The following is a 66,696-nucleotide window of genomic DNA, read 5'->3' on the forward strand; positions in this document are numbered from 1 at the left end:
CACTCTGGGCTGGTAACGTGTTGTGCTCTCACTCTGGGCTGGTAACGTGTTGTGCTCTTGCTCACTCTGGGCTGGTAACGTGTTGTGCTCTCACTCTGGGCTGGTAACGTGTTGTGCTCTCGCTCGCTCTGGGCTGGTAACGTGTTGTGCTCTCGCTCTGGGCTGGTAACGTGTTGTGCTCTCGCTCGCTCTGGGCTGGTAACGTGTTGTGCTCTTGCTCACTCTGGGCTGGTAACGTGTTGTGCTCTCGCTCTGGGCTGGTAACGTGTTGTGCTCTTGCTCACTCTGGGCTGGTAACGTGTTGTGCTCTCGCTCGCTCTGGGCTGGTAACGTGTTGTGCTCTCGCTCACTCTGGGCTGGTAACGTGTTGTGCTCTCACTCTGGGCTGGTAACGTGTTGTGCTCTCACTCTGGGCTGGTAACGTGTTGTGCTCTCACTCTGGGCTGGACCACAGCACATATTGGAGGCAGCTGGAGGGATTCAGCCACGGCACAGCTGGGACGCTCGTCAGAGACACAGAACCAGGCAGTCTGGGTTCAGGCACACATACACACACATACACACACACACACACACACTCTCACACACACACTCACACACACTCACACAGTTGAATTGTGCAATGACTGACAATGACTGACTCCCCAGACATGTGCAAGTCTGATTAGACAATACACACACACCTACACACACACAACCACCCCCCCCCCCCTTCCACACACACACACACAACTGTAGATTTTGGTATGCTTCTGTATTTGAGTTGAAATTCCACTAACCAGGTTTACATTGAGAAAGAATGGAGCTATGCTACTGAGAGAGTCGCAGTTTACACAGCAAAAACAACACACCCTGTTTTTATATTTTAAATCTAGTTGGACGTGTTTGTAGTAGTTTAGCGCTAGCCGGAGTGGAAGAAGTCCTTCAGTAAATTCATCATCTCTGCAATCTCACAGGGCGGAAAACCATTCAAGCTGCCATTGCGGTTAAAGTACATTCAAGAAACTATTTCTGACCCCTTAATTATGTCCGCTTTAGGCTAGTGGATATTTTCTCTGCTCTCGTTTTCTCCCCGGCACTTGTGAGGCTCGTTTGAAAACCTAGTATTCCGAGGACGCCCTCACAGAAAAACCCAACGTCCTTCAAGGGGCTGTCTCACTCGAGCCCACCAATCACATTGGTGTGAAGAGAGCGAGCGTGAAACCTTTAAACGAATGAAACGCTCTTAATCTGCTGCCCCATGTCTTCAGCGGGGATGACAGATTGAGAGCTGGGTCTTCCACCGGTCAGATTGTGTCCTGAGACGTCATCTCCAGGGTCAGCTTCCACCCCCAGACAGAAAGACAGCGAACTAAAACCATTACGCGAAGAGAGGGTGTGACGGAGAGGGCAAGGGAAGGAGGAGGGTGGGAGAGAGCGAGCGCTGCTACACTGCCTACCCCTCCAGCTCCCAGCTCCGGACAAAGGGGGCTTTCTCCTGCAGGCCGCCCCTGTGAACCAGGCCAATCTGCTGCTTGTTTCCCCAGGAAATGTCCACTTAGCCCCAGGGAACTCTGGGAAGACAAGCCTTCCCACAGCACCTTTGATTCGGGCACTGTCCAAACAGTCGCCGCGGTGACTACACGGGTCAGGGCCGGCCCATGGGAGGCGGGGGTCCACGCAGCCAGGGAGCCCCGCCCCCCCCCACGTAGTATCCCAGGTAAACAAACGGGGCTGAGGCCCGGCGCTAATGAGGGGGCCTTCACACACCTCTGGTAGATAAGCTGTTTTTATACCGCAGTGTTTTTTCTAACTGTTCACACTTTCAAACCGCACATTACATTTCTGTCTCTCCGGGAGAGGAAGGGTGAGAGGAGGGGTCTGTCGGCCTGCTGCTGGCAACCCAGGGCTGGAGACCTGAGGAGAGGAGGGAGGGAGGGAGGGAGGGAGGGAGGGAGGGAGGGAGGGAGGGAGGGAGGGAGGGAGGGAGGGAGGGAGGGAGGGAGGGAGGGAGGGAGGGAGGGAGGGAGGGAGGGAGGGAGGGAACTGGGGCAGGGTTAAGTGAGGCACTCCCTAACAGCTTATCAATGATTGGCTCCTTCGCAGAGATTTGAACTTTCTTACTATACTGCATGATGACTTTGGAGCAGGGTTAAGTTATGCAGTTTTGAGATTGTTTATTGTAGCTTGCAGGAGCTGGGTTATTATTTGATTTGCCTGCTACAACAAACCACGTAAACATGCTAAGAGCCAGGTCACCTGGCCAGGTCAACTTCTGAATCTCTACATACATGACACCAAGCATGGTCGAAGTCAACCAATCAGATGGGCCGTTTGCAGTGTTTAGCAGACCCCCAGGACATGAATTGAGGCACGAGGGAGGAGCCTGAGACAGGAAGTGGGGGGAACTGGGATGGAGGAGGGAGGGAGGTTGGGTGGAGGGGGATGCAGGGAGGGTCCCCACCGGGTGAGATCACCCTCCTCCTGTGCCACCATCTGCGCCTGAGCCCTAAAACAAAGATTAGCACTTTTTCTTGGAGGCCTCAGCAGATCCAGAACCTCAGATCTCCATCCAAGTCCTCTTAACTCCTGCTGCAGGAGACTAGGCGGTTAGTGCCCACCTACACTATGACTAATCGTTCCCAAACATCACCTTGTTGGGAAGGGCGTGTTGTCAGCAACTCCTTACATTTACATTTAGTCATTTAGCAGACGCGACTTACAGTAAGTACAGGGACATTCCCCCGAGGCAAATAGGGTGAAGTGCCTTGCCCAAGGACACAACGTCATTTTGCACGGCTGGGAATCGAACTGGCAACCTTCAGATTACTAGCCCGATTCTTTAACCGCTCAGCCACCTGACTCCTTAATGCCAGTGGTACAGGTTATGGAATATCTGTATCTCACGGGTTATATCTGTCTGATTGTCCTGCTTTCGGCAAATCAGACCCAGCTGTAAGGCAGACAACCCCTTCACAACCTTTCATTCTAGATTGTTCATTTGCTTCACACTGTGTACTGGAAAAGTGTGATCACGGCAGCGTGCGGTCGCGGCCTGCAGGGGGAGCCTGGGAGCAGCGTGCGCTCCAGACCGGAGAGCAGACGGTCGGGAGAGCGACTCTGTCAGACCAGACCTGCCACATCCCCAGGTCTGAAGCACCAAGACGTGTTCTCACACAGCAGCACAGCAAGAGCAGAGCTCACACACACTCAAACACTAGCGCACACACGCACACACGCACACACACACATAACACGCACGCACGCGCACACACACGCAGGGTTACGTGTACACACTTTTCCAGTACACAGTGTGAAGCAAATGAACAATCTAGAATGAAATGTTGTGAAGGGGTTGTCTGCCTTACAGCTGGGTCTGATTTGCCGAAAGCAGGACAATCAGACAGATATAACCCGTGAGATACAGATATTCCATAACCTGTACCACTGGCATTAGGGAGTCAGGTGGCTGAGAGGTTAAAGAATCGGGCTAGTAATAAGAAGGTTGCTGGTTCGATTCCCGGCCGTGCAAAATGACGTTGTGTCCTTGGGCAAGGCACTTCACCCTACCTGCCTCTGGGGGAATGTCCCTGTACTTACTGTAAGTCGCTCTGGATAAGAGCGTCTGCTAAATGACTAAATGTAAACGTAAATTAGAACAAGATGATGCACAGACTGAAGTGACAGACTAGCACACAGCACCACTTAGTGTCAGAGGCCTGTAACAACAGCCAGAGAGGGCAAACCTCGCTAGAACATTCGATTTGGCATGTCCTGTCATTCTGCTGTGCTCTTTGAATCTTTTTTATTATTATCTGTATTTATCCTTGGGTAACAATTGTGTGTATTTGTATGTGATTGGGGGCCGGGAGGAAACAGATCTTGTTCCACCTTGATTGGATCAGAGTCTGATTGGGAATCAGGGTATAAATGAGATTAGGAGTGGTCGGCCGACAGCCCAGATGGAAGCCCTCTCTGGTGTTATTAAAGGGCTCTTACATCCATTCACAGTTCCTTAAAGCCCTACTGCATTACCCAGGACTTAGCACAGGCTCAATCAGGCCTCTTGGCATCATGTCGTGTTCTTGGTTCCCTGCTTTCCAGTGCTGGGAATTTCGCCCGCTCGTACAACGTCGATTCAAATCGAAATAGAAGAATTGAGGAGAAGAATCAATCAAAAAAATTTAGATGGAATTTGATCGAGTCGTGTGGTGTTTTGATCCGCAACCATCCCCCACGGTTTGACTGGTTATCGCGACTTCTATGTGCCCCAGAGGACACAGAGACAACTCCACAACGACGCCGAACAAAACATGCTTTATTTACATGAAAAAACCCCGGTCATTCAATCTCTCAGAACTTTCCGGAACCAAAAGTATGAAGACAGGTGTGTGAGGTGTCAAACATAACTACAGGAATGTAAGATGTGCTGGTTGAGCGAGAAACAGAGTCTACTAAGTTGGCTGTATTCAGCGCTGTGCTGAAGGCTGAGCATGGGATAGCCCTGGTGTTAGGTTGGTGTCTGTTCTTCTGGCCCGGGGATGACCAGAGCAGAGCCACCCTGGGCTAGGTGATGACGCAGCCCCCCTTGTCCTTGAAGGGATTCTTGTCGTCGGGTACTCCCTTCATCAGAGGGTCGTCACCAGACCGGCCCTCTACGTAGTCAATCAGCTCCTTCGCCGTCTTGGAGATCTGGAACAGGGGGGGTCGGGGGTCAGTTTCGATGCGATCAATCCCGGTCTGTCGTCTCTCTCTCTCTCTCTCTCTCTCTCTCTCTCTCTCTCTCTCTCTCTCTCTCTCTCTCTCTCTCTCTCTCTCTCTCTCTCTCTCTCTCTCTCTCGTCTCGTCTCTCTCTCTCTCTCTCTCTCTCTCTCTCTCTCTCTCTCTCTCTCTCTCTCTCTCTCTCTCTCTGGATACTCACAGGTTCTCGTGGGGTGGAGACCTCCTTTTTCAGTTGGTCCAGCTCCATTTTCAGGATGTCCTTGTCGGACATGTCTCGAGCCATCTTGCCCTGAGGAGGAGGAGGAGGAGGAGGGGGGGGGGGGAGATGGAGGAGGGGGAGATGGAGCAGGTCGAGGAAGAGGAGGAGGCGAAGGGGGGCCGTTTCAACACAGGACAAAAAGGGTGGAAATACAAGCTGTAAGATCAGGCACATGAACGACCAGCAGATCCACAAAGAGAAAAAAGACTTTATTCCTATTTTAGTGGAGTCATTGGTTGCTACGAGAGCATTCTTGTTTGGTATTAGTGTTCATAAGAACTGTTTAGTGGGTAAGTCCCTGATCCTCAAGTCTTAATGTTCACCTTTCAAATCCCTATAATCCCCCCTTCTTAGAAATCTCATGCTGGGATGGACTGTCCGTTTGCCCCGATAGAGGGAATCTTCTCGATATGAAAGGACAGGATGTGTGGAAGGAGCACAAGCTATGTCACAACAAGCTTGTGGGATTAGCCAATCAGAGCGTGCGCTGGTATTTGTGTTTGCCTAGAATGCCACAGGACAGGATGAGTAGATCAGTAGGTTGAATAACAAGAACTTAACATGGTTGTGTCACATTGGTGTCAAGGAGCTTTTTTGGGGTCACATTTCGTTTTCCACAAGGACATCCAGGAGAGCAAATATATTTCAACGGTATTCCTTGACAGAGTGTCTACAGAAGTCATAGCCACTTTGAGACATTAGTGAAAATGTGACAACCAGATTCCTTTACAGAAAGTGACTGCATCTCAACAGTCTGCACAAAAAGAGAGCACCAAACAGAGCACCAAACAGACCCATAAGATCGACGCAATACCTAGAATTAAGCACCTAAAATAAACAAATATCAAGCTTGTAATCTATATGTAAACTAGTTACAGTACGTTAAAGGGTTAGCTCATTGGTTGAAACAAAAACCTAAGTGTTACTCTCTCAAAACCGAAATAGTTGTAGGTAACTCTCTAAAAACTCTATCAATACTATTATCAATACTTAAAAGAATCAATACTTGGAGTTGCTATCTCAGGATAAAGATGTGCACATTGTGACATTTGTTCTTCCTCCCCTATTTCTACACAGGCCTGCAAGTTGACATTTGGCAGTGAAAACTATAAGAGTTTACAGAAATCGCAATAAATGACTGTGATCTTTACATCCCACTGTCCGTCATTGATATGAGTCATTCTAAGACCTAGATGGCTAGACTGTGCTAGAAAAACTCTACAAAACAAGTTCAGACACTTCTGAGCGCAAAAGAAACGTTTTTTTGTGCTCAGAAGACCAACAAAAAGAATCCAGATTTGAATCAAGAGTTTCTAACTGTGTGATAAAAGCTGTAGACACTGATGTCACTCCATGGTGGAACAGCAGGCTACTCACCGATTGGTTGGGGGGCAGCTGCTGCAGGAAGTTGTTGTCTCTTGTCCTCTAGAGGAGGGTGTGATGGACCCGCCACCCTGAGTCCAACTGGCCGCTGTGTTCCCAGCACCTTCCTTTTTAGCAGGGTGTCCAAAGGGGCGGAGTCTAACCCCAAACAGGAACCCACAACCTCGCTGTGGCCCCTCCCATTCCCGCTGATGAGATTAAGCAATCGGACTAATTAGCCAAGCCAAATGTCAAGCTGGCCTGAGATCATCTTGGCCGCGATGTTACAAAAGCCTGGCAGAGAACCAGGAGGGAAGCCCGCTGCCTTGATGCTGATCGTGACCTTAGTAAATGAGGTTGCGACCTCTAGCTCTTTGTTGTACTGACGTTTAGCTCCTCTTGCTGGCAAAACTGTGACCTCTGACCCCAGGGTATGGATCTAAGCCAGGTCAAACATCAAAGTCACACAGGAAAACAAACACAACTGCATGTTCAATATGGTTACATTACATTTAGTCATTTAGCAGACGCTCTTATCCAGAGCGACTTACAGTAAGTACAGGGACATTCCCCCGAGGCAAGTAGGGTGAAGTGCCTTGCCCAAGGACACAACGTCAGTTGGCATGACCGGGAATCGAACTGGCAACCTTCGGATTACTAGCCCGATTCCCTAACCACTCAGCCAACTGACTCCCCGTCATGTCCATGTGTTCAATGTGTCAATGTGACACACACACTACCTGGTGAGACACTACCTCTCTGGATTGTCTAAATACATTAGGGTTCTAGTTCCGCCATGCAATTTTCTTTTTCATTAACTGTGCAGCCCCACGTGTAGTCTCGGATGTTTAAAGTTTTGGAAGGGAAAGTGATTATGACAGCATTAGCTTGTGACCTTTATACAGTAAATAGGACACGGCAGAAACAGAGGCTACACAAACCTCAACAGAACAGTCTGCTAGTGTTCTCTGGTTTCTCTCCACTGGTATACACAATGGCTGTGAAAGGCGATAGTTATAGAGTCATTAGAATAGTCGAGAGAATGCGTAAACTGGAATATTCCTTCATATCCTAGTAAAACCACTAGCACTAACAGGATATACTGCCATCTTCAGGTAACAGCTGGTTCTGCAGGTAATTACATTTTGTACCGACATACCATGCCAGTATGTGCAGTAATTGGGTTAGTTAGGTAAACATCATTCCAAGCCATTGAGCTCCACATTAACCTACACATCCCTACTCACAACAGCCTCTTTCTGTCCTGTCTGCATCCACACTTGCCCACGGACACGACCGCTAAGCCTATCACAAAGCTGTAATTATTCAATCAGTGTATCTGTCGAAGGGGTCATAGTTGTAGTTGATGATTTTAACGAGAGCCTAACCTCTTAGCCAATGCACCACCATCTGACAGAGAGACACAATACAAGAAGAACCATGACAAATCCAACTGCAGCTAGCCACCCTCAGTATCTAACACCTGGCTGGGAGTCCGGTTTAGTTAGGGTTAGAGACCCCTCTAATTCCATTAGCAACAATCATTTGTTTCTACAACAGGTCAGTGTTGGACAGTATTTTATTGCTACCAGAAGACAAACCTTTTTGCAACCCCAGTATGTAACTACTCCATGTCCGAACAACACAACCCCACCACAGATAGATGTGTGATAGGAGTCACTAGTTAACATACAGACACACCTTATCAGTTGGTACAGCCCTTTACAATCAGATATTTAAGAGATTCAAAGGGTGTAATCTAAATGTCTAAAAGCAGGCGATCTGTCGTGTTCCGTGAGGCCTGCCGGGCAGGGCTGGGTGTGACCTTGTCTTGAAGCTGGTGCCCTATCCGCCCTGATGTCCGATCGTGACTCCTTGACCGACCCTCAGATTACCTCAGATGAGAGCTGTTAGCATGCTTCCAGACCTATTCCTGGCAGGTCCTCCTAATCTGATCCCGGGGTCTAATCCGTGAGATCAATGAAGACATTCTGTCACTCATTCATGACCTGCTTGCTGGAATCTCTGCACAGATTCGATCGAGGACATTCCCGCATACATGCAAATGTTTTCACACTGGCTCCCTGACAGCCTGTTCGTGTTGCTCCTTGACGCTACTTGTTAGACTTTTTCTTTGATGTGGGTGTTTACATTTACATTTAGTCATTTAGCATACGCTCTTATCCAGAGCGACTTACAGTAAGTACAGGGACATTCCCCCGAGGCAAGTAGGGTGAAGTGCCTTGCCCAAGGACACAACGTCAGTTGGCATGACCGGGAATCGAACTGGCAACCTTCGGATTACTAGGCCGACTCCCTCACCGCTTTAATAATAACTGTTTTGCTTAGTAAGTAAGTAAGACTTTATTTATATAGCACATTTCATACAAGAATTGTAGCTCAAGGTGCTTTACATAAAATCAATAAAAACAATAATACAAGTGATAAACAATTCAAACAAAAATAAAAATCCCAATAAGATCTCTGTTCAAGAGAGAAAACAACTTTAAAAGTAGGAAAACTTTTTGAGATAAAATTTTTAGATAAAATTACTTAAATGCTTCGGTAAAAAGGTAGGTTTTAAGCTGTCTTTTAAAAATGTCTAGAGTGTTTGCTTCCCTAATATTTATGGGTAATTTGTTCCATAGTTTTGGGGCGTAATTGACAAAGGCCGAATCACCAATCTTCTTATGACTGCTTCTGGTGACCTCTAATAGGCCTGCATTTGATGATCGCAGTGTTCTAGCTGGTGTGTAGTTTATAAAGGAGTTAGCAATGTAGCTAGGTCCTTGTCCGTGTAGAGCTTTGTATGTGAGGAAAAGGACCTTAAAGTCAATTCTGAAGGTAACAGGGAGCCAGTGTAAAGTAGCTAGGACAGGACTAATGTGTTCTCTCCTTTTAGTTTTGGTTAATAATCTAGCTGCAGAATTTTGAATGAGCTGTAGTTTTTTTGGGAAGACCAGTGAAAAGTGCGTTACAGTAGTCCAGCCGGCTGGATATAAAAGCATGAATTAACTTCTCTGCATCATTTTGGTTTATGAATGGTCGTACCTTTGCTATATTCCTCAGGTGAAAGAAAGCTGTTTTGGTCACTTTATTAATGTGAGAGTTGAAATTCAAATCTGAGTCCAGGATTACACCGAGACTCGTCACCTCTGGTTTAAGACAGGGGGTTAAGCCTCCAAGATTCTTAATAAGCATCTCTCTTTTGGATTTGGGGCCACATAGTAGGACTTCGGTTTTGTCTTCATTTAATTTAAGAAAGTTATCATTCATCCATTTGTTTATTGCCAACAGGCAGTTGGTAATGGAATTGATGGCCGTTGCATCGTTGGGTTCAGTGGATATATATAGTTGTGTGTCATCCGCATAGCTATGGAACTCTATGTTATGTTCTCTGATTATGTCGCCGAGTGGTAACATATAAAGAGAAAAAACTAATGGACCTAAGCAGCTTCCTTGAGCAACCCCGTAGCAGTTCTCATGTTTCTTGGACCTATGGTCACCTAAACTAACATAAAACTTCCTTCCTGTGATATATGATTTCAGCCAGTTCAATACACTATCCGTGAACCTAATAAGCTTTTCCAGTCTATTGATTAGGATGTCGTGATCAATTGTATCAAATGCTGCACTGAGATCTAACAGGATAAGGATAGAGACTTTATTTGCATTAGAGTTTAGTCTGAGGTCGCTAATTATTTTGGTGAGAGCAGTTTCAGTACTGTGATATTTCCTGAAACCTGACTGCGAGACTTCCAGGATGTTATTTTCTTCAAGAAAAGAATTTAATTGGACTAAAACTATCTTTTCCAGTACTTTACTAATAAATGGAAGGTTTGATATTGGTCTGTAATTTGCAAGTAGACTGTTATCCAATTTGGATTTCTTTAATAGGGGCTTTACAACAGCTGTTTTGAAGGCATCTGGGAAGACGCCAGTTCTAAGGGATGTGTTTATAATCTCTAGCACCGGACCTGAGACACTATCAAACACTCGCTTAAAGAATGTTGTGGGTATAGGATCAATATCTGAGGTTGTGGAGTTAGATTCGCTGACAATTTTGGAAAGTTCACTAAGTGTGATACAGGTAAATGTGCTCATGGTTATGTTGCAGAATCTACTGATGTCAGTTTCGACCCCACTATTAATAATACTCGCTCTGATCAAAGTTATTTTGTTCTTGAAGAACAAAGCAAGCTCTTCACATTTAACTGCTGAGGATGGAGGTGGGGCAGGGACAGTGTTTAGCAGCTGGTCAATGGTGGAGAAAAGAACTCTGGAATTTCTGGCATTTTCTGTAATAATGTTGGAGAAATATTCTCTCCTTGCTAGACGGATGGTTTTGTTATAGGTGGTTAGTGTATCCTTGTAGATATTGTAGTGGATAGTGATCTATCCACTACAATGGATAGAACCCTTGTTTTATGTGATCTCTCACCAGTTGTTCTGAATGCCTGGTTAAATCAATCAAATATCTGTGGCTTTGTCTCAGTCCTCTATCTCTAACTTCCTCATCACAGCATCACCGGAGCTGATAGCACACAATCAATACAAAGAGAAAGAAAGGGAACATGACTTTTCAAGAAAAGATTTGTTTAATCAAAACCATCGTGTAAATGTTGCATCCTCTACAGTGTATGTACTGTACATGTAAACAGTGGTGTACCCCCAGCACAGCTGCTGGGAATAAGGCCTCAAATTTCCCAAGTAATAATAAGTCATTATTATTATTATAAGTATTAAGCAGTTACTGTTATATGTAATAGTAAGTCATTGATGTGCTACCGCAAACTATCCACTGCACATCCACGCTTTCTCTTCAGACGCTGCTTTGAACAAATCTGCGTTAGGTAGAGTGCGAGGATGTCTTATGCGGACCTGAGACTTGTACGGCTCTCCAAAAGAATACTGTACTACAGGCCGTCACGAGGGTCACCTTCACATCAAGAGGCTGTGTGAATGCGAAAATCATTCTTCGCGAAACTCCCCGCTAATCCAAAAGGGAGCGAAATGCAATTACAAACATCTATCAAGTTCGGCAGCACCCTTTTGGTTGTTTCAGTCTCACCTCTGAAAACCTCAGCCCAGCACATTAACTTGAAACGATTGCAGGGTTCAAGTAAACAAATTCTTGGTAACTTCAAGTGACTTGCAGTAGCCTTAAGATAAGAGCAGTAATAGATAAATAATCATGGTATCCACTCCTAAGTCCAGCATCTGCAGGGTTGGCAGAATTCCAGAAATGTGTAGTGCACACAACACAAACTAACCCCGTAACGCACTACTCCAAAAACAGTTTATGAAAGGATCGAACTGCTCTGCTCGTCTAAAAACCTTGTGGTGTAACAGAATGTGGGTCTTGGGAGCGTGTTAGGAGTAGGCGCTGTCAGGAGGGGATTCAGGATTGGAGGGGTGGGGTCTGGGGGGCGGTTCCTCCTCCTCCTCCTCCTCCAACCGGCTCGTAGAAGGAGTCGGGAACCCGCTTGGCATACTCCACCAGCTCGTACGAGTCCCTGATGTCTGTCAGGCCGAACCAGAACACGGTCCAGCTGCCGTTGGCGAAGCTTCCGTCACAGTGTTTGAAGTACCTTGGGATAGGTGGACAAGTTCAAGTTTATTTATAAAGCGCATTTAAAACCAAGAAATGTAACCAATGTGCTGTACAGCAGAAATATAAAAATACGAAATAATATCAGAAGTGTGCAGAGGTAGGACTTAAACCTACAGGACATCTTCCAGGAATAGGGACACGTGCTTGAGTACCTATATTATTGACAAATATTAAACAGGTGTAGTGTATGTGTATCACTGATAGATTATCGTTTACTCCTACAGTTTTCTCCTCCACAAGCTAAACACAGACAGCCCAGGCTAGGTAGCGTAGCGGCTGCTCCTAATCTGGACCCGTTCAGCAGCTTGGGGTCTCACCAGGGGTTGATGCGGTTGGAGCCGCGGGACCTCCAGAAGAGGCGCCCCAGGTCCTGGCGGATGCACTGCCAGAGGACCTGGCTGGTGCCCTGGCCCTGCTTGCTGCTGCTCACCACAAACTTGTCCAGGTAGGGAGTGGCACTGCCCACTGGTTCCTTGGTGATGATGGCCGCCGCGCTGTAGCTAGAGGTCACAAGTCAAGGTCAAGGTCATTGGGTTTTGTGCAGTTTTGTCCCGGTTCAGCTGGTGGGGCCTCTCACCCCTGGTCCTCGGGACCCGCTGCCCTGCATGCGGTAGATGTTTCTCTCTTCCAACACCTGGTTCAGATGAACAGGTCCTCATCAGGCCTCTGCAGAGCTTGGTTACGACCCGTCCATTTGAACCAGGTGTGTTGGAAGAGAGGGAAACATCTCAAACGTGCAGGAAAGCGGGGCGCCCGGGTAGCTCACCAGATACACGAGGGTACCACGTCGGCTGAGGCCTTTCCGCAGCGGCCTGGGTTCTAATCCGGCCTCGGCCCTTTGCTCCGTGTCTTCCCCACTCTCCCTGCTTTTCCTGTCACACTTCACTTACAAACGATCCAGCACTCATAAAGACTTATCTTCAAGGAACCGACCAAACATGGGCTGTCCGAAGGCCTGGCCCACTCACCCTTTAGAGAGGTAGATGGAGTGGAGGCGTCCCTTCAGAGACTCGATGTAGTCTTCCTTCAGGGTCTTGTCGAACGACTTGTTTATCAGAGCCAGCAGGCGCTCCAAGTCGATGCCTTCTAACGAGGTGTACCTGGACACATTTAGTCATATTTACATTTAGTCATTTAGCAGACGCTCTTATCCAGAGCGACTTACAGTAAGTACAGGGACATTCCCCCCTAAGCAAGTAGGGTGAAGTGCCTTGCCCAAGGACACAACGTCATTTGGCACGGCTGGGAATCGAACTGGCAACCTTCAGATTACTAGCCCGACTCCCTCACCGCTCAGCCACCTGATTCCCATGACACACAGGGGGAGGGGAGGTCAGTCGTCAGCCGGGCACTTCCTGGACTATTCAGGATTAGCTGGCCTATTCAGGATTACCTCGGTCTACGTGTCGCCTGTACAAAGTCAGCTCGACGTTCATCGAGTCATTTATTATTTACATTTAGTCATTTAGCAGACGCTCTTATCCAGAGCGACTTACAGTAAGTACAGGGACATTCCCCCTGAGGCAAGTAGGGTGAAGTGCCTTGCCCAAGGACCGGGAATCAAACTAGCAACCTTCAGATTACTAGCCCAATTCCCTAACCGCTCAGCCACCTGACTCCTTATTATTAGTACTGCTCTGTTTTGATTCTTTCCAGGACGAATTAAGACGTAAAACAGGTCGAGAGTCTTACCGGTGAATGGGGTCTCCGTTTTTAAACAGGGTTCCCGACCCTGTAACAAGAGAGGGACATGGGGGAAGTGAGGACAGGAGACATGGACTAGTTGGTGCACTGTTGCTTGCACACAGGTTAGGTCTGCTTCTGTGGTGTCCCATAACCCAAATCAACTTCTATGGCATCGGGCACGTACATCCAGACTGGTAATAAGGACCCTTTAGTTCTGCCTGAGTCGTTTGTATGAAGATTTATGACATGCTGAACCGTTCCAAGTTCCAAAAGTTAATTGCACACAAAGCGAGATCGATTAAAACACCACATACTTCCAGCTCATCGTAAAAAGTTAATTTAAGCCGTGCATGAATCCAGAATAGAGAGAAACTTCCTGACTTCTAGTATTCAGGAAGAGAGCTAATGCAAGAGGGCCATCTATAGGTCAACAGCTATATGTTTTGTTACCAGGCTGGCCATGTGGGAATCGGAGCGGTCTTCTCGGATGGCAAACTTTTCCAAACATAGCCCTGTCTTCGATTACGCACATCCTCTCTTGGAGTAACACGCGAGTGGCATGCACAGCACGACACTGGCTCACGCATGATGCGCATGCCAGCATGTCGATCACCCAAAGAGAGTTTGCAATGTCCTGAAATGTCTATTTTTTTTTCAATCCCTCCAAACCGTTACATTCCCCAACAACTCAATTTGAGTGAACAAGTCGGCTCGGCCCACGGGAGCCCAGGAGTTGACGTGGGAGGGGGGGCAGAGTTCTTGTCCTCAGAGGCACGTGGAGTGGAGGGTTGGGGTTGTCACATTGAGGTTAGTATGTGAGGGGTTAGGTACTCTGCCTGTCCCTAACCCAGCACATTAGGGAGGGAGGGATGGGTGGAGGAAGAGGGGGAGAGGGATGGATGGGGGGAGGCAGGGAGAGGGGGAGAGGGAGGGAGCAAGGGAGAGACTGAGGCCTCTGGCCAGCCTGACCTTTGTGACTGAAGAGCTCAGTGAGCAGGGTGTTGCCGGAGGTGATGACGGCGGACGACTCGCAGGGCAGCTGGTTGAGGAGCTGGGCGATGGTGGCCACCCGCTGGCACTCTGCCAGGCTCAGCCACGACGCACTGGTTAGGCCCGGCAGATCCCCGGGCAGAGACACCGAACCCAGGACCTGGAGGAGGGGAGGGGCCGAGGACAGGAGGGCGAGGATGGGATGGGCGGAGGGAGAAAGGGGTAGGAGAAGGAGGCGTAGAGGAAAGTAAAAAATAAAAAGAAAGAAAGATTTACATTTAGTCATTTAGCAGACGCTCTTATCCAGAGCGACTTACAGTAAGTATAGGGACATTCCCCCGAGGCAAGTAGGGTGAAGTGCCTTGCCCAAGGACACAACGTCAGTTGGCATGACCGGGAAGCGAACTGGCAACCTTCGGATTACTAGCCCGATTCCCTCACCGCTCAGCCACCTGACACTGAAAATTATTTATACTTAAGTGACCCAACCCGAGACCAGGTTTTAAAACAACCTATCCACCCACACTGGGTTTCTGACGTGGGATTTCTAGCAACAACAAAAAAAAGAAGTAAAGTAAGACTACTAATAACCGGACAAAAACACTGCATTACAACCAAAATACTGTAGGTAAACTGTAAACATCTGCTCCACTGACTTCTAGAACCTGAATGTACAACAGTACACTGAGGCCCTTCATTCTTTTACCAACCCCTTCACACACACACACACACACCTTGTGGTCCTGGTTGCGTAGACCACCCCGGCTGTTGAGGAACATGACCTTGAGGGGTTTCAGGACCCTGGAGATGGCTGCAGTCACATTGACCGAGTCCAGCGCTACTGAACACCCAGTGGTGTTCCTCCCCACCGGGCACACTAGGGGGATAGCGCCACAGTCCAGGCTCCACTGCAGAAGACCGCTGTCCACGGATATAGGCCCTTCACCACTGCACGGAAAGAAGGGTGATTACTGTGCTGCGCGCGCAGGGATATAGGTTGATCTTCCCTGCAGTGACAAGCTGCATGAAAAGACGCTGCCAGAGATGTTCCAGATTTGATTTGCTCAGCTTGGGAGTGAAAGTAGAATGTTTGAGGCCGAGCTGTAATATTGCCTGTGTTTTTGGAAAGGAATGACGTGTTTGACCACTGAGACTGTACTGTTGTTGTCTTGTAAGCCCATGAGGGTTGGGTATTTTGGGTAAAATAAAAATAAAATCCATTAATCAAGCAGGACAGACCCAAAAGCCTGTCCTACAGGTTGTTATTTATCAACAAACGTATTATTTACAAATATTCACTGCTCAACAATTTCTTACATGTCTCCTTGGATAGAAGAGTCTGCTAAATGAAGGAACTAATTGAATTAACTCAATTAATACAATGGCAAAAATGATTCATTTGTGCTCAAAAGTAATGAGGAAAAACTCTGAGCAGAGTCCAGCTGTGTTGTCTACTTTGTGTTGTTATGGTGACTGTACGTAGGCTGACCTGCTTCCGTTAGGAGGGTCCTGTTGCAGAAGCAGTGCTTCGGCACTAAAGAAAGGTATGACCGTGGCCGAGTGCTGCTGCAGTAACTCCGTCAGAGCCTGGCTTCGCTCAACTAGGTTCGCCCTGATGTTGGACGTGGACTCTGCCAACACCTCCTCCTCCACCTCTGCCCGAGAAAGTCCCATCACCACCACTGGCTTCATGTCCATCCGCTGCAGGAAGGAGAGCCCGAAGGCCAAGCTCTGCAGCATGTCGCTGCTCTGAAACACGGACTTATCCACCTGACGTCAGAGATATCATGTTTTAATGATTGTAACATGTTTACCTGCACATTCCGCCTGCCCCCTCGACCACCCCAAATAAACGGAACACTATTTGAGCAAGTGAGATTTTGAATGATTATGAAAGACAAAGTGTATTTTACAAAATATAAAATCATAACGGAGGTTTCGGCTGAGCTTTTAAAGTAGTAAGAGAAAGGCTGAACTTTTTGTGATGCGCTAAACACAGATGTTTCCCAACGTCTGCACAGTTGCCGATCAGTAGGTATAGCACAAACATTTGAAGCACTCGAGTGGATGCAACTTGTGCAAACAGATGCGTAAAAATACACAATCGTGTGAAACAGGCGTAACGCAAATACGACAACGTCTGTAGGCTCTGTTTTTGATTACACTACTCAACATTTAGATGGTCGTTTACATACTCGAATTCTGACTAAAATAACTAGCTAATACTATAAACAACGGGGAGAACAAGTTAACTCTAGACGTCTGTTAGCACTACATTAGCATGAACACATAAAACAGAGTTGTCATGCGAACAGACTGGTTAGTCTACGTCGCTGTTGAAAATGACCAACTAGTAATTGGCTAGGCTAATACTCGTCCATATGAGCAAAAAAAAAAATACAGACGTTGTCGAATTTGCGTAAAATGTCTTTCATTAACAGGAGTACCACCCATTTGTAGCACTAGACTACCCTTTTCGTGTTGTGGCTTAAAGTAATAGGCAGCGTAAACAGCAACCCCGTTTTGACGAATTTAGCAGCTAACTAGCCTTTGCTAACTGTAGCCTCACACTGCACACTTACTTCTATAACTGCAAATGCAGGGGCTTGTGACAAACTCGCTCTCTGGAACTGGGTTAGCCAGTATCGGGCTTCTCTGGGGTCTCCACCAATTTCATTGAGAAAAGCCTTGACATCGCGATATATTAGAGTGCGGGTTGACAACACATGACGGTCAGAGGCTGAGAAAGAGTTGGGGAAATCTTGATGTCCCAGAGCCGGGATTTTGCTCCCGTGGCCGGCCGCGTTTGAACTCGCTAAACGGCGCTGAAGTTTCAACATCCTTCGGTGACCGGTGCTTTGGGAGAGCACCGGTGATGGATTCGATAGGTATTTGCCAGCCATTACCATGGCCCTGCAACTGGAAGTGCTACTGTTTACTTTTGCCATGTTGCCTGTTTGGAGAAAAAAAGATGATCACGCCCTTGAAGTGGTCTGGATGCCTCCTCGTGTGAAGGGGCACTAGGCAAAACAGGCAGTCTCGTCTGTCAGCACTTTCCCAAACGTGGGCAGTTCAGATTTCAATGGGAGGAGGGATTTCACTAACCTGCGCTTTTGGGAGGTGGTTGCCAAGGATACATACAACCAGAATCTCTTGATATCCCGATTTGATTTGTATTCCACTTGTTGGTGTATTCACACACTTATTTTTTATACGATAAAGCCTAGCCTTTTAGGACAAACCTAATTTCAGCCTTAGCAGGTGAAGAGCTATAGGTAATTGGGAAGTCAGGCTAGTTGTCGCTATTATTCCATTTAATAGCCTATTCCATTAAATGTGGATATATGTTCAGACTGTTATATTTTAAATAGCCTATATCTCCGTGTGTGCGTGCAAGTTATGAGTGTGTGTGTGGGCTGCATGGTAGATGTTAGGCTATGTGTGTTTACATATAGGCCAGGGTATATGAAATATGAATTCCTTAACTTTGACATGAAGCAATCTTGTGTAGCTATGTTGTCTGTAGCTCTGACTAGTTAAAACAATAATTACATTACCCAAAGTTGTTGTGAACATTTTGCACTTCACACGAGGTGGACGAGGGGTCTTTGAATTCGAAGATCAATCGTTGGATAGATAGACTGAGAAAACTGATAATACAAAAACTGATTATAGAAAACTGATAACAATAGAAAACGGATGACATATAAACTGATTCAATAGAAAACTGATAACATCCTAATAAAAGTCTTCTGCATTCCAATTCCCTTGCTATTATTGAGATTAATTACAATTCGGGATTGTATTTAAGGTAGCAAAGTCAACACTACTGCATTCCAGTATCCGTTTATAGGTTATGTAAGTGGGGCATCCTGAACAGGTTGTTGTGAGTGTGCTTGTGTGTACAAAAACAGAAACACTGAAACAAAGGAAGGGAGGGATGGATGGAAGGTGTTTCCAATCATTCATTCTTCAGATTGCTATGATCAATGTCACTCCAGCTGCAGGTTACATTGTTTTTGTGACAATAAGTGCCACAAAACTCAGTTCTGGCCATTCCAGTTCAGCTACATACATGCATTCATAATGAACTTGGAACAGGGTTACTGGGTAAGATGTCACTGGGAACTCTGTCACCTGTGTGTCTATGGCCAATGACCTTCTTTTCGTTTAGCTAGGAAATGTATTTATTTGTGTATTGGTTTTTCTACTCTTTTGAATCTAATTAGGCCTTGGGGCCTATACGTGTTTAGGCTATAACGTGTTGGAGGTATTTGAAAACAATTACATGCTTAACTTACATGTACAACTGGATCAATAGCCTACTTCGTCTCAATACTGATCGTTGAATGACAGTAGCCTACAGAGTTTGTAGTACTACATAGCCTAGGTCATCACCCATCGAAGGTGTGAAATAGCGGGCAAAGTAGGCTTCTTTCGGGCGAGAAACTTAAAGGGAAAATTGAGTAGTGTGAGCGTCTTCATAGCTAAATGTAAATAAGTTACAGGTTTGGGTTGGCTTGTAAGACAGTTGGTGTGCGAGCCTTATTTTAACTGTATTAGGTTATGGATGAAACTGGAGCCTTTCTCTGTTGGCACACCTACCTGCATCACCTGCAAACGACGATTGAGTGACGTAGTGTACATGCTATGTAAAAAATGGGAGGAAACGGTTTGGGAAGTCAGTTGTCGAGTGATTTCAGGTCAGACGGTTCTCGTGTTGCAAATTTGGATTATTCAAGTTTAAGGTAAGGAGATTCTTTTATAGCCTACAGTCAAACTGACTTTGAATTTATTTTTTTTGCATCAAACTCGTTTGGTTGAAATTGCAATTTGATTTTATTCTAACTTCTTTTCGATAAATGTTAGATTTTGTTTGACAGCGTTTTCCATCTGAGAACTATTAGCCTAGTCTACTAACCACCAAAATACATTTGATCTGATGTGTTTTAGGCAATCCATATACTCCTAGTTTGCAAGCAAACGTTCAAATATTGTTACATTGCGCTTTGTAACATTACAAGTTGTTGTACTATTGCCGCATGTTCATGTTTTAAGAATGACGCCCTACTTTTAAAACTGACTTTAGTCTTCTACGGTGTTTTTATCCAACGCGCATGTGCAACACCCACAAGCTCTAATTTTTAGCCAAGTCTAAAATGTATCTTTCCCTATCAAACAATACGTTTAGACAAGTTCTTAAACTACCCCTTCCTATTCCCAACTTGATATTACAATTTCGATTATTCAGACTATTTCTTTACTTGAAGTTAACTTGCAGGTGGTGTTTTGCCTTGAACAACTCTTTTTAAAAGGCCTCTTATTTATGGGACACTACCCGCTGGGTTTTATCTTCCGTTGTCCATCTGTAAGGATGGGTTGTGTGGTTTCTGAATACTACCCTCCTGTACATTACTCCTACTTGATTAACATGGTCAAGGACTTAAGGAGTCAGCCAGACAAGTATATGACTCCTGCAACCAGACAGAGACTCCTGTGTGTGTGTGTGTGTGCGTCTGTGTGTGTGTGTGTGTGTGTGTGTGTGTGTGTCTGTCTGTCTGTCTGTGCGCTGCATGTGGTTCAGGCACATTCTTGGGGGAGAGCAGAAACCAGTCTGGTAAGCCTCTACCTCGTCTTCCGGAATCCCAGCAGTCTTAGCGGCTGGGATGGTGCAGAAACCTGGTTATGTAGTTGTTTTAGGAGGTTTAGTCTCCTCAATATAAAATGTAAATATCACACAGCCTTCCTGGACCATAGAGGGGATTCTTGATCAGGGGTGATCTTATCAAATGAGTTGGTTATGAATCCTGCTGTTTTGTGGATCAAAAACAGCTGGTTGAGTATCTTGATACTTGCATATCATCCAGCCCTCAGTCTCCGCTCAGCAGAAGCACTCTCTTACTACTGTCGGTGTTTCAAGACCACATTTTGAAAACCACACAAGCAAAGACAATAATTTGGTGACCCGGAGGCAGTATTTTGTTTTGGTAGGTCCCCATGTCACCGTACTTGTTAGACAGCATATTCTAAATTGTGATTGTTTGAGTCATTCCACGAAGTCATCATCCAGTCTAATTATGACTTTTCATAAAACGTGTTATTCTACGTTGTCTAGGAACCATAGAATAAAGAATCCCATCGTTAGATGGATATACTTGACTGTATATTTATAAACGCTCCAATCCTTTTAGTAAACCTTGGGACAGTTGCTGCCGACTTCTGTATTTACTGATGAAAGAGGGACCTCAGTTGTTAGCAACGTTAAGTTAGGAGTTCGGAATTGGCACGAGTTACAGTGAACGGAAACTTCCATTCATCACCGTTGTGGCCAGGGTAGCCGCCAGGTGGCTGAGCGGTGAGGGAATTGGGCTAGTAATCAGAAGGTTGCTAGTTCGCTTCCCGGCCGTGTCAAATGACGTTGTGTCACCCTACTTGCCTCGGGGGGAATGTCCCTGTACTTACTGTAAGTCGCTCTGGATAAGAGCGTCTGCTAAATGACTAAATGTAAATGTAAGTAGGTCTACAGTGTTCACAGTGTGTTTATCTTGTCTTAAAAGTGCACTGATGCGTTTTTGTCATACGGTTTGAGTTTTCAATTTTGGGCTGAAAATGGAACGGAAAGTGTGTTTTTAAATCATCAACATATTTATCATCTTGATAATAGGATGATTTGTACACACAGGGTGGTGACTTGGGTGCAAAGCACGTAGGGAATGTTGGATTCCGGTTCTGATATCTGTTCTTTGGTGATGTAAATACCCTTTCGCCCGAGATACATTTTCGATTGTCTGATTACTGGGCTCCAATGCTATGTGTCATGGAATGTCTTGTGTCTTGTGAGATGTTGGCGTTCTTGGCTGTCAACTTGGGGGCATGCCTTTTTGATTGTCACCTGAAGTGATTCATACTGTTGTTGTGACTATCGGGGTGTGTGTTTGTGTGTTACCTTCTTTCAGTCTAAGCCACACCCAGAAACCAGCCCATTTCAAATGCAACAGATGGGTTCGGTAAAATATCTTTCTTTCAATGAAATAACACAAAATAAAATCTCGTCTCTGAGCATGGACTCCAGTTTCCCCAGTCAACAAGCAGATATCGCCTTGTATTCATTGTCTGTCCATGGCTTCAGGTAAAACGCTAGTTTCACCAAAAACGGATGACGATGACCGATAAGTTCATGTTCAAGATTCGATCAAGGCTTAGGGGCATGTTAATGGCCATTTAGTGCTGTGGCTTGCTGAGTGACGTTTTAGTAAAGGCTGTCTCACTGCATTCCCTGACTCTGTACACGTAAGCCTTTCAAAACTTCTCCCCAAAAAGGCAACATTGCTCTCCTCTCCTGAACACGACTTCTGCCTGAGTTTGGAAGAAGGCAGTTATCCACTTTTTGTAATACTTTAAAACCAACAATTCAGCTTTTTATTTGATTTGTAATCAATGTTACTGTGACGTACCTCTTTGAAGCTTTTCTTTATTGGTATGAGCTTGTGAATAATTATGGGAGCTCTTTATTTACTTAAACACACCTACATCACCAACTGAGTTTTAGTTTTTAGTTTATTGTGATTTTAAATGTTGTTTTATTCCACAGTACGGTGAATCCTACCATGAGAGCAAGCCTTGCCTGAAGCCACGTTGACTTTGTTGCCTTGTTCATCCAATCCCGACGATGGACCATCACGAGTTCACGCCCCCTCTCAATAGCAGCCAATCCGTGATGAGTGGGATGGACAGAACCCCTGCTGTGGTGTTCAAACCTGGCCACTCACGGAGCGGCAGTTCTGGCTCCTCCCGACACTCTCGCCAGGTAAGGCATGTGAACAAGTCAGGATAATGTGAACAAGTCAGGATAAAGTGAACCGGTCAGGATAATGTGTATATGTACTGTCTGGGGCATTTGTTCGATCTGCGGCGTGGATCTTGTTTCCAGTAAGTGCTTGTTGCTCAACTTGTGAGGTGAAAGGTCGGCTCCCAGTGGAATTCTGTGCCCCCCCCCATAACACACCGCAAAGACTGCAATAAGGGGTGAACCTCCATCTTTTGGGGTAGCGTGGCTGTTTAGGAACGGGCTCTAGGCCGTAAACCTCACTTCCTGGTTCCTCCTCCTAACCCCTCTCCTTCAAATCGAATCTAGCGTTTGTTTGTGGTCCAAGCAAAGTCACCCAGGGCTTTGCCCACCACGCCCATAGACCTTCTTCATTCTCCTTCCTCTGTAGACGTCTCGTAACTGGGAGGTGATGGAGGACCTCCAGGTGGACGTGGCCCAGGGGCCAAGCACGGGGCTGGACCTCAGCATCCCTGGCATCTGTGAGGGCTTCCTCATGAAGAAGAGGAAGTACCCGATGAAGGGCTGGCACAAGGTAACCAGGACCCTTCCGTACTGGGAGGCATGTAGAGCCATGTCATCTGTAACCTCACCCTGGATGAAAACATACTGTTTTTATTTCTTTTTTTTAGAGGTACTTCCATTTGGAGAAGGGGATCCTCAAGTATTCCAAAACACAGCACGATGTATGTATACTCGCACACACCTAATACTCTGGAACTAATGACTTGGAGGCTTGGCTTGACCAGCCTGCGAGCCAGGAAACGCTGATTGTGACCTTCTGGAATGTTCCTCCAGATCCTGAAAGGGAAGCTTCATGGCTCCCTGGACGTCAGTCTGGCCGTCATGTCCATCAACAAGAAGTCCAAGCGGATTGATCTGGACGCCGGAGACAGCTTGTACCACATGAAGGTAAGAGGGGCTATAACCGTGCTTGCCTTGCCTACAGCTATTGTGATACTCTTGTTGAAGCCTGTTTTGGATGAACCGGTTCAGCGTGCTGTCGCAGCCTTGCAAGGCATTACAGATGGTAGCATGATATTTCAGGTTTTTCATGGTATGTTTATGATTGTTTAGGACGCCGTTTCTTTTCATCGCAAGCTCTCCCCGAAAGTCGATCTTCCGTCTCTCCTGCTAGGCCTGTTTCTGTCTCGTTTATCCGTTTCTGTCTCAGCCTCATGTCCGTTTCCTCCTCTCCGACCAGGCCAAGAGCCACGACGTGTTCTACATCTGGCTGACCAAGCTCTGCGCCCACCGCAGCTTCAAGAAGAACGAGGCCATGAGCGTCCACCATGGCGTGCTGCACGCTCTCTCTCTAGGCAACGGCACCCTACCGGCCATGGGCAGCCTGGCCCAGAGGAACAGGGCCATGCCCAGCATGGTGAGTGGATACCAGAGCAGGGCTAGAACTTTGCACCAACCCGCTGATGTGACAAGTCATTTGGAGTCCCCACAAAGTCCCCCCCAGCGTGTGGTAGGAAGCGATGTTCCTGCTTATTGACCTGGTGTCAGTGGGCGTGTCTGTGTTCTTGTCTTGTCACGGTGCAGGCTCAGTATGCCAGTTCCATGTCGGTGTACCAGGCTGAGGTGGAGACGCCGGCCCCGGCTGCCCCTGGGGTGAACAGCAAGGTGTCCGCCTGGCTGCAGCAGACACACGATACGGACGCTTGCTCCCAGGGTAAGACGGTGGGCCCTCACGCCTCACACCTGCATGGTGACGCTCTCTCTCTCTCCTGCATGGTGACGCTCTCTCTCTCCTGCATGGTGACGCTCTCTCTCTCTCCTGCATGGTGACGCTCTCTCTCTCCTGCATGGTGACGCTCTCTCTCCTGCATGGTGACGCTCTCTCTCCTGCATGGTGACGCTCTCTCTCTCCTGCATGGTGACGCTCTCTCTCTCCTGCATGGTGACGCTCTCTCTCTCTCCTGCATGGTGACGCTCTCTCTCTCTCCTGCATGGTGACGCTCTCTCTCTCCTGCATGGTGACGCTCTCTCTCTCCTGCATGGTGACGCTCTCTCTCTCTCCTGCATGGTGACGCTCTCTCTCTCTCCTGCATGGTGACGCTCTCTCTCTCCTGCATGGTGACGCTCTCTCTCTCTCCTGCATGGTGACGCTCTCTCTCTCTCCTGCATGGTGACGCTCTCTCTCTCCTGCATGGTGACGCTCTCTCTCTCTCCTGCATGGTGACGCTCTCTCTCTCTCCTGCATGGTGACGCTCTCTCTCTCTCCTGCATGGTGACGCTCTCTCTCTCCTGCATGGTGACGCTCTCTCTCTCTCTCCTGCATGGTGACGCTCTCTCTCTCTCTCCTGCATGGTGACTCTCTCTCTCTCTCCTGCATGGTGACGCGCTCTCTCTCCTGCATGGTGACGCTCTCTCTCTCCTGCATGGTGACGCTCTCTCTCTCTCTCTCTCTCTCCTGCATGGTGACGCTCTCTCTCTCTCTCTCCTGCATGGTGACGCTCTCTCTCTCTCTCTCCTGCATGGTGACGCTCTCTCTCTCTCTCTCTCCTGCATGGTGACGCTCTCTCTCTCTCCTGCATGGTGACGCTCTCTCTCTCTCCTGCATGGTGACACCGTCTGACTGTTGTTTCCTCCAGAGCTGGCTCGCTGTCAGCTGGACCTGACAGAGCTGGCCCAGCTCAGCCAGAGGCTGCAGTGGCTGGAGGGAGACCTGCCCATCACCGACACAGACCTGGAGCGGCGGATTAGCATGCAGGTACGGTAGAAGTCCCCGTTGAGCTAAAGTCAAATTTATTTATATATATTTTTGTTTTTACGTTCCTAGTCCAGTTTTGAGGTTTATTTTGCCCTGCGTCTGTCGCCGTGTGCCGAACACGCTGCCTTCTTGTCTCTTTTAGAATATCTTACTCAACGCGCTTTCTTCTGGTCTCTTTTAGAATATCTTACTCAACACGCTGCCTTCTTGTCTCTTTTAGAATATCTTACTCAACACGCTGCCTTCTTGTCTATTTTAGAATATCTTACTCAACACGCTGCCTTCTGGTCTCTTTTAGAATATCTTACTCAACACGCTGCCTTCTGGTCACCTTTTAGAATATCTTACTCAACACGCTGCCTTCTGGTCACTTTTAGAATCTCTTACTCAACACGCTGCCTTCTGGTCTCTTTTAGAATATCTTACTCAACACGCTGCCTTCTGGTCTCTTAGAATATCTTACTCAACACGCTGTCTTCTGGTCTCTTAGAATGTCTTACTCAACACGCTGCCTTCTGGTCACTTTTAGAATATCTTACTCAACACGCTGCCTTCTGGTCTCTTTTAGAATATCTTACTCAACACGCTGCCTTCTGGTCTCTTTTAGAATATCTTACTCAACACGCTGCCTTCTGGTCACTTTTAGAATATCTTACTCAACACGCTGCCTTCTGGTCACTTTTAGAATCTCTTACTCAACACGCTGCCTTCTGGTCTCTTTTAGAATATCTTACTCAACACGCTGTCTTCTGGTCACTTTTAGAATATCTTACTCAACACGCTGCCTTGTGGTCTCTTTTAGAATATCTTACTCAACACGCTGCCTTGTGGTCTCTTTTAGAATATCTTACTCAACACGCTGCCTTCTGGTCTCTTTTAGAATATCTTACTCAACATGCTGTCTTGTGGTCTCTTTTAGAATATCTTACTCAACACGCTGTCTTGTGGTCTCTTTTAGAATATCTTACTCAACACGCTGCCTTCTGGTCTCTTTTAGAATATCTTACTCAACACGCTGCCTTGTGGTCTCTTTTAGAATATCTTACTCAACACGCTGCCTTCTGGTCTCTTTTAGAATATCTTACTCAACACGCTGTCTTGTGGTCTCTTTTAGAATATCTTACTCAACACGCTGCCTTCTGGTCTCTTTTAGAATATCTTACTGGAGAAGCCCGAGAAGCCGAAGAAGCCCAAGGCAGGCAAGATGTTTGGTCACTCGCGCACCCTGTCGAGAGGGGAGAATCTCGGCATGGTAAGCGAGGCCGTGGTTGTCGCTCTCCCCCGGCAAATCTTTCGGATTTGTCAAGAAGTGTCCCCGGAGTTGTAGAACAAGGCCGGTTGGCCCCTCCTCTTCTCCCCCTCCCCCCCCACCCGCTGACTTCCCTTCTCCCCCCTCAGCTATCCACAAACAATCTGAGTGTCTCCACTGGCAACCACCTGGGGAGGTCCATGCAGTCCATCCCTGACTACGTGTTCACCCAGCTCTCCAAACCTCCTGTTACCTCCCCAGAGGCCAAGAAACTGCAGCAGGACATTTGCGCCGTGTCCCAGAGAAGTACGATTATGATCCAAATGTTGGGGGAAGGGGGGTGGGGGGGAAAGTATTTTCTAAACTAATGAAAAGGGTTTTGTATTGTGAACAATTGGTGTTAAATTGTGTAAATATCCTTTTGTTGTAGTTCGGTGTAGGGTTGGACAGGCTTGGGTGGTGAGTAACGTTTCTCTCTCTCTCTGTTCCTCTCTTTGTCTCTCTCTCTCCCTCTCTCCACAGTCCACGCCTCGCTGAAGTCTGTCCACGAGGCTCTGACTCTGGAGCGAGAGAGGGTCCGTCAGGCGTGGACTGGACCAGACCTGCGCCAGACCACCTCCCAGCAGCTGGCCACACTCTGCAGCACTATGTCTGAGGTGAGACACGCACACACACACTCAGTCAGTCAGTCACACACTCTGCAGCACTATGTCTGAGGTGAGACACGCACACACACACTCACTCAGTCACTCACACACTCTGCAGCACTATGTCTGAGGTGAGACACGCACACACACACTCAGTCAGTCAGTCACACACTCTGCAGCACTATGTCTGAGGTGAGACACGCACACACACACTCACTCAAGTCACTCACACACTCTGCAGCACTATGTCTGAGGTGAGACACGCACACAGACACTCAGTCAGTCAGTCACTCACACACTCAGTCCAACGCTCATTGGACACAGGCTGTTTTAAAGAAACACGTTTTGGTTTGAAGTGGCCGTTCCCATTGAGTCCGTTGTATTAGTGAGAGAAAGAACTAGAAAAAGGTCTGTCATGGCACATGGTTAAACTGTTCCTCGCTGTGTTCCAACGGCTCCAGGTAGTGACTAGTAGAACAGGTAGAGGCCTAGCTGAGGCACACCTGCATTTGAGTGCCCCACAAGAGTAGTCTGAATACTCTGCTGAAGTTTCTGTCGACCACACCTCTATCTCTCTATCTGTTGCTGTCTCTTTTTCAGTGTGTCTCTCTGTCTTTTTTTTGTGTTTTGTTTCTTCCTTTTCAAATCTCCCTTCTAGCCTGTTGGTACTCCTGTGGGGAACTAGTCAGAACAGGTTTGGCTTGTTCTGGAGTAGTGTGGGCCTGGAAGTTTGCGTTACTGTCAGTCATGGGCGGGTCTGGTCTGGTAGGAAGCCAGCCAGGTACTGACACGATGGAACAACACAAGCATGTTTCAAACAGACACGTAGAAAGACACAGACAGATGACTTGGTCTCTCCCTCCAACTGAAAGTTCATTGGACAATACCTGTCTTTCACGTCATTTTGTTTACCTGTGTGGGTGTGCAACATGTGAACTTTGGGATATATTTTTTTTTAATGCTTGCTTTCCCCTTAGACACAGAACTCTAATGAGCTTGTCTTAAGCCTCTTCTGTGTGTCTGTGGGTTTGAAATGTGCCTGTATATTTGTGTGTGTGTGTGTCTAGCTTGAGGTGCAGTCTCGTCTGACCAAAGTGCACACCCTCTCCTTGTCCTCTGATTCCACTGAGGAGTCCTACTGTACCGTTCGTCAGGACCAGGTGTGTGTGTGTGTTGTTCCACATGTGACTGTGTGCATGCTGACACTGTCCTAGTCACTGGCCCGTTTCTGTTTCAAGACCACCCCTCACCCCCTGCTGTGAGGGTTTGTGTCTGTGATGCCTCTCGTTAGAAACACCCTCCTGGCTTCACGGTGTCTCCTCCTCTGGTCTTTCTTTGCCCTGTCCTCTCCCAGTTGACGCCCTCCATGAGCCGCCACCCGCACCGCACCCCCTCCGTGGCCGAGTCCATGGCGGAGTACTTCGACGCCAACGAGGTCATCGTGTGCGAGACGTCGTCGGAGAACGAGGCGTCCGACGAGTCGGGCCTGAGTGACGTCACCACGACCAGCACCTCGGAGCCGGAGGAGGCGCATGGTGAGACGTCTTCCGGCTGCAGTGCAGGTCACCCTGCGACCCTGCCACACTCCTGACCCTGTCACTTATACCCACCCCTCCTACTCTCCCGACCCTGTCACGTATATCCTGCCACACTCCTGACCCTGTCACCCTGTCACTTACACCCACCCCTCCCGACCCTGTCACCCTGTCACTAATACATACCCCTCTGCCCTCCTCATCTTGTCATTAACACCCACCTTCCCCACGCTGTTACCCTGTCACCAACAGCCACCCTGTCACTAACACCCACACTGTCACAGGACCTGAGTCATTTCCACAAGTCCGTAACGATGTGTATGTTCGATTCCCCCCCCCCCCCCCCCTTTACCAACCCTACCTGACTGACTTCTTCTCTGTACCACCCACTACAGCCACCAGCCAGTACCGTGCCAGCCTATCCAAAGAAACAGACATGCCCAGCGCCGTGCCCTCCAACACAGGCCGTCGGACCACCCTGGCTGCCCACTGCACGGACAACAGCCACATCGGCATCATGACCATCCTGTACAACAACATTGGCAAGGACCTGTCGCGCGTGTCCATGCCGGTCGCCCTGAACGAGCCCCTCTGCTTGTTGCAGAGGGTGAGCGAGGAGCTGGAGTACTCGGAGTTGCTGGACATCGCCAACCGCACGGACGACCCCTTCGAGAGGATGGTGAGCGGGCCAAAACGGTGTCTGAAACGGACAGTTTGAAGTTGATCTACTCCTGTTTTATCTACGTCTGTTCTATGTCAAGTTATTGTTATCTATGTCAAGTTCAAGTGTGTTGTTGTTGCTAAGATACAGAAGGACGTTCTCTGCCATTTTGTCAGGTTTTGGTGGGATTATTTTGGAAGCTTAAGGTGTTTGAAGCCTGTGTGTGCGTGTGTGTCTCTCAGGTATCCAAGCGAGTGTTCTCTCTCTGGCGATACCTGGCCCTAGTTGTTTCCTAAATGTGTGTGTGTGTGTCCATCTCAGGTGTACATGGGAGTGTTCTCCATCTCCGGCTATGCCTGGGCGTCCTGGCGTAACCGCTACAAACCCTTCAACCCTGTCCTGGGGGAGACCTACGAGAGCCACCGTGAGGAGCGCGGCTTCCGCTATGTCAGCGAGCAGGTAGCCCAGTGTCACTTCTGTGTGTGTGTGTGTGACATTTAATTATTGGTAGCTATAGTTGCAGGTATTGAGGAGTTCAGTTTTTAAGCCGTCTGAGTTTGTAACTCTTAATCCAACCCTTTTGATGTGTTCGCAGGTGAGCCATCACCCTCCCATCGCTGCCTGTCACGCCCAGTCTGAGAACTTCACCTTCTGGCAAGGTAAGCTCTGCTCCTCCGCTAGCCTCCTCCGCTAGCCTCCTTCGCTAGCCTCCTTCGCTAGCCTCCTCCGCTAGCCTCCTCCGCTAGCCTCCTCCGCTAGCCTCCTCCGCTAGCCTCCTCCGCTAGGCCCCCCTCCGCTAGCCCCCTCCGCTAGCCCCCTCAGCTAGCCCCCTCCGCTAGCTCCCTCCGCTAGCCCCCTCCGCTAGCCCCCTCCGCTAGCCTCCTCCGCTAGCCTCCTCCGCTAGCCTCCTCCGCTAGGCCCCTCCGCTAGGAATGCAGGGAGGGGAATCTTCCTGCTTTTTGTGCCTCTGGTATGCTGACGATGCTGCTGTTTCTCTCCCTGTGCTTGTCCCTCAGACCAGAGATGGAAGAACAAGTTCTGGGGGAAGTCCATGGAGATCATCTCCTCTGGACCTGTCAACGTTACCCTGCCCAAGTAAGGGTTTATGTTCGATTATGTATTTTTGGGCAGTTTTTAAGCGGTATTGGACACACGTGGCTAAGGCGCTACGTGGCTAAGGCGCTACGTGGCTAAGGCGCTACGTGGCTAAGGCGCTACGTGGCTAAGGCGCTACGTGGCTAAGGCGCTACGTGGCTAAGGCGCTACGTGGCTAAGGCGCTACGTGGCTAGGGCGCTACGTGGCTAGGGAGCTACGTGGCTAGGGCGCTACGTGGCTAGGGCGCTACGTGGCTAGGGCGCTACGTGGCTAGGGCGCTACGTGGCTAGGGCGCTACGTGGCTAGGGCGCTACGTGGCTAGGGCGCTACGTGGCTAGGGCGCTACGTGGCTAGGGCGCTACGTGGCTAGGGCGCTACGTGGCTAGGGCGCTACGTGGCTAGGGCGCTACGTGGCTAGGGCGCTACGTGGCTAGGGCGCTACGTGGCTAGGGCGCTACGTGGCTAAGGCGCTACGTGGCTAAGGCGCTAAAGGCCCGTGTTGTGCTGTGTTGTGCAGGTACGGGGACCACTACGAGTGGAACAAGGTGGTGAGCTGCGTCCACAATGTGCTGAGTCAGCAGAGGTATCTGGAGCACTACGGCGAGGTGACCATCAAGAACAACAAGAGCGACGACTGCACCTGCAAGATTACCTTTGTCAAGGTGACGCACACACACATCATTCGGTTGAAATCTGACAGTGCATGGTGTGACATGGCTAGTCTGAAGATTTGTGTTTCAATAGGAACAATAACATATTTATCATATCATCTTCTGTGTTGGATTCATATCTGTGTTCCCTCCCTTGTCAGTCCAACTACACACACGCGCACACACACATAAAAACTTAGTTAAAAGCTGACAGTGCATAGTGTGACCTGGCTAGTCCATAAATCTGTGTTTGTTAATAGGAACAATGAGATTAAATGCATCACATCCGCTTCCGTGTTTTGTCCTTGCTAGTCCCGCTATTGGGGTTCTGACAACAACAAGAACGAGGTCCAGGGGACGGTGCTGAACCGTGCCGGCGAGGTGGTCCATCGCTTCGGAGGCCTGTGGCACGAGGGCATGTTCTGTGACACGCTGCCCACCCCCAAGTGTATCTGGAAGCCCAGTGAGTCCCGGCGTCCTCCGTCTCCAGTCGGATCAAGATCTTAGATTTGTACTTTTGGAATACGATGAAATGAATTTCCTGTGACGGTCCATTTTCTAATGCCGTGTCATTTCCTGTGCAGACACGCAGCCGGACGACCATGTGCACTACTACGGCTTCTCCAGCTACGCCCGGGAGCTGAACGAGCTGACCCCGGAGCTGAGGGCGGTGCTGCCCCCGACGGACACCCGCTTCAGGCCCGACCAGAGGTGACGAGGCCGCCACGTGGGGTCAGGGACCTGGGGGCCTGTTCCATAAAGAGAGTTTACGGAATAAGCCAGGCTTAGGTCAGGGGAAAAGTAACTGGCATAAGCCTGGCTTATTTGATCAACTCGCTTTGTGGAACAGGCCCCCTGGTGGATGTAGGCCATAGACTGATCAGGTCGATGCTGAAGCTCTCTTCTCCACCCCAGGCTGCTGGAGGAGGGCAGGGTAGCGGAGGCGGACAAGAAGAAGGACGAGGTGGAGGAGAAGCAGAGGGAGAGGAGGAAGGAGATGGCCAAGACGGGGGAGGAGCACCAGCCTCGATTCTTCACGTAAGTTCTCTCCTAACAGCCCCTTACAGGCCACAGTTCCTTTTTGAACGGAACGTGACCCAGCCATTGAACAACTTGAAAAGCTCCAACTCTCATCTCCCTTCTCCTCCTTGTGTTTAGTAAAACCCTGGACGAACAGGGCAGGGAGGTGTGGGTGAACAACGGGACCTATTGGAAGCTGAGGGAGCAGCCTGGCTTCGCCAACACAAAGAACCTGGACCTGTGGTAGGAGCTGGAGCTAGCCTAGCCTAGCGCTAGCCTAGCCCTAGCCTAGCCTAGCGCTAGCCTAGCCCTAGCCTAGCGCTAGCCTAGCCCTAGCCTAGCCTAGCGCTAGCCTAGCCTAGCAGCCCAGCAATTCTGAGCCCCAGACCCCAGTGCTGAGCAGCCTGGCTAGGCATGGCCACCAACACCCACTGCTCCAGGAACTGCTACTTATTCTGCCCCCCGTGCGGAGGGGGATGGGAAACACAGTTTGGTCGCATGGATGAACCCCTCCAGGTGTCCATATGTGGAGGGGAGATGATATCACCAGGGAAGATATGAGGAATTGAGGGTCCCCCCGTCCCCCTTTGGTTCTCTGAGGTTCCCACACTGCTGCTGGGTTCTCCCTTTACAACCCCTCGCCTCTCACGCGCCACCAGCCCAGACTGTGGAACAGTGGGTGGAGAACATCATTTCAGGAAGTGTAGAACACAGATCTCAGGCCAACGTGGTTGGTTTTACTGTTTTAGTTTTGTCACCGTCTTAAATACGACATCTCTTTCTTTTGAGTGGACTGCATGTTTGTAAAGATGCAAGTTTTGATCCTTTTACGGTACGTTTTGTATATTTAAACACTTTTACTTATTGACTTTCTAAGTCATTCCCGAGTATTTAATGGATAGGCATTGAAAACTCGCTTGAGAAAGGAGGGACTGTGGCTTTGAGTGTGAAACTGATGGTGTGTGGGTTCCTCAGGGTTAAAACGTCTGACCTCCCTCATAACTGGTCTCACTGTAAATTGTATATTTAGTTGCTTATACTTGCTTATCCTTGTTTTTGAATGACACTGGTGTTCTAAATCCCCAAACCGTTAGCTAACACATTCGCTCCCGTTCTACTAGGCACAGGAGGGTCTTTGTTATGCTGGCAGTCTTTTTGTGTGTGCCCAAATGTGCTACTTAGGTCTCAAATCTAGCCCTCTGTCCAGAGTCAGGAAGTTTAAAGTGAGTAAGGGTCATCTTTTGGATCTTGCTATCTGTTGATACTATGACATAGGTTTTTATGGATGTTTCAACGATGGATAATGAGGAGAAGAGATCGATTCTCAAATGTCTGTGTAAAACAAGTGGGGTAAATTATACCTCCATATCAAATGTTCTATTTTGTAGTTCCGAATAAAAATAAAATAACATTTTGTGTTTTTCATTTATTCAAAGAGCCATGCCAGGAGTGTTGCACCTTACCCATGTGATTTATGTGATCATTTTATTGAGTTGCACAGAAAACTGAAAGATGAATATTAAGGATAAGCTATACGTCATTACTCTACAAAACAAGGTTTGGTCTAAATAAATCCTGCATATAAGATGTTGAGATGCAACAGTCAGAGGAAGGAGAAAAAGAAAAAAAAAAAAGGTTAAGCTTGATCAAGACAGCCTTTTTTATCTCCATTTTGTGTTCTTAACCCTTGTGTTATCTTCGGGTCATTCTGACCCATCAGTCATTGTGACCCACCGTCGTATTGCGACAACTTTACCGCATACAAAAACAAAGTGAAGCATTTTCTTTTAACCATCGGGCTGTCTCAGACCCCCCACATTGTGAAGGTTAAAAGAAAAAGAAAAAAAAGATTTGTTTTTGTATTGGATAAAATTGGGTAAACACAACGGTGGTTCGTTATGAACCTTTGGGTCATGTGACCCGAAGGCAGCACAAGGGTTAAAGGTTTTGTTTCAAAGTACATTCCCCACCACAAGTTTGTCTAGTTCTCAGGAGCCCACAGTCCCACCAGGAACATCTCGATTTAGTCTCTGCTGGATAATTTGTAACACTTTGTCCTCATCATGTCTTTGGATCGTCTTGAATGCGATGGGAATCGGAGTCGGATCAGCTGATAGTTTCCCACCAGGTGTCTGTCCAGGGTGTGTCACCGGGTCTCTAAGCTTCTCTGACCGCTCCTCTACTGACCAGCGCACACCGCTCCTCTACTGACCAGCGCACACCGCTGTTCTACTGACCAGAGCACACCGCTGCTCTACTGACCAGCGCACACCGCTCCTCTACTGACCAGCGCACACCGCTCCTCTACTGACCAGCACACACCGCTGTTCTACTGACCAGAGCACACCGCTGCTCTACTGACCAGCGTACACCGCTGCTCTACTGACCAGCACACACCGCTGCTCTACTGACCAGCGCACACCGCTCCTCTACTGACCAGAGCACACCGCTCCTCTACTGTCCAGCGCACACCGCTGCTCTACTGACCAGAGCACACCGCTGCTCTACTGACCAGCGCGCACCGCTCCTCTACTGACCAGCGCGCACCGCTCCTCTACTGACCAGCGCGCACCGCTGCTCTACTGTCCAGCGCACACCGCTCCTCTACTGACCAGCGCGCACCGCTGCTCTACTGACCAGCGCGCACCGCTCCTCTACTGACCAGCGCACACCGCTGTTCTACTGACCAGAGCACACCGCTCCTCTACTGACCAGCGCACACCGCTCCTCTACTGACCAGCGCACACCGCTGCTCTACTGACCAGCGCGCACCGCTCCTCTACTGACCAGCGCACACCGCTGCTCTACTGCTCCCCCTAGTCTGCATCCCTGGATGATTCAATCCCTGAAAGTGAATGTACAAATGAATGAACGTGAGGTATGTTATTGCCATACCCAGACCATCTCTTTTACAAGTTAGAGTAAACTCACTTCTACGGTTCAATCCTCCATTTTATTAAAGTCTAATTATTGTCCTTGTCTACTGTATTTTTCTTACAGTTTTGAGTTTCACAAAGGGCTTGAGAAAATGCAGAAGATACGATACAGAGAATTGCGTCTAGTCTGTCGTCGCCGATGTGAGAGTTGAGGTGGGGAGGATATTCGGAGATGGGGCTAGCTGGTGTGCTGCTGTCGTATTGACTGTGACCGAGTGACTAGAATCTGAGCGTGAAGATGGCAACCCAGAAATCTCGTTACAAATAAACCTAGTGAGGTAAGCATGTCAAAGATGACACCTGATCACATGGGGACTTCATGGAGTATTGCGACACAACCCCAATCACAGCCCTAAACTAGCATGGTCATGTTTACTATGGAATACTAGGCCTCAAACACAAGATTTCCCTCCTCTGCATTTTCTGTATTACAAAGAGGATCTGCATTTGATATTGGCTTCTGGATGTGGTTTTGTTGTAGTTCCTGCTCTGTCCAGCAGGGGTCAGCGTGCTGATCTGAGGACGGCTTTCCTGTTCCTCAAAGTTCCTCGTTTGACGGTGAGGGTGTCCAGGAAGTCTGGTTCAAGATCTGCCGTTCTGCTGCTAGATCTTGCTGTTCTCCAAGTGCGAGTCGATGTGTTTGATGAGGGCGTCGTCAGGGTAACCGGTGGGGAAGGTCAGCTGGCACAGGGGGCAGCTCCGGGCGTTGTTCTCCTCGGTCTCCATCCACAACTAGAGACGAGACGACACTTTATCACCGCATGTTACATTCCGATACATAAACACAAAGAAATACGGACGGAATCGGAATGTTTACAAAGGGACCCAGCCACTCACGTTGATGGAGGGCCAGGACTGGGCGTGGTCAGTGCTCAGGTAGGCGGGCAGGTGGCAGGTAAGAGTTGCAGGGCCCTCGGGGGAGGAGAAGGAGGGGCGGGGCGGGGCTTCCCGGGCTGACCCCGCCCCTCCCAGTGTGCGTGGCGGGCTGGTGGCCGGAGAGGGACACGCCCAGTCCTCCTCCTCGTCCGAGGACTGGGGAGGGGTCACCAGGGGGGTGGGCTCCGGGGGGTCGTCAAGGCGACAGAAGTGATGCACCTGGAGGGGATGGGAGGTGGCAGGGCGTCAGATGCGGTGCTTAGTGTGTTTTGGAATGTACATAAATAAAGTTTTGATTGATTAATCGACTGTGCAGTACTGTTTTATAGTGTACTACAAGCAAATAAGCTTACAAATCAAAACATTGTGATAGTATAAATGTCCAAACTGTCCCTGAGAACAGCCTGGATCTCAGACCCACCTCAGCCGACAGAGGGAAGCCCAGGTCCAGAGCACGGTGGTGGGGACTGCTGTTCAGACTGCTACCCCCTCCACCGCCTCCCCCTCGTCCTCCTCCCGCTCCTCCCCCACCGCTGTGGGCCGAGGCTGGGCGAGCCAGCCCCACCAGGGAGCCCCTGAGGGGCCGCGAGTAGCCCCCCATCTCCCCCAGGGGCCTGGGCTTGGGCAGGGTGGACACCGGGTCCCTCAGCAGCCTGGGGGGGGGCCTCTGGTAGGCGGAGGGGTCCGCCACCTCCGAGTAGCTGCGGCGGCCCTGGAAGCGAGCCCGCAGACGGTGGCTGGCGGGCCGACAGGAGTAGGAGGCGGGGCCGGTGCTGTTGGGGGAGAGCGGGGGCGAGGGAGAGGGGCGCAGGCGGTCCGGGGAGGGCCGCTGGGAGGTGGGCGAGCGCCGCTGGGGAGCTGGAGAGTGTCTGAGGACTGTGGGGTGGGAGAGGAAAGAGAGAGACATGTTTACGCACGTCACACGTCATGTGACGATATGAGTGAGAGGTGACTGACGGAGGGGGCTTGTGATTGGCTGTCAGACTGGCCTGGTGGTATCTGCTCCTGGGAAACCTTGCTGAGGATCTCCGTCTGATTGGCTGCCAGGGTGCGGACCCTGCCCAGTTCCTCGGTGAGCTCCGTGTAGGCCAGGGCCAGGTTCACCCTGCACAACAAACACACCAGCATCATTCAGCCTTCTTAGCTAGCTCTGGAGACCACCAGATCATCCTGGTCACTTCTGAGATGAAAGAGGCATGTTTTGTTTTTCATGTTCAGACAGGATGTGTCGACACCACATGGAGCCCTTATTCTTTTTGATGATGGCTAACAGGAAGCTGTCACTCACTGCTCATCTCCCGCCTTTTTGATCCATGCCACGTCGCAGTGCTCACAGGGTGTGACCATCTCCTGAGAGGGGAACAGACGTCACACTACCACTATCTACTGTTGTGATTGTGTGTGTGTGTGTGTCTCTGTCCCAGTGTGTGTGTGTCTCTGTCCCAGTGTGTGTGTGTCTCTGTCCCAGTGTGTGTGTGTGTGTCTCTGTCCCAGTGTGTGTGTGTGTGTGTCTTTGTCCCAGTGTGTGTGTGTGTAACCTGTCTCTGGGCCTCCTGCTGCAGCCTCTGCAGCTCCTCCTTCAGCTCCTTCTCCCTCTGGCACGCCCCCTGCACCTGATGGAGCGCCCCCTCCAGCTCCGCCTCCAGCCTCTGCAGCTTGAGATCCGACAGGGCGTCCAGGCTGCGGGAGCTCTGCAGGGTTGGACCGCGCCCCTCCGCCCCTGGAACACACACACACAGACACAGACACGCACACACACACACAGACACAGACACACACACACACGCACACACACACATGCAGACACACACACACGCAGACGCACACACACACACATGCAGATGCACACACACACAGACGCACACACACACACATGCAGATGCACACACACACACACAGACGCACACACACACATGCAGATGCACACACATGCAGACGCACACACACACATGCAGATGCACACACACACAGACGCACACACACACACACACATGCAGACGCACACACACACATGCAGACGCACACACACACATGCAGATGCACACACACGCATGCAGATGCACACACACGCTTGCAGATGCGCAGAGATACACACACACACACACACAGATATACACACACATACAGACATTTAAACACAGATACACACACAGATATACACACACATACACACATACAGGCACACACAAATATACACACACATACAGACATTTAAACATAGATACACACACACAGAGATATACACACACACACACATACAGACACACACAGATACACACGCACTTCAGATGGTGTTTTGGGAGTCGTAGAGTGTGTGGGAAGCAGAAGGCGTGTTGGTCTCACCGCGGGGCACGTCCAGGCTGGCGTGGAGATGGAGGTACTGGACGTCCTTACTGCGCATCTGAGAGCTGAGCTTCTGCATGGAGCCCTCCCTCTGCCTCAGAGCCAGCTCCAGAGCCCGGATACGAGCCACGTGCTGCTCTGCTAGGGTGGTCTGGCACACACACACACGCAGAGATGCACACAGACGCACAGACACACACACAAGCAGACGCACATGCACTTGCAGACACACACACACAAGCACAAACACACACACATACATAGACGCACATACACACGTGAATATCAGAATAATCAGACCCCGCTCTGTGTCAGCAGTACCCCGGGCCTCCAGAGGGGGGCGGTGTTTCTGCCAGTCTCACCATCTGGTCCAGGTCTCTCTGCACGTTGCTCTTCTCCATGTGGATCTTCTCGTACGCCTGGATCACATCCTCCAGTCTCTCCTCACGCTCCTTACTCTTCTGGAGCTGGGAGGTGAGGAGGAGGTGGTGGGGAAGGAGAGGAGGAGGTGGGGGAGGGTAGGTAAGGTGAGGGGAGGAGGAGGTGGGGGAGGAGAGGAGGAGGTGGGGGAGGAGAGGTGAGGGGAGGAGGTGGGGGAGGAGAGGAGGAGGTGGGGGAGGTGGGGGAGGGGAGGTAAGGGGAGGAGGAGGAGGGGGAGGAGAGGAGGAGGTTGGGGAGGAGAGGTGAGGGGAGGAGGAGGTGGGGGAGGAGAGGAGGAGGTGGGGGAGGAGGTGGGGGAGGAGAGGAGAGGAGGAGGAGGTGGGGGAGGGGAGGAGAGGGGAGGGTAAGAGGAAGTGAAGGGGAGAGGAGAGGAGAGGAAAGGAGAGGAGGAAGGAGGTGGGGGAGTAAAAACAGGAAAGAACAAAGTGATGTGTCGCAGTTTTCTTTTCTTTTTGCAGAGGCCTGAACTCACTCACACTGCTGACCTGAAAGCCAACCTAATTTCTCTCCCCCACCCTTCCTCCCCCTTTCTCCTCATGTAATAACCACCCTCTTCTCCTTTCTCCTCACTCATCACTCCTTACCTGACTATGTATAGTTTAGAGTGTGTAGTTGCCAGGTGCAACTGTATTGTGCATTGATTGGTTTTGATGTGCTTTACTGGGATAAACTGCAATATGACTCCACTAACTCCATATACTCCAAGACCAATTTCCCTTTGGGGACAGTGGGGTTGAATGTTGTCTCGGCTGGTTGTCGTACCTCCTGAGTGAGGGAGTTGACTCTCTGCTGCAGGTTGGTGGTCTCAGACTGCAGGAGGCTGGTGTCCTTGGGGTCACAGGAGTAGCACACACTCCTGTCCTCACCAAACTCACTGATCACAGGGAACTGGGAGGGGAGGAGAGGAGAGGAGAGGAGAGGAAAAGAGAGGAGAGGAGAGGGGAGGGGAGGAGAGAAGAGAGGAGACAAAAAAGGGAGGAGAGGAAAGGAGAGGAGAGGGGAGGGGAGGAGAGGAAAAGAGAAGAGCGGGGAGGAGAGGAGAGGAGAGGAGAGGAAAAGAGAGGAGAGGAAAGGAGAGGAGAGGAGAGGAGAAGAGAGGAGAGAAAAAGGGAGGAGAGGAAAGGAGAGGAGAGGAGAGGAGAAGAGAGGAGAGAAAAAGGGAGGAGAGAAAAGGAGAGGAGAGGAGAGGGGAGGGGAGGAAAAGAGAGGAGAGAAAAATGAAGGAGAGGAAAGGAGAGGTAAGGAAAGGAAAGGAGAGGAGAGAAAAAGGGAGGAGAGGAAATTAAGAGACAGAACGGTTGGAAAGATGAAAGAGGTATAGAAAGAAAAGAAAAAGAAGGCAGTGCGTGGGTTTGATAACATGGTGGAAATTAGATGAAGAGAAGAGACATGAAAGGAGAGCATGAAAGACAACGGAAGGGGAAACTTCTTCCCCCCTGGGAATTAGGAATTGACTCGTGTCCTAGTTCAGGTGTGGCCCTTTTGCTCTAGAGGGAAGGTTCACTGTAGAGGAGTACACTAAAGAGCACACATACTAGACACCCAGCTGGCATTAGTTTTGGCTTTAGGATGGTGTCGGGCCCATGTGTCAGTGAGGGATTCAGACAGTGGCTTTAGGATGGTGTCGGGCCCATGTGTCAGTGAGGGATTCAGACAGTGGCTTTAGGATGGTGTCGGGCCCATGTGTCAGTGAGGGATTCAGACAGTGGCTTTAGGATGGTGTCGGGCCCATGTGTCAGTGAGAGATTCAGACAGTGGCTTCCAGCCCCTACCTTGACTTCATAGTTCTTCAACTTTCTCTTGATGCTGCTGTTCTCTCGCTCCAGGCTGGCCAGCCGCGTCTTGATGTCGTGGTACGCGGCCGCCAGGGCGAAGTGGGAGGCGGGGTACATGTCGTCTTGAAGGGGCGGGGCCGACCAGACCACGCCCACTCCGCAGCCGTCGTCCCTCAGCCCCTCCCCTCCGCCCAGCAGACCCAGCTCTCCTCCAAACAGAGACTCCATGTGGTCACCCCACTCAGTGGTTACCTGGGTAACAGGGAGAGAAAAACACCCCCGTCAGTGGTTACCTGGGAAACAAGGACAGAAAAAAAAAACCTCAGTGGTTACCTGGGTAACAAGGAGAGAAACACACACCCCTCAGTGGTTACCTGGGTAACAAGGAGAGAAAAACACCCCCCTCAGTAGCTACCTGGGTAACAAGGAGAACCCCCCCCCCCCTCAGTGGTTACCTGGGGAACACAGAGAGGCAAGGAGGGTGTGGAGACCAAAACCACCCCTTAGTACCTACAGACTGATGGTTAAGGTGACATCACCTTTGTCAAGGCTCGACTGTAGTCCACAGACAGAGAGGGCCACACACTAACCCCACAGGCCCTACGAACACACGACAGAGTGTCACAAGGCCTCCTCTACAGTATCTTAGCGACTGATGTCACCCACCGGCGGCCATGTTGGTTCCAGCCTCTTGGACAGTGACTCTCTCAACCCCTCCCCCGGCAGGGGGGTGATAATGAGTCTCAAACGGCCGAACAGCGGCGTGCTTGGCCTGGGTGACAGCCTCCGCCCACAGGAACCACTGTGTGGGACGAGCGGGCCAACTGGCAAACGCCATCCCTGGTCATCGCGGGGCGCCGCGTGGGGTGACTGTCTCTACTGGTCAGTCCATCTGCTGAATCCTTCCTGCCCACTCCTCATTGGCTGTTGCCATGGTGACGGAAGCATCCGTGTGTGGTGTGCTGGCCCGGCAGGCACGTTTTAGATGACCATCAGAATTATACAGACATACATAAATGATAAGGTAATGCAATGCTCTACTGGTCTGGTTCATCCGGCATGGTAGAAGCCTGGCGGCAGGCTGCTGAATCATCTCTGCAGCTCGTATCTCCACATGTACCCCCCCCCCCCCCCCCGAGAGAGAGACCTCCCCCAGCAGGACCCTGCCCTCCACTTCCACAGCCGTGAGAAGTCATCATGCAGACCACACGTGACCAGTCCAACACGCTCAGAACAATGCCGTTTCCCAGCCACCGAAACCAGAGGGAACCAATCAGCGCCCCATATCAGGTGGGCGGTACGATTGTCTCCCAGTCCGAACCACCCACACACACCTACTCCAGGCGGACGCATCGCTGTCAGCGCTAACGCAACGTTCAGCGAGCCAGGCGTCAGACACTTCCTGCCAGAGCTGCTCTGTTTGCCGCGTATGCCTTCTTCGTAGCCGAGGGATTGGACCGGCAGCTGGTGCGAATAGGATGACGGAGGGTCGAAAAGGACAGCTCAACTACACCACATTAATATTTATGACCGGGATCTTGACATCCCCATTAGAAAACAGCTAGCGTTTAGATAACGTTATAAAACGGATCCTGTGATGATCGTCATTGTGACCTGGACAGGATTTCTTCCTGAGTTAGGATGCAGGAAGGGTCGATGTTTCCCTCTGTTTCGCCTAAAGACAGTTTATGCTGTGGCAAGATGGGTCAAGCGTTTGCACTTCACTAACACCTACACAGAACCCAGACAAACCAACATGCTTTCCCTCAGCACTCATTATTATCTGACAACAGCCCAACACACATCAGAAAGATGTGGCAGTACCTACGCAGCAGAAGTGGGTCTTACCTCAGGAACACGACAGCCATGAAATGACGAAAAACATTTTTCTTTCCCATTTCTGGTTGCAGAGTCTGGGGCGGCTGAGGATATGTGACATCATCGGACAGAGTCACCCGTTATTTGAACCATACCCTGAACCACGGAGAAACATTCACGGTTTCTTTGAGGATCTCTGCAGCGCGTTGGTGGAGCGTTTGCCAGAGGGCATCGTGGGTAACGCAGTCCATTTCTGCTGATCGGAGGAACATTAATGTATGAATTAGCCATGTGACAATGACATATGGGCCTGTTCTAATGTGCTCTGGGCAGAACAGGCTTGGGCCTGCTGGAACTGCTTCACTGACCTCCTGAGAGCTCATAGTAGAGCACAGGAGGTGTGTGTGTGTGTGTGCTGATACGATGTGTGTGTGATATGCTCGTATCTTTTAATTGCGTGTACAGTATAATCCGTCTTTTTTTTAAAGAAGCCTTCACTGCGGTTCGTCACACGTGCTTATTTGAGGGTCTGTCTGGCATCAGCTGAGGGCTTGTGAAGACTGACACTTGCCTCCATTAGCGTGACTCGGAGCACTCAGAGAGCACCTGGCAATTACTTAGACCAACAAATGGACAGATATTTTTAAAGCAAGCTTTAAAACGTGTTGTGTTAGTAACTACCAGATGGATGGATATATAGATATATTTATGTGCACTAGCTCTGTGAACAAGAGCTTAGGCCAATACCGAGGGGGCAATACTGAGGGGGCAATACTGAGGGGGGCAATACTGAGGGGGGCAATACTGAGGGGGGCAATATTGAGGGGGGCAATATTGAGGGGGGTAAAGAAAGAAAGAAAGAAAAAAGGGGGTGAGGGAGCATGATAGAGAGAGGCAGAGAGTAACAGAGAGAGACAGAGAGAGGAAGAGACAGGGAGTGATAGAGAGGGGAAGAGAGAGAGCGATAGAGAGAGTAGCAGAGAGAGAGAGTAAGAGAGGGGAGAGAGAGTAAGAGAGAGGGGAGAGAGAGTAAGAGAGAGGGAGAGAGAGAGAGAGAGAGAGAGAGAGAGAGAGAGAGAGAGAGAGAGAGAGAGAGAGAGAGAGAGAGAGAGAGAGAGAGACGAAGAGAGAGAGGAGAGAGCGAGGAGAGAGAGGAAGGCATATCCCAGAACGGTCCCAGGGGTGTCATGTGACCCACTCTACAGATTCCCTGCATGTGAGAGCCCGTTATACATCCGCGGACACAGCTGCAAAGGACACACACACACACACTCACACACTCACATCCATAAACGCACACAAACAAGCACACACAGGTTTTCTCGTTTAACCGCAAAATCGTTTAACTGGATGCTCACCCGTCACCATTGACCTTCAGATGTAACCTGGCCAGTAGAAAGTGGAGGATCTACCCCCCCAGTCTGTAAACCCCAAGGCCTGACACACCACAAACCCATCCCCGCAAGCACTCCCATTAGGGGGGAACGGTTGGACTTTCCAACGACAACATGGAAGCATTTCTCTGAACTCAGTGGCCTGCAGCGCGGCACGATGGACCCGTCGTTAGTGTTCCGTATCAAGGCCTCCGCTGCTGGGCATGAGAAGGGGGGTGGAAGTGGAGGTGGAGGTGAGTTCCACCCACACCAGGAGGGAGTTCCTTAGGCCTGATAAACAGTTACGTAACGCTGTCCAAAATCATCATCGTCACGACTGCTAGCCTTGCACAACCACTGCGCACACAGTGGGTCTCTGCGGTGGACGTCTTGAACCTGGAACGAGATCTCGGGTGATGGAAAGTGTAGGTAATAGAAGTAGGTAACTTTCATCTGTCCAACAAGGCAGGGACTAAACAGATGCCACATCAGTCATACTGTCTAATCCTAATCTGGGCCAGATGGGATGCTCAATCCTGGTTCTTCCCTCACCCCAGATATATCCTCAGGCACCCCCAGCGGAGATGAGCTGGGTGTGGATACAGCCGGCTGCTGTCCTCTCCTGTGTCTGGTTCAACCGGTCGATTAATGGCCGGTCTATTACTCACGGTCGCCAGCAAGATTCGCTCTGCTGCTTGGTACAGAGGAATCCATTTATCTGATTCAACTGAATCAGCCTGTTTCTAATGAGGTCAGGGTCAGCGAGGCTGGTTCATGTTACAGATGGTTTTGGTGTCAGGTTATTGAAACAAAGAAAAATCTTTTTTGGCCACTAGAGTAACTTAGTTTATAGGATGGTTGTCTAGATTCTAGAAAATCCATTTGCATCTTCTGCTAAAATGCATGAATATTTTTTTATGAATCAATTTCCTGTTGGCTAAATGCGTAATACAGGTGGCTAAATTGTTTTATTTTCAGTCACAACATGTGGCCTACTGTTTTGATTTCTCAACCATTTTGTTCTCAAGTGATATCTAGAGAACATCAGATTTCAGCACCATCGGAATGTGGACGGCACAAGTTCGACAAAAGCCATTATGAGGCCAGCTATAGGTTGCTGTCCAGTGCTGTGGTGCTGATCTCAAACGTTACAACACTCCGGTTCGGTATAACGAATTAGAATCAGAATGGGCTTTATTCGCCATGAAAGTTCAGACAAACAAGGAATTTTCAGGGGCAGGAAGCTGCTATATGCTATATACTATAGCATACCGACAACACACCACTGGTAAACAAGAGAATGCGTAGCTTCCACCATCCACGGCACTGAGCAATCATGGGACTTGTGTGTCTACCCGACGAGAACAAACACAGCTCATCAAGTGTCTTGCGGTAAAGACTATCCGACCGCTCGTTTGTTGCTGTGATGTGATCTCGCTTGTATTGTAACCTGTACAACATGGCTGGACAGCGAGTACACCCCCGTTTCGCGCTCTGTTGCTCTCAACCAAAACATTGAGTTTAGCATCTTTCGCCCAAACCTTAGATATACCTCGCTGCTTTAAATCATAAACCTGATACTGAACAATCCTGCAGCGGCAAATGAATACCAATCACTGTCAGACACGAATATATGAACAAAGCTACTTACGATCCTTCCCGGGGAGATGGGAGAAAGCCATTGTGGGAAAGAGGGTCATCGCCGTTCATTTGCGGCTGACATCAGCAGTGGTTGGGTTGTGAATGCTGTCGCTAGCTACGCCCCCCCCCCCCCCCCCCCCCCAACCCGTCTACCATCTCCGTTGTCTGATGTGCAGAGAAGGTTTTTTTTTTCAAGAGGATGGAGGAAAAGGCAAGGGGCTGGATCGGGAACAGCTAAAAGCACCACTACGAAGCATAAAGCCAAGAGTCCGTTTTGAAAGAAGAAGAAGAAAAAGACAGACAGATGTATGACATGTCCTGATCGTTTTGTTGGTGCTAACGTGTTAAATGGACATAACTCACCTCATGGATCGTTTAGCTTGCTGGCTTGTTGCATAACTGCCAGCATCAGCACAAGAAATACACCTCTCCCCCTCTGACACAGAAAGTGATGACGTCAAACCGCAATTCAATTATTGTATAAATAGATTGAGGATTCATTTAATCTCAATTAGGGAAGAGAGCAGCGTTCACTGCCCGAGCCCAGCTGTGCCACGAGTTTAGCTCTATATTGTTGAGGTAATTTACTGTGTTATCTGTTTCATATTCATGGGATTATCAACGGGGCTGAGCTTTGTGTGGTTTTGTGTCAAGAAATGACGATCAAATGAATATCCACAATCTTGCTTCCATGACCCATGATCCAAGATGCTAATTGTTTGATAAAACATGTCGAATCATGTCCTAGACAGTTCAGAATGGGTTGTAAAACTGTAACATTGTTTGATACAAATAGGTTACAGAATCCTGACCTTCACCCTTTTAACTCTTCTCTCTCTCTCTCCTCCCTCTTCTCACTCTCTCTTTCCATCCCAGTTTTCAATCTCTGCTGCAGGACGAAAATATTCCACTTATGCTTCCAGAGCCTGAAAGTCTTAATTTGGATCTGGAGGAGTTTCCAACCAGGTCCGCCCTGTTTACAGACAGCCAGCTGGGTTCCTGGTCTGGGGCTGTGGACCAACTGTACTGACCACTTAGACCTGTAGGGGGAGACATTGTAACATAACTGAAGCAAGTGAGGAGCGTTTCGACAGGCTGAGTAGCGAAGCAAGAGTCCCGCCAACTGTCGGCTACATAGTGAAGAGTTTACAGAGTGTAAACTTGACAGCAGAGAGCGATCCTCCTCCATTCTTTTTGACATTATACAACGTTATTTCGTGTACTCTGATGACTGTGCTGGACATAACACCTGGGTTGTTTTTCAACTACCCTTGGTTTACTGACTGGTTGGTTGGTTGACTGACTGGTTGGTTTACTGACTGGTTGGTTGACTGACTGGTTGGTTGACTGACTGGACTCAAAACCTCTGTTGTCAAGCTGTGAATAGTTTGGTTCAGGGCAAAAGGAGATTGGAGCGCAATCGCTGGTGTAGGAAGGTAATCTGTGAGTGCAGCCATACATGTGTACAGAAGACTGTCGTGTACTATAGTCTGATTTCAGACCACCCAATAAAGTCCCTCCATGATCTTCTAACCAAGAACATGATTTGTAAATGTAATATTATTGTTTGTATGTCTCCATGTATCGATTCAAACGTATTGAGACAAACAAGTGCATACACACACAAGCGCACACACACACAGACACAAAACACACACTCACTCATGCACAGGAAACAGAGCATCACATGTGTTGGCACATGGGCCTCCAATGTGATTGATATCCAGTTGACCACAACAGGTCCCCAGCATGTAAAAAAGCTAAATTAAGCTCTGGGCAAGATGAATATGGGATTGTGAGGATCCAGGGGGTCTTTTTCCATGCACGTGCTACCCCAGGTCAACTTTACTAGGAACTAAAGCCAATCTCAACTACATTTCTCAACCAAGATATGGTTTTATTGCTGATACATAGAATTACCCGGCACGCTGTCACATCCTAGCTTGTCATCGGGGCATGTGCTGTCAGTGCATTCCGACATGCTGACAAAGAATGGAGAACAGGCAAACCGTATTGCGCAATTCGAAGCAATAATTGAGAATCACCATCATCATTGCGTCATCTTCCCAGCAGCGCTGGATCAACAAGTATCCGATGCTCATTGGACCGGAATAGTGGCGGCCATTGACCAATTAGCAGAAAGCTGACTCGGCCGGTCTGTCTGAGGACACGAAGGCGGATCCACTGTTCCGGGATCTGTGACGTAATCAAACCAGAAAGCTATTCCCCCCCCCCCCCCCCTGCGCTGTTAAGATGACCGTATGTGGAGGGTCAAGTGTCGCCAGGGTCACTGTCCATTCTACCTGCTGGTGTGTTGAACCCTCTAATATCATGATGGTGAAATCAGTAAATGATTATGTGTTCTTGAATCGCTACACCATTGCTGGGGCACTGCTCGGAAGGCTAACTCAACACAGCTCCAATGTTTATAGTGCACTGCTCTCCCTAAACAGGCACTGGCTCTCATCTGCCAAGCCAATATTCTGGGTCAAATCAAGGAGGTTCAGCATGGAGTAGGCAACACAAAACTGTCTGACCTGGTCTACAATCTTCTCTGTCATAGAACATACTGTACATACTCACACACACACACACACAAACACTTGAATTTGGCAGGTGACATCAGCCTAGAGTATTCCATTTGAGGTTGTTTGTTCACTATTAATAGATGCCATCCTTGCACTCTCTCTCTCTCTCTCTCTCTCTCGTGCTGTGATATGATCCTGTTATTGGAAACACAGTGGCCTCTCTCTCCTGTGCTTGATCCAGAGTTTGTTTTGGAGTTGGAGGTAAATCTGTGTTACTAAGCCCTGGTCAGGATCTTAAGAGACTCCTGAATGTTTAGGTTCTACCCAGCAAAACAACTTTCTCTGTATACATATTGTTAACCAAATTCTAAAAGTAATATTCTAGTTTGCCTCTTGACTTCCATGACGCCAGACTGAATGCATATATTAATGGTCTGTCTGATAGGTGGAGCTCATGACGTTGGTCTAATGGTGTGCAGTGCTCATTCCATCGTTGAAGACCCAGTTGTGGGTCATTATTGGGTCATTATTGGGTATGTTAGGACTTCCATTCAAAGACCTTTACCCAAATTCAAAATTCCCACTCTGTCAAGAAACCCTTCTCAAAATGTTGCCAGGATTTACAAGTACACAATAACTTGCACTCTATAATGAGGCTGTCAGTAGTAAACTTATTTTCCATTCATGTCGGCAAGGACATCTTACGTTTCAGCGGCGTCACGCGTTGCAGTCAACAAATTCCTTGTTGACAGTATCTTGTTTGGAGTGTTTCCAAGATTTGCCCACCACGCAATCCTATTGGCCAGTTTCTCCGCAACGGGCCGCCCCATTGGCTAGAGAAGTATACTTCTAGACTTCACCGACCATCGGAATCTCCAGAAAACAAATATTGGTAGCTGTACGGTTACTAAAGTGAACAGATATATAGCTCGAAAAGGAATTGTGTTTTATTTGTACAGCGAATTGGAAATTCCCTTCACTTGCAAAATGAAGTTTGTCAGGTTTCTTATGAAGAACGCTGCTTTGGCCAATGTGCCAAAGCACATTGACCATTTCTCCAAATTCTCCCCATCGCCTTTGTCAATGAAGCAGTTTTTGGATTTCGGTGAGTAGAATATAATCTCATTTGGTTAATAATTGTAGGCATGCTAATGTGTACAACTGAATTGATATGGGTATAATAGATTTTACGTTTTCATCTGCAATTTTGTGGCGCACTGGGGTGAAATGTATATGAAATATGCTACACTTGCAGAATATCTATCAAGCTTTTCTGGCAATGCCTGGACACAATTTTAATATATGGCAGCCACCAATATGTAGATTATATAAGTACATTCTAATGACATCTGACGACGCATATATCGGATGTTTCTAAAGCTGTATGGATGTGGTTACGTTTCTCATTACGCGAGCACAGCACACCACAGGGTCATATATGGAACTTGTTTACCATCAAGAGGAAAATGACTTGCATAACTTCAGTTACAATAATGTGCATATTTATCTCCTCCACTGAAGGCCATATAAAGTAATTGATGTTGACAGCAGTAATTATCCTATACACGATTGAATATGCATGGTTAATAATACTAGCACGAATATGTTATTTGTACACTTACCTGTAGCACATATTGCATGTGCAGGCCTACATGCATCACTCTACTTCAAACAGAGGCATCTAATGTAGGCTTAAGACACATGGCCAAAAAAGCCAAGAGTTTAATATTAATCATTTGTAGGTTACCAATGCATAAATACAGTTATTAACGTATTCTACACCATCTACAGGTTCCACTAACGCCTGTGAGAAGACCTCGTTTGCCTTCCTTCGGCAAGAGCTCCCTGTCCGGTTGTCAAACATCATGAAGGAGATTAACCTTCTACCTGATCGCTTGCTAACCACGCCGTCTGTACAGCTGGTCCAAAGCTGGTAAGCGACTTCAACAACTTGAACTTGAACTTACATATGCGTGTATGTATCGCAACTTGTGCCTGTATCAGGACGTTTCATTTCGTTTTCATAGGCTGTGAATGTTTTTGGAAACGTTATCTCAAACGTGTTTATGATTTGGAGATTCATTGCCAGCTGCGTTACAATAGCAGAACCTAAATGGTTTATACAACCCCCCCCCCCCCCCCCCCCCCCCCCCGGCCTGGTTATTACAGCACAACGCAGTGAACTTTGTCCCAGTTCTCTTCCCTTGTTGTTGTACCGTGCTACGCTGTGCAGTCGCGTCTAGGATGTGAACGTACATTGTGTACTCTGCTGCTCTAGCGTCAAACGCAGAACTTAGATGCTGCTTTTTCGAAAGGATGTAGACGTGTGGTAGATTTAGTAAGATACGAACAGTTTTTGTGAGGGAAGATTTTGCTTTCACTGATTCAAAACTTTTTCCAATTTGATTGATAAAACAACACATTAAAGGCATTTTAACTGAATGTACAGTACGTGCACGTGCAGGTACAGTTTCACGAGCTATGTGCCCGCGCTGTTAGGAAGGCAGTTACACATCTGTTTGTGGCTGCATGGGAACATGGCGATCCTAAAAAGCAACTGTTATTTAATAATAGAAAACAAATACATTACATACTAGAAAACAAATACATTACATACTGTCTCATTGGATTTCAGATACATTTTCATTTGGCTAAGCAAATGTCAAAGACACTATGCAATAATGAAATCTCCTGACATATCAGTATCCCTCGACAAATACCTTTGTAGCCTACCCTGATATGATACATGATTTGTTTTCCACACACTCCTGAACCGTTTCACTTGTGGAGGAAGGAGGGGTGGGGGAGGGGCTAACACGTTATTGGCACACTGCCCTCTGATTGGTCAAGAGGAGGGGCTAGGGTTTAGTGTCACTGTCTGAGATGGGAGAATAACTGTTTGTTCAGAGTCAGGTGTGAGCCAAGCCCATAAAGAAAACAGCAGTTGTCTACTGGAGACGTATCTGGAGGGAATGTGAAAGCATACGTACTGAAGGCTACCTAAGGTTTCCTAACGCTCTGGGCTAATTGAAAGTAACAAGCCTCATGTGCTCTTGGGAGAACTTGATTAGGCTCTTACACGTTAATGAGTGAGGCCTTTTCTTCGATTAGCACAGGTCCTGGTCCTCGGTATAGCCCAGAGACACGTGCTGAAGGGCTATACAGTAGTGGTTATTATGACCTGAGGTTGAGTTGATCTACCCTGGGACAAAGACTGGTCATCCCTCGCGGCTAGAGGGTGTGCGGCGATCACATAAACAGTAACGCACTCATAGCAGGATGTGATTTGACCAGGCATATGTAGGTGAAAGGTTACCCAGGTATCAAAGCTACGGTGTCTAGGGAGGCAGGATTAGAATAAGCAGGCTGGCACAGAGAACCGCTGGAAAAAACTCCAGTGAACCACTACAACCCATATAAACATCTATATCCTGTCCACTGTCAATTGATGATTTTCCTACGTAAATACCAAAACAATGCACCGGTCAATCAAAAGGTCAAGGCAATCCCCAACAACAAATATCAGTGATACCGTAGACACATTCTGATTCAATATTTCCCCGTGTCTCTTGAAGGTACATCCAGAGTCTCATGGAGATCCTGGACTTCCTGGACAAGAGCCCCGACGACCACCGCGCCTTAGAAACGTGAGTTTTTCCCAGTTACCGCTCAATCCCTCAATGCTCATTGGCCGACGGACAATGAGGCTAACAGCAGGGTCCCTCTGTAGGTTTGTGGAGACCCTGGAGACCATCCGGAACAGACACAATGACGTGGTGCCCACCATGGCCCAGGGCATCATCGAGTACAAAGACGCCTTCGGACAGGACCCGGTCACCAGCCAGAACATCCAGTACTTCCTGGACCGCTTCTACATGAGCCGCATCTCCATACGCATGCTCATCAACCAGCACTGTAAGCCCCGCCCCCTTCCCCACGCTCGCCAAATCACGGGGCAGCCGAGGCCGGCGGAATAGGAACATCCCCTGGGGAGAGGGACAAAAGTAGTTTTTTTTTCCGCCATCCTGAAACACAGTGACATGAATGAATTCATAGCGAGCTTGCCAGGTCGGTTGGTGGTTTGAATGGAACTGGTTGTGCCTTCAGAACTGGTAATGAACTAGTAATGCTTTAAAACAAAGACGAGTTATGCCTTCCGACGGGCTCAAATCAATCTGGCGTTGATCGTTCCAACTCAAAGGAATGAGCCTTGTGCTACCATGGCAGAATTCAGCCCATCCGTTCTACACTGGCCACGGGGGAAGGATTTACAGCTAAGATTAATGTTGACACCGTAACTTTGACAACCATCCAAGTGTTGGTTTAATTGGGTTAGCTGCAGGCTTGGTGCCCACCGTACACCTGGCACTGGTTATCCAAGGGTTGGCACGGAAGCATTGGCACACATATTTGAAATGCGCTGATGTCGACTCTTTCGACCGTTTCAGAGTGGAGAGTGAGGGCGATGGAAAGAGAGAGACTTCCGTATCCTAGTGCCCTAACCTCGGTCTCCCACAGTAGGACCACAATAGCAGGGTTTAAGTACGCTTGTAAACAGGTACAGGGCTGACAGGACTGGTTGTTGTAGTGAGTGAGTGTAGACGGGCCTTGGTGTGGCTCAGATAGCCAGGTCTTTACAGGGGAAAGTCCACCACAGCACTGCCTGGCTGCCCCTTCTGAATGTCCCCAACTTGATCTGTCAATCATTCACCTGCACTGGCTGTAGCCTGTCCACCACATCTAACTCTCTCTCTCCCTCCCCTTGCCTCCTGCAGCTCTTATTTTCGACGGGAACACCAACCCAGCCCACCCCAACACCATAGGCTGCATCGACTCCCAGTGTGATGTCACCGAGGTTGTCCGAGGTAAGTAGAGAACAGCAGCCCAGCTGGAGGCCCACCGGCCCAGCTGGAGGCCCACCGGCTGAATCTGTTTTGAATGAACACAGTGGGCGATTTCCTGGATGTTGTTTCCTAACCTGTCTTCTTGTACTTCCCCTATCTCTCCCCCTCTTCCTCCCCCTCCCTCCCCCCCTCCCTCCTTCCCTCCCTCCAGACGCCTATGAGAGTGCTAAGATGCTGTGTGAGCAGTACTACCTAGGCGCACCTGAGCTGGATTTGACGGAGGTCAACGGTAAGACACCCTTCCTCACACACACACACACACAAGCACACGTACACGAGCACACACACAAAGCAAAGCCAAACCACAACCACCGAGACTAGCCTTGTTTATTAGTGTTTTCCATTCCCCTTGACTCCATTTCTCTGCACACAAGTGACAAAACAAGGGTCTTATCAAGGTATCAGCAGCAATAAGCACTGGTTCAAAAACACACAAACGTGCACGCACACGGCGCCCGCAGTGTGTTCATCCTCTCCTGTCGTTCTTTTCCAGCCAACTGCCTCAGAGAACCCATCCAGATCTCCTACATCCCCTCCCATCTCTACCACATGCTGTTTGAACTCTTCAAGGTGAGCCGTCTCGATGCATGAGCGATAGTCAGGCGCGCTCAACGACTTTGGTCATTCGACCAAAAAAACTCTAACGCTCTCCCCTTCCCTTCCCTAACCTCCCGAAGAATGCCATGAGAGCCACCATCGAGAACCACGAAGCCCACGGCTCGCTCCCCGCCATCAGAGTCATGGTCACCCTCGGCGGAGAGGACCTGTCAATCAAGGTGAGTGACGTCCCATCGCCATGGAGATCTTGCAATCAGTGACCTGGTTACGAGGGACCGCCCTGGACATAGTGCACATTGGCTTCCATCTGAGCACCTTATGACAGCAAACTAAAAATTGAACCGCCAAATCTAATCTCAAACATCGTGTTTGTGTTCATTCACTGAAAGACTCCTTGTATGTGACTGTTATTTAGGTTACGTATAGGTAACTGAGTAAATCCTTGAACTAGGAGTTAGCAGTTTGCAAAAGATGGCTTACAAAGATGCCTGCAAAATCTCAATGTTCAATTAGCCATGGCATTTACTAGGTTACGTAAAGCAGTGTTTCCATCAATCATTATTGTTTAATCACACCGAGCCCTTATCATGTCAACGGGATTGGCTGATGTATGCAACACAACCATATTTAGAAAGGATCAACTCAGCCCACTATTGGTTGATACAGTTCACCTCTCCCCCAGTTGGAACGGCAGGGGTGGAGTATGAGGTCATAACAGCATCAGAGCAGGACTGTTGAGGAAGGACACAAATGACTGTTATGAATAAGCAGGGCTCAAGCACATTCTAATCCATCACTCCAGGGTTAAGCCTGGCCAAGTCCTCTGTGCTGTGATTCATCTTAACAACCCCTGAATGTTCCCCCTCAACTCTGACCCACATTCTGAACCATGTGTGACATCACAATCAGGATCAGGTCTTACATCTCTCTCTCTTCTCTCTCTCTCTCTCTCTCTCTCTCTCTCTCTCTCTCTCTCTCTCTCTCTCTCTCTCTCTCTCTCTCTCTCTCTCTCTCTCTTTCTCTCTTTCTCTCTCTCTCAGATGAGTGACAGAGGTGGTGGAGTTCCCTTCCGGAAGATCGATAGGCTCTTCAGCTACATGTACTCCACTGCTCCCAGGCCCAACTTCGGGGACCACCAGAGAGCCCCACTGGTAAGACACACACACACACACCCACCCACACTTCATACACTTAGTGTGACATCACATGAAGCGTCCCCCTGGATCAGGTGGCTTGTCTTTCTCTGTTTTTGCACTCGGGGGCGATCCGAGCGTCTTCCAACTCACATCACAACTGGGTCAGTCTCAGAGCGGTCCCGTGTTGACGTTAGTCCTAACCCCTCCTCCTCCTCTTCCTCCAGGCTGGTTTCGGCTACGGTCTCCCCATCTCGCGCCTGTACGCTCGCTACTTCCAGGGCGACCTCCAGCTCTTCTCCATGGAGGGCCACGGCACAGACGCAGTCGTCCACATGAAGGTAGGAGGCCGCACGACGCGTCCACACCCTTCCCACCCCCACTCACACGGCCGGAACTCCCCGGGGCTCCTCCCACATACAGCAAGGCTGCTCACACAAGACCACACCCTGACGATTCACCTGCTCCAGTTGAGGAATCAGTCAACTTCGGACTCGTGACACCGCACGAATGCACAAACACGAAAACACACACACGACCGCCCCGCACTTTGCTTCGACGACCGCGTGACAAATCTCTCGTACGACGTGAAATAACGCTGTTTGTCATTGAAGGGAATGGCGCTCATCGCTAACCCTGCTCCCCTTTGTCTCTGTCACTCCAGGCCCTCTCGACAGACTCCGTGGAGAGGCTCCCGGTGTTTAACAAAACGGCGCTGCGCCACTACAAGGTGAACCTGGAGGCCGACGACTGGTGCGTCCCCAGCAGGGAGCCTCTTAACCTCGCCGTCTACCGGGCCTCCAAGTGAGGCTGCGACCTCACGCACCCCCGACCAAGAGGCCCGGCTCCCGCTGGGCACGATGGGACCATTATGCCGAAGGGCGCCGGCGCCCTCCCCCCTCCTTGATTGGACAGCTTTAGCCCCCCGTGAACAGTCATGGTTTCCTGTTTCGGGGGAATCCTCGCTTTCTTGTCGTTGAGTTGTGTGCCTGTGATGCGAGGTTGAAAGATAGAGCCAGTACCTTAGAAGGCCATTGTCCAAAGTGACATTAGAGTCAACAGCAACCCTAGCAAGTTCAAATGTGAGGCATATTGTGGGCAGTAGGATGAGGGTAGTCCAACCAGGGCAAGGCCCAGAGCAGGAACTTCAAAGCCCAGATAGAGAGGCTGGAGGTGGGCGTGGTAGACCCAGGAAACAGTCATGATCCTGGGGAGATGGATGGTCAGAGACATAGACAGTGGCCAAGTTTGGAGGTTTGAAATGCAGTCCTGTCGAGAGATTGGTTTGACCCTATCTACATTTTCAAAGCTCAGACTATTTGTCCTTATCAGAGTAGGAATGAAACGACTCCAACGTGCACTGTGGAATGAAGCGCACGGTTATCAGTGTTTGTGACAAACAGCCCCTGCCCAGTCAGGGCAGATATGACAGGCTGTAACCTTTTATTAGGATGGACCTTTTACAAGGTAACAAACGATCAAAGGGTCTCCTATTAGTTGAAAAGTTTCAGTAAGTTTAAAATGGGCCACATTTCAAGTCAGCTGTAGTTCTTAGAGCTTGTTAAGTGCCAATGCATGAAGACTAAAGATTGTACACAAATACTGTATAAGCCTATTGTGATTTTGTCAGGAAAAATATAAAACATTTCCTTAATGGACCTATTTTGGTGTGATATGGTCAGTGGTACAATATCTATGCAACTTATTTCCTTTGCTTGATAAAGAACCTATTGCATAAAAGACAGTTGTCAGAGAATGTATTATTTGATGTGTTTGGGATATAATTCCATGTCTTTGTCGTAACAGGCAGTGTTTTTCGTCATGCCTGCTCTATAAGAGTTAGTTACTGGGGCCACTGCAGCAACGGTTTGTCCTGTTTGTTAGAGCATAGAACACAAAATGGCTCCATGTGATCTGTGATGCAAACATAGTGTATTATTTGTGTGTGTATATACGTGCCTTGTTGGAATTGACCTAGAAACTGTGTTTCTATCAAATGCCAAGTAGCCTACTTGTTGGGTTTATTCTGGTTCTACTATACTTCAGTAGAAAAAAAATGTATATTTGGAAGGTGTTCTATTTTTTTAAATAAAGAAAGTAATTCAAAATAAACCATGTTGGATATAAAGTACTTTATGTTGTCTTGATTTGACAGAGTTCTGGTCTCGGTTAAACTGTCACAGTGTCAATGGTTAACCACCAGTCTTGTGTGCTGTTCTCGGTACCAGTATAAGCTAAAGGGAGTCCCAAGTCGACGCTACCATGCCGTTCCGCTGACTCAGGTTCAGTGTCAGCATTCTCTCTCCTCAGTCACCATGAGCAGGAAGGCCGAGCGAGCCGTTCCTGGGTCAGCTGACGGCACCTTCGAGCAGAGAGCCGTGGATGTTTGTGTGAGTCGTACTGTATCCGTGTGCGATGAGGGAGAAAGGGGGTGGAGAGACCCTGCCTGAGGAAGCAATCCCTGCTGCAGTCAGGCGGAGGCCGCCAGCCAATCACAGGGACACAGACTGTACAGTTGCATAACTGTCTTTGCGAAAGGGAAAAACAAGGGTGGAGAATGGTTCTGGACAGGCAGGAATAGCAGAGATAAAGAGAAGTCAATGAGGGTGCTGTTTTATTGGTTGGACATGGACAGTTGCACATGGGGAGATGTAATACTTAAACCGACTTTACTCAGAGGTTAAATGCTAGTTTGGATATGGGTTTGATTCATTAATTCGACATATTACAGTAGTAGCAGTGAAAATGTGGTTTTGCTCGGTGCTGTTTGTTGCTGTCTATGATTTGGGTACACCAGTTACGTAACTCCCTAGAGTTTCATAAACTTTTGATTGGTTGGTGTTTATGACATCACTGTCATCACTTATTTACCCCTTTAGTGTTTGTCTGTCTGCATGTATGTGTGGGAACCTCTCCTGAGGGGATTCGGTGCTGAGAGAGAGCGAGAGAGACAGAGAGAGAGAGAGAGAGAGAGAGAGAGAGAGAGAGAGAGAGAGAGAGAGAGAGAGAGAGAGAGAGAGAGAGAGAGAGAGAGAGAGAGAGAGAGAGACAGAGAGAGAGAGAGAGAGAGAGAAAGAGAGAGAGAGAGGAAGAGAGAGAGAAAGTATGAGTTTGTATCTGTCATTGTGTTGGTTGCTCCTAATGCCAATCAGTGTGTAAAGACATTAATGAAAGAAAGTGCAACCCTGATAGTTATCAGAGTGTTGATAAGACAAGTCACTACGGGTTCTTAAAAACATATACTCCAAGCCTATAAAACAATATTTCATGCCATAATCAACACACACATAAAACACAAAGATCTCTCCTCGTGTGACCTCACCAAAGTCTAGTGTTTGTCAGGAGATACTTATGGACATAATGGGGACTTTGGCTTCCATAAAGGGATGTGTGGGTGTGTGTGAGTGGGTGTGTGGACTGTGGTCGCCATGTTGTGTGTGTGTGAGTGCGTGTATATCTGTGTGTGGGTGTGTGGACTGTGGCTGCCATGAAGGTGTGCGCGCGTGTGTGTGTGAGGTCTGTGGCTGCCATACTGTGTGTGTGTGCTCAAAAAGGGACTTTGGCAGAGCAAAACGATGAACATCCCCCGGCTCTCGTTCCCACCTCACCCTCTTCAGAGAAAAGAGGGGGGGGGGGGGGGGTGCAGGAATACAGCACACAGACCCGCTGAGCAGCGATGACGCACAGGGAGCCTGCATGAGGATGGAGGTAAAGGTCGAGGACAGGGAGCGTCCCTGGCCCCCACCAGAAGGTCAGACCAACAGGTTGTTCCCCAGGTCCTGGATCAGCACTGCCATGACTAGGTGCCTAGCAGGCCTCTCTTACTGTCTGGGACCCTCCCACCCCCCTCCCTCACTGTGATCCGCTCCTATGTCCTAAAACAGGGAGTCAGGTGGCTGTGTGGTTAGGGAATCGGGCTAGTAATCCGAAGGTTGCCAGTTCGATTCCCGCTCAAGCCAACTGACGTTGTGTCCTTGGGCAAGGCACTTCACCCTACTTGCCTCGGGGGAATGTCCCTGTACTTACTGTAAGTCGCTCTGGATAAGAGCGTCTGCTAAATGACTAAATGTAAATGTACTTACTGTAAGTCGCTCTGGATAAGAGCATCTGCTAAATGACTAAATGGATGATTCACTTCCTAAGTAGTGTAACCAAAGAAAATCCAAATGTTTTTCGTGTGTTTGTTTGTTTTTGAGTTGCTGGAGACAGTTCTACAGCAACCAAAGAGGTAGACACTCGCGTCCGTCACGTTCTGTGGCACAGTTGGAGACTTGAGGCATAGTGAGGTGTCACTTACACAGGTGAGGTGTCACTAGCACACGTTGTCAAGGATACAGCAAGCAATGTCCCTGAGTGTCGCGTGTTGATGTCACGGTGCCTGGTCGAAGTGCTGAGCTTGCAACGAATAAGGGACGATCGGTCTGTCCGAGCAGGTTCCCCAAATGACAAAATGAAAATCAGCAATCGTTGCCCAAGAAGGTTTTTCAAGGAATCTGCTTTGGTCTGATGATGCGCAACAATAAATATATAGAGCGTGGGCAAAAACAGGCAAGTACAAAAGTACGAAAGGGAAAAATGCATCAGTGACAAATTAACAAGAGAAGATATGAAAAAGTGGTATGAGAATCAGTGTGACTAGGATAACGGGATGGATGTTCGTGTAGGAGTGTGTTTTCTGTTTGTTGCTCTGCCAGTGTATGAATGTGACCCTGTTTGGTGTTGCTGCAATAGCTGAAGGTATCTTATCACCAAAGCACACCATGTAAACCCAAGGTTTGCCCTACATTTGCTACTGTTTATAGCAGCGTAACACATGTGCACGATGTAAATACCATTTGTTTTCAGGTTCACAAACCACACTGATGACTGAATTCACTTCAAAAATGGTTAATCGAAGGGATAATATGAATGATTGGTTATCAGGTATGTGGTACTGCGGTATCATCAAAGCTCATCAAACACCAAGGTCAGTTTTGTGTTGCTGTGTTGTTCGCCTGCTGGAGGTCGTGTTTCTCGGCGAGTACCCTGAGGAAGACAACAGGTTACTATGCACCCAGGTAACTAAGGGGAAGTCAGGGAGGAGGAGTGTGATTCAACACTTTCTGTCTCACCTCTCCAGTTGTTCAGGCCACTTGACCCTAGTGCCGAAGTGTCACTGGTTCCGCTCAGCCAAAGTCCAAGGTTGCTGGCATCACAAACGTCTCAGAAGAAGCAGCTAATCTGTTCACGATGAGCCTAAATACACAAACCCGTTCGACTGGCCCGACCCCATTGATTTGAAACAGTAAACAGTAAGGATCACGTCTTAGTTTGACTCGGGCAAATGGCCTTATCTCATTGGTTCACCTGCTTGTGATTCCTGTAATTCTTCTCAGTGCGGAGTCGGAGTGTACCATGTGACCTGCTGGGGCGCCATCCCTCCCTGCACAGCCCCGTAGAAGCACATGTTATCAATGCCAGGAGATAAGGACTGTGTCAGAGGGATAAACCTGTACTGTTTGTCAGTAAACAGCTTGTGCAGTCATCCAACCCACAAAGTCTGGATGAACCTGAACTTCATTTCACCCTTGCGACAAAGTAAACACCTGTCAGACAGTCCTGCAGGCTTGTGACCTAATGTGTCCTGTGGTACCTGAGATGCTGATTTGGCGAATACTGCCAGAAGTTGGTCAAACAAATGAGACAGTCCAGTTGGTACGCTGCTTTAGGGAGACCAGGGCGCCCAGGTGGATTTCCCACACATTGAGGCCTTGGCTCACCACTCTTAGCCAGGTCTGGATTCAACACATGCTTCTCAAGAGCGTCCAAGTAGAGTACAGGGCATCGACAGATGTGCAGTGATGTCTTTTGGCGAAGCAGTGTGGGTGATTGTCAGCAAGTGTTTATGTTTTTCAACCTGGCCAATTGTGGCAGAGTTCAGATGCTGGTTATAGCAGCGGTCGGTCCTAAACAGATCAGTCTCCTGTCCAGCTTCACGTCAAGTGGTCCGGGATTGAGTTACCGTGGTGATGGCCACACGCCAGCGTTGTCCCTCTCCTCTCTGATGTCACAGCTGTACCAGGGACTGTGTTTATCACATCCCAGGATTTGTTTTTTATCACGCAGGCACACGCTTCAATCCCTCGGCCAGATGGAAGACACAAATCGACCAGTCATATCTGTCTGGCAGGCTGGCATAGCTCTGTAGTCAACACCTGTCAAGCGGAGGCCTTGTTTGGAGGGAGCGGAAAGTCCTAGAGATACGAGACTAGAACAGTGGGATGTCAGGAGGGAGTCAGTTGGCTGAGCGGTGAGGGAGTCGGGCTAGTAATCCGAAGGTTGCCAGTTCGATTCCCGGTCATGCCAACTGACGTTGTGTCCTTGGGCAAGGCACTTCACCCTACTTGCCTCGGGGGAATGTCCCTGTACTTACTGTAAGTCGCTCTGGATAAGAGCGTCTGCTAAATGACAAAATTTAAATGTCCATTGGTGAAAATTCTGTTTTAATGACTCCAAGCTAGGCTGTGTGTGGGTTCCCTGCAGCCGAGGTGTGAACCTCTGTCCACCTGCACCCCGGGGCAGAGCCCAACCTCACCGGTCGAAGAAAACCACTTTCTAACATCAAACACATTCTACCTTTGAGTCCTCATTAAAACTCTGATCTTAACCACTGCTGAGGCTGACAAGACACTCGCTCCAGGGCCCTGTGCTAAGAGAACAGAGGCGCGTAGGAGAGCAAGTGCTGGAATGACCCCGCCTGCTTCACCTGTCAGCTAGAGAGGACAGGGGGGGCTTTATGACAGGTGACGTTGTACAGTATTACTGTCCCATACAGGAACTACAAGTGAGGACACCTCGTGATCATTAATATCATCATCACTGTCATAATCATCACCATCATTGGCATCATTGTCCAACTACATAATCTGGTTTTGGCACCGGGTCTTATCACGACCTCTGACCCCAGGAACGGGAGGTCGGGAGGTTGTTTACAGTCACTGTTGGTCTGAGGGATGCTCAAACCAACAGTGACTGTAAACAAAACAAGCTACAACCTCCCACACAAGGTCCTGTGTTCTCAGAGGAGAGCATCCCACTGTTGCTACAATGACCCAGCCTCTGTTCTAGTCTTGTATCTCTAGGACTTTCCGCTCCCTCCAAACAAGGCCTCCGCTTGACAGGTGTTGACTACAGAGCTATGCCAGCCTGCCAGACAAGACGATATGTGCCTGCGTTATGAAATACATTCTGGGATGTGATAAACACAGTCCCTGGTACAGCTGTGACATCAGAGAGGAGAGGGACAACGCTGGCATGTGGACGTCACCACGGTAACTCAATCCCTGACCACTTCAGGAGAAGCTGGACAGGAGACTGATCTGTTTAGGACTGACAGGTGCTATAACCAGCATCTGAACTCTGCCACACTTGGCCAGGTCAAAAACATAAACAGTCCCTGACAATCACCCACAATGCTTTGCCAAAAGACCTCACTACACATCTGTTGAAGCCCTGTACTCTACTTGGACGCCCTGGAGAAGAATATGGATACATTAAGCATGTGATAGTACACATTCAAATATGTTATATAATATTTAAATTGGCACATGACACACGATCACACAACACTTGTTAAATACGAGAACCATCTAAACAGGGAGAAATGAACAAATAAGAGTTGTTAAGAGTATGTAATCAATGCAGGACCTGTATGAGCCAGGAGACTGGAGGAGTTGGAGAAGGTGGAGTCTAACAGATACCAGTATAACATTTACACAGAGTTAACCTATCTCACATACTGTTATTTCGCTTCGTCATCTTCTGCATTGTGACAATACTCTGTCAGTCAATTACATGTCATTTAAACTTTTTTCTCACTCTTTGAAAATCTGTTTATCGTTCTCCTCAGTGGCTTCTATTTAAGTTGTGATGCTGTGATTCATAGTGGAGGTACAGGAATATCCCTCTCTCTCATACTCAGTGGATAGCCAGCCTCAAGGTTTCGTGGAAACAGGATGTCTAAAAATAACAAGCTCCTTAACATGACTACTATTCAGTCATATCATGCTAGTTACAGGCAGTTGAGTGGTGTCCTTGTTTTAAATCCCAAACTGGGATATATATGCATAAGTGAGAATAGTTAATTATATAGACGCACAGGTACCGACAAGAAAAACGTTGTTCTAGAGGTATTGAGACAGCTTTGAATAGACATACTGCCACTCAATGGAGAGTCTTAAGAGAATGACTCGCACCAACACGTACAAATCAAATCAAAATGTATTTGTATAGCCCTTTTTACAAGCAATGTCACAGAGGGCTTCACATACGCCTGTAGAACTGCCCCTCAACGAACCTAAACCCTCAAGGAAGACAAGGAAAAAATGGAAGACACCTTGGGATGAGCAATTCAGTGAGGGATCCCCTCCTCCAGAGACGGTTGGTGAAAGAGAGGAGCAGAACACAGGCTTAACATAGTCATACAGCAGGGAAGTGTCAATGGGTGTTCAAACACCAAAATCCATTGTTCAACTTGGGTCAGATGGTAAATGTCAGTACAAGCAGAGGTAGCCACAGGGCTGGGGACTGTGATCGGCGCAGCATCACAGACCGGGGGCTGAGGAAAGGGACCGGGAACTCGCTGTTGTCCGTCATGGAGACTGGTTTCCGGTTGGCGACTAGATCCAGTTTGGCACACTGTCACAGATCGGCGTCCACTGGCGACCAGGTCCAGCGTTGACAGACCCACGACCAGGCAGGTGCTGACAGCTCAAACCCCCCACACCACAGGGGATGTGTGGAGGGGGACAGAGAGAGGAGAGCAGGAATTAGAGAAGGTCAGGAGCAGCTAACAGTTACAGTAATATTAGAATTAGATCCCCACTGGTCAAGTGTGGACTAGTGCAGCAATTTAGCAGAGCAAAAAGGGTATTTGATGCAGCCCTAGACACTAAGATAGTGCCAGCCCCCCTGGTTGGAACATGAAATCTGTTGGGAGTTACCGACAAGATAACGTTGTTCTAGAGGTATTGAGTCGGGTCTGAATGGACATACTGCCACTCAGTGGAGAGTCATGGAAGAGAATGACTCACGCCAACACGTACACCATATAGACCAAAATATTGCTACACCTACACATCACATGTACAGGAGTTTTTATGGCATCCCAGTCTACATCTATAATGTGGAGCTGGTCCCTCCCTTGTAGTGCCCAAACGGATGCTCTCTTGGCTGAATGGGCACATTCCCACAGACACACTCCCAAATCATGTAGAAATCCTTCCCTGAAGAGTGGAAGCTGTTATAGCAGCAAGTGGGGGGGCGACTCCAGATGAATGCTTATGGATTTAGAAAGGGATGTCATATAAGCCCCTGTAGGGCCAATGTGTAGGTGTCCCAATACTTTGCCTCTATAGTGTAAATACATAGATGTATTAGTGGCGCCCTCTAGTGGCTTATCTCACAACAGGGAGGGGACACTGGCTGTCTGAATTGAATAACTTACAGTTTTTTCTGATTGCTTAGACACTAAAATGTCAAATAACACACAGTTAGTGAAACCTGACACTCAAGGAGCAAAACAGCAGCCCAGATCTGCACAACTATAAGCACATTCTCAGCCTCACACTATTTGCTAAATACTACACACGCTGTTTTGCAAATCACTAAACACACTTCTCTACATTGGACACAGAAATGTAAGAATATGTCACTTCATTGCCTTTTTTAGACACTGCCTTGTAAATTGCCACACGTGAACGAATGGATCAAACACGGGCGTCAGGTGTACAAGCACTAAAGTGCTAAACTGTTAACATACCAATCAGGTGTAAGCACTATAAAAAGGCAACAGTGTACTTGTCCTCATCAAAAATGGAAGGCAATATTCCAGGAAGAGGTAGGATGAGAGGGGGAGCCCGTGGAGGAAGAGTGGTAGGGAGAGAGAGAGGTAGACCTGGAAGCCGTAGAAGAATAGTGCCAAATTCACAGTATCTAATGAAATCGAACAACATTGGTTGAACATGCTGTGAACCATGGGCAACATTGAGAGAGGCTGGACAGAGAGTTCAACCCAATTCCATATGTGTCTAGTTGTGTGAATCATGTGTTGTGTTTTGACAAAGTGAGCTCTGTTTTCAAAATGTGGCTTCAGCAATTGGAAAAAACTGTAACATAAGAACACACAAATAAAAGCACAGTAGTTTACACACGGTTCCTGTATTTGTTGCCAAATACCAAAAACAATAGTATTTACTATTTCCAAAAGCCTTCTGAATCAGAAATGTAGTATATAACTGTATAAAAATCTGCCAAGTTGCACTGGGCCAGAAGAACTATTGTTTCAGCATGTTCAAAATTACTTATTTATTTATTGGGTCAATGGAATACATTTTCGCCCCTCCAGTTTCAGACTTGTGGTGCCTCCTCTGAGTGAGACAAGTGTGGAAGAGGAGGAGTGAAAATCTGTTGAATGCTTTCTGGCCTTTACCAAGCCAGAGTTGTCATCAATGCTTTCTGGCCTTTACTAAGCCAGGGCTGCCAGGCTGCTGGGCACCAGGCCGCTGGGCACCAGACTGCTGGGCACCAGACTGCTGGGCACCAGGCCGCTGGGCACCAGGCCGCTGGGCACCAGACTGCTGGGCACCAGGCCGCTGGGCACCAGACTGCTGGGCACCAGGCCGCTGGGCACCAGGCCGCTGGGCACCAGACTGCTGGGCACCAGGCCGCTGGGCACCAGACCGCTGGGCACCAGACTGCTGGGCACCAGACTGCTGGGCACCAGGCCGCTGGGCACCAGGCCGTTGGGCACCAGGCCGCTGGGCACCAGACTGCTGGGCACCAGGCCGCTGGGTACCAGACTGCTGGGCACCAGACTGCTGGGCACCAGAAGCAGGTCCTGTCTGTGCGTCATCAGGTTGGGCTGCCTTGTCATTCTTCTTCTTGGATTTCTACATTTTACAGGAGTAAAACCAGTTACCAAAAAATGGGTCTACATCAAAAGTACTAAATATGCTCCAACTCATTTAAAGACGGTTTAAAACAATACAACTGACAAATAACAAAGTTCATGTAGGGAGACAAACAAATCGACAAAGCCACTGACTTATATTTAAAGTCAAACACGAAACATCTGGATGTTACATGCTACATTCTGGTTTTACCTTGAAACTGAAAAGCAGCTTCTTGAAAAGGGAGAACTTCTTCTTCTCCACCTGACAGAGAGCGCTCACTTCCTGTTCCTGTCCCGGTGTGGAGGACTGACAGAGAGCGCTCACTTCCTGTCCCACTGTGGAGGAAACAGACTCCCGGACTCCCAGACCTGTGTTGGAGGACTGGGAGCTCCCAGAAAGGTTTTCAATCACCTGGTCCACCATGACGGTGGAGAGCAGACTCACGGCCTCCTGGAACATCTCCGAGGAATCCTGGGAGAAGCAGCTAGAGGGTGTGAGGCTGCAGACGGGGTCCTGCAGGAAGGGGAGGACCAGGCGTCTCACTGACTCAGAGGGGACGGCTGTCTCTTGCTGAGGGAGTCTACCATGGTTACCATGGTGCTCAATGAGCACTGTCTCTGAGCACCTCCTCCGCTGCAGTAGCTCGGTGTGTGCGGTCAGGAGGGCGTCCAGCTGGTCCAGCAGGTTTCTGGACAAGTCTCTGAGCCTGGCTGGGTCGAGCCAGGGATTTGAGGAGGCTAGCAGATGATGGTCTGACTTCACACTGCCCAGGAGTGAGTCTAACACCTGACTTATGGACTCACTGCTTTCGTCAATGGACTCCTCCGGAAAGTCGTCGTCTCCCGTGTCAATAGTCGTGTGTCTGATGATTGGACAACTGTTGACAACGACTTTGTCCTCGATCGGAGTCCCAGGAAGTGAGACTTGTTCAAACTCAAAAGCCTTTGACCTTTGGGTTTTAACAGGGGTCGACATCTGACCCTGAATGGGCTCCAGAATCTGGCTCTTCTTGGTCTGAGTTAGGCTGGATCCTCTGCTCATGTCTCCTTTTCTCACTGTCTCTTCTTCACTGGAAATTAAGACAAAAAAAATTCTCTGGGCACACTGACGGGTATAACACCAGGCTTTTCACCAACACTGACAACAAATGTGAAGTTATATTGTAATTAAATGTCATTTCTACCACACATTCTTCACACATTGTTTCACTTGTCTTACTTCCTCCTTACTTATACCAAACACGATATGAGTTAATTATTCATCCTGACTGTCTACAGAGTCTCCCCTAGCCTTCATCCCTCTTATTCCTGCTCACATCTTCAGATGTCTCTCTGACCCTCTCCTCATCTCCTCATCTATGGCCCTGATGTTCTCTGTGTCCTCCTGCACACGTTCACAAAGGACCTGGTAATCTGGAGAGACCTG

General features: G+C 48.7%; 5 protein-coding genes across 5 annotated transcripts; 2 read left to right on the plus strand and 3 right to left on the minus strand.

The window, feature by feature from the left end:
* Positions 1-4,449: 4,449 nt before the first annotated feature.
* gngt2a (guanine nucleotide binding protein (G protein), gamma transducing activity polypeptide 2a) lies at positions 4,450-10,817 on the minus strand. The gene is made up of 3 exons (XM_067232868.1): positions 10,764-10,817; positions 4,901-4,990; positions 4,450-4,671 (listed from the first exon to the last, which is right to left on the minus strand). The coding sequence occupies exons 2-3, from the start codon at positions 4,982-4,984 to the stop codon at positions 4,546-4,548; spliced, it is 210 nt and encodes a 69-aa protein (XP_067088969.1). The 5' UTR covers positions 4,985-4,990; positions 10,764-10,817; the 3' UTR covers positions 4,450-4,545.
* Positions 10,818-10,901: 84 nt separating this feature from the next.
* nags (N-acetylglutamate synthase) lies at positions 10,902-17,616 on the minus strand. The gene is made up of 8 exons (XM_067233590.1): positions 17,195-17,616; positions 16,102-16,382; positions 15,347-15,560; positions 14,592-14,772; positions 13,629-13,668; positions 12,905-13,036; positions 12,254-12,436; positions 10,902-11,913 (listed from the first exon to the last, which is right to left on the minus strand). Exons 1-8 carry the CDS (start codon positions 17,558-17,560, stop codon positions 11,724-11,726), a joined length of 1,587 nt encoding a protein of 528 aa, XP_067089691.1. The 5' UTR covers positions 17,561-17,616; the 3' UTR covers positions 10,902-11,723.
* Positions 17,617-19,303: 1,687 nt separating this feature from the next.
* Positions 19,304-32,291, plus strand: LOC136940383 (oxysterol-binding protein-related protein 7-like). Its single transcript, XM_067232506.1, has 22 exons — positions 19,304-19,360; positions 22,204-22,419; positions 22,829-22,972; positions 23,070-23,123; positions 23,236-23,349; positions 23,642-23,818; positions 23,986-24,115; positions 25,038-25,156; positions 26,310-26,408; positions 26,555-26,711; positions 26,928-27,061; positions 28,120-28,212; positions 28,407-28,587; positions 28,983-29,266; positions 29,570-29,707; positions 29,844-29,907; positions 30,265-30,343; positions 30,862-31,006; positions 31,307-31,457; positions 31,579-31,705; positions 31,910-32,032; positions 32,153-32,291. Exons 2-22 carry the CDS (start codon positions 22,282-22,284, stop codon positions 32,259-32,261), a joined length of 2,760 nt encoding a protein of 919 aa, XP_067088607.1. The 5' UTR covers positions 19,304-19,360; positions 22,204-22,281; the 3' UTR covers positions 32,262-32,291.
* Positions 32,292-34,715: 2,424 nt separating this feature from the next.
* On the minus strand, positions 34,716-40,613 carry LOC136941068 (TANK-binding kinase 1-binding protein 1-like). Its single transcript, XM_067233460.1, has 10 exons — positions 40,383-40,613; positions 39,373-39,498; positions 38,532-38,636; positions 38,170-38,320; positions 37,365-37,546; positions 37,115-37,176; positions 36,816-36,931; positions 36,248-36,702; positions 35,788-36,045; positions 34,716-35,682 (listed from the first exon to the last, which is right to left on the minus strand). Exons 1-10 carry the CDS (start codon positions 40,611-40,613, stop codon positions 35,554-35,556), a joined length of 1,815 nt encoding a protein of 604 aa, XP_067089561.1. The 3' UTR covers positions 34,716-35,553.
* Positions 40,614-48,650: 8,037 nt separating this feature from the next.
* Positions 48,651-55,230, plus strand: LOC136940513 (pyruvate dehydrogenase (acetyl-transferring) kinase isozyme 2, mitochondrial-like). The gene is made up of 11 exons (XM_067232701.1): positions 48,651-48,850; positions 49,537-49,678; positions 51,321-51,392; positions 51,476-51,660; positions 52,521-52,610; positions 52,801-52,878; positions 53,143-53,219; positions 53,327-53,425; positions 54,248-54,358; positions 54,568-54,681; positions 55,005-55,230. Exons 1-11 carry the CDS (start codon positions 48,733-48,735, stop codon positions 55,146-55,148), a joined length of 1,230 nt encoding a protein of 409 aa, XP_067088802.1. The 5' UTR covers positions 48,651-48,732; the 3' UTR covers positions 55,149-55,230.
* The last annotated feature ends 11,466 nt before the right edge of the window (positions 55,231-66,696 follow it).

This window comes from Osmerus mordax, chromosome 3, assembly GCF_038355195.1.
Source record: "Osmerus mordax isolate fOsmMor3 chromosome 3, fOsmMor3.pri, whole genome shotgun sequence".
Classification (NCBI taxonomy): domain Eukaryota; kingdom Metazoa; phylum Chordata; class Actinopteri; order Osmeriformes; family Osmeridae; genus Osmerus; species Osmerus mordax.

What these genes read in the sequence shown, in the direction of transcription:
- LOC136940383 (XM_067232506.1), top strand. Translation starts at nt 22,282, where the DNA reads ATGGACCATCACGAGTTCACGCCCCCTCTCAATAGCAGCCAATCCGTG. An exon ending in AGCGGCGGATTAGCATGCAG is followed by an intron (nt 25,157 to 26,309) that starts GTACGGTAGAAG and finishes GGTCTCTTTTAG; the next exon opens with AATATCTTACTGGAGAAGCC. An exon ending in GTACCGTTCGTCAGGACCAG is followed by an intron (nt 28,213 to 28,406) that starts GTGTGTGTGTGT and finishes GTCCTCTCCCAG; the next exon opens with TTGACGCCCTCCATGAGCCG.
- LOC136940513 (XM_067232701.1), top strand. Translation starts at nt 48,733, where the DNA reads ATGAAGTTTGTCAGGTTTCTTATGAAGAACGCTGCTTTGGCCAATGTG. An exon ending in GAGAGGACCTGTCAATCAAG is followed by an intron (nt 53,426 to 54,247) that starts GTGAGTGACGTC and finishes TCTCTCTCTCAG; the next exon opens with ATGAGTGACAGAGGTGGTGG. An exon ending in ACGCAGTCGTCCACATGAAG is followed by an intron (nt 54,682 to 55,004) that starts GTAGGAGGCCGC and finishes CTGTCACTCCAG; the next exon opens with GCCCTCTCGACAGACTCCGT.
- gngt2a (XM_067232868.1), bottom strand. Translation starts at nt 4,984, where the DNA reads ATGGCTCGAGACATGTCCGACAAGGACATCCTGAAAATGGAGCTGGAC. An exon ending in TCTCCACCCCACGAGAACCT is followed by an intron (nt 4,672 to 4,900) that starts GTGAGTATCCAG and finishes CCCCTGTTCCAG; the next exon opens with ATCTCCAAGACGGCGAAGGA.
- LOC136941068 (XM_067233460.1), bottom strand. Translation starts at nt 40,613, where the DNA reads ATGGAGTCTCTGTTTGGAGGAGAGCTGGGTCTGCTGGGCGGAGGGGAG. An exon ending in CAGCCTGGACGTGCCCCGCG is followed by an intron (nt 37,547 to 38,169) that starts GTGAGACCAACA and finishes TGTGTGTTCCAG; the next exon opens with GGGCGGAGGGGCGCGGTCCA. An exon ending in AAAAAGGCGGGAGATGAGCA is followed by an intron (nt 36,932 to 37,114) that starts GTGAGTGACAGC and finishes TTTGTTGTGCAG; the next exon opens with GGTGAACCTGGCCCTGGCCT.
- nags (XM_067233590.1), bottom strand. Translation starts at nt 17,560, where the DNA reads ATGGCAAAAGTAAACAGTAGCACTTCCAGTTGCAGGGCCATGGTAATG. An exon ending in TGAGCTCTTCAGTCACAAAG is followed by an intron (nt 13,669 to 14,591) that starts GTCAGGCTGGCC and finishes CTCTTGTTACAG; the next exon opens with GGTCGGGAACCCTGTTTAAA. An exon ending in TCCAACCGCATCAACCCCTG is followed by an intron (nt 11,914 to 12,253) that starts GTGAGACCCCAA and finishes ACCTATCCCAAG; the next exon opens with GTACTTCAAACACTGTGACG.